The 72,089-nt window shown below is 36.8% G+C and overlaps 4 protein-coding genes, 1 long non-coding RNA gene and 2 pseudogenes across 7 annotated transcripts in view; 5 read left to right on the forward strand and 2 right to left on the reverse strand.

Moving 5' to 3' along the window:
- Nucleotides 1-6,446: 6,446 nt before the first annotated feature.
- LOC147516722 (small nucleolar RNA R71) lies at nt 6,447-6,541 on the reverse strand (annotated as a pseudogene).
- A 17,946-nt stretch (nt 6,542-24,487) lies between these two features.
- On the forward strand, nt 24,488-31,290 carry LOC147516723 (uncharacterized). The gene is made up of 3 exons (XR_015211130.1): nt 24,488-24,668; nt 24,755-24,860; nt 30,921-31,290. It is a non-coding gene; the product is annotated as an uncharacterized LOC147516723 (long non-coding RNA).
- On the forward strand, nt 26,209-29,227 carry LOC147516724 (uncharacterized). Its single transcript, XM_086595006.1, has 4 exons — nt 26,209-26,262; nt 26,347-27,803; nt 27,899-28,197; nt 28,580-29,227. The coding sequence occupies exons 1-4, from the start codon at nt 26,237-26,239 to the stop codon at nt 29,225-29,227; spliced, it is 2,430 nt and encodes an 809-aa protein (XP_086451132.1). The 5' UTR covers nt 26,209-26,236.
- Nucleotides 31,291-35,098: 3,808 nt separating the features above from the next.
- LOC147516725 (O-fucosyltransferase 13-like) lies at nt 35,099-38,212 on the reverse strand (annotated as a pseudogene). Its single transcript, XR_015213040.1, has 4 exons — nt 38,201-38,212; nt 36,801-36,949; nt 36,583-36,708; nt 35,099-35,994 (listed from the first exon to the last, which is right to left on the reverse strand). The product of XR_015213040.1 is annotated as an O-fucosyltransferase 13-like (transcript).
- Nucleotides 38,213-42,691: 4,479 nt separating this feature from the next.
- On the forward strand, nt 42,692-43,474 carry LOC147516726 (uncharacterized). Its single transcript, XM_086593359.1, has 2 exons — nt 42,692-43,006; nt 43,049-43,474. Exons 1-2 carry the CDS (start codon nt 42,692-42,694, stop codon nt 43,472-43,474), a joined length of 741 nt encoding a protein of 246 aa, XP_086449485.1.
- A 4,832-nt stretch (nt 43,475-48,306) lies between these two features.
- On the forward strand, nt 48,307-51,612 carry LOC147516727 (serine/threonine-protein kinase AFC3-like). The gene is made up of 10 exons (XM_086593360.1): nt 48,307-48,349; nt 49,597-49,623; nt 49,777-49,930; nt 50,031-50,079; nt 50,166-50,238; nt 50,407-50,498; nt 50,637-50,778; nt 51,040-51,145; nt 51,268-51,365; nt 51,461-51,612. The coding sequence occupies exons 1-10, from the start codon at nt 48,307-48,309 to the stop codon at nt 51,610-51,612; spliced, it is 936 nt and encodes a 311-aa protein (XP_086449486.1).
- A 15,694-nt stretch (nt 51,613-67,306) lies between these two features.
- Nucleotides 67,307-72,089, forward strand: part of LOC147516728 (transcription coactivator) — a 7,146-nt gene continuing 2,363 nt past the window's right edge. Inside the window, exons 1-8 of one of the 2 annotated variants that reach the window (XM_086589199.1) lie at nt 67,307-67,541; nt 67,621-67,710; nt 67,791-67,895; nt 68,948-69,049; nt 69,256-69,340; nt 70,105-70,174; nt 70,304-70,348; nt 70,622-72,089. The exon at nt 70,622-72,089 is cut by the window's right edge and continues 887 nt beyond it. In XM_086589199.1, the coding sequence (XP_086445325.1) occupies nt 67,449-67,541; nt 67,621-67,710; nt 67,791-67,895; nt 68,948-69,049; nt 69,256-69,340; nt 70,105-70,174; nt 70,304-70,348; nt 70,622-72,089 (2,058 nt within the window). In that variant the 5' untranslated portion in view covers nt 67,307-67,448. The remainder of the gene's footprint in view (nt 67,542-67,620; nt 67,711-67,790; nt 67,896-68,947; nt 69,050-69,255; nt 69,341-70,104; nt 70,175-70,303; nt 70,349-70,621) is intronic. The other variant, XM_086589198.1, reaches the window with a different exon arrangement.

Below are 72,089 nucleotides of genomic sequence, written 5' to 3' on the forward strand. Positions count from 1 at the left end.
GGAAGACCACCCGATGTTAGTAATGCAATCCACGAAATGAAGTCCATAAGTATTGGAATCCATCATGGCCTGAAATGATTGCTTTCGAGGATGAGTTTAGGAGGTGTCTGTTTGATGAAGATGCTACGTTCGATGAAGATGCCATGTTTGATGGAGTGGAATGATGGGGAAAGATATGAGAAGAAATATGTCCAAGAAAAATTTGATTTGGATGGAGGAATGAGTATGCAAGAAGATAAAATCTCACGTAATCAAGTTTAAAAGAACACGTTAAAATTGTTATTATCACAACTTGAAATATGACAATCCTAGTAGGCATTTCTTACAAAAGAAGATACAAAGATAACAAAAATTTTAATTAAAGGAGCACCGCCACTAAACACTTAATAATAATAATAATTTTATTTTATTTATTTTGGGGAAAGTTGAGTTTTGTAAAAACAGAATGCAAACCCCCCCCCCCCCCCCCTTTTTTTTTTTTTTTCATGGTTCAGAATGATGATAAGGATGGTGATAGGAATGCAGATCGTGGACAACACCGCTCAGTTCATCAATTTGTTGGCTAAAATTTGGATTTGAAGGGTCCCACGGTTGCGAGAGATCGTAGTTTGATTCTCTATTAGAAGAGTGTGATTTTCTAATGACCGGAGTGAGTTTCCAATATTGCCTCTTGATCAACATCATGCATCGCTTGACGCGTTCTTGGAAATCCATAAGACTTTTGATGATGATTTCGGCGTGCGTAGTAGTTCCCTCATTCCTTGATGAAGAAATTGAATACCTTCCATGGGATTAAAATGTTCTGCATGGCATTTTCATCAAAGAAATGTGCAGAGTTTGAGTTTTGGCCATCCATTTCATCTGACAGAGCATCTGGCGTCCAAGAACCACGGCACAGTCTTTGTGAAGTATAGTAACAAATGCTCTTTGAAGAGGTATTTCGAGAAACTATTTGGATAACCCCAACGATCATAATTTTTGCGACTAAAGTAGGCGAGGTGCTAACCCTTTTTGTTCTTCCGGTGATTGCGTTCGGAGGTGTTGGATTATACAAAAATCATCTCTTTGATTCTCGCATAATCCAAAGTAGGTGTAGTTGAGGCTTGGTGACTTCAAATTGGTGTGATGTACCCACCATATTGTGTGTCCCGGTGGATGGAGCATTTCGTTGATTTGTTTCAAAAGCGTTGAAGAACAGTGATTTTTATTTCCGACTTCGCCATGAGATACGGTAGCCGTAGTAACTTTTGACGGAATTAAATGGGGACTCTGAAAGATCGAACCCCGAAAGTCATTCATTGGAATTTGAAGTATATCGGAGATAATTTCCTTAGTTAATTCAAAGCGTTGTCCATAGGCATGGAAACAGAATTTTCCATTTTCAGGTCCGCTAAATTGGTAGAACATCAAGACCAAATCTCGGAATAGGTCGCATCGCATGATATAGAAGAGGCATCCATCCTCGGCGCACAATTTACGTGTCATAAAAGGAGAAAATCGGCCATCATCAAAAAAAATTCAGGTAGTTCTTCTCGGGTACTATCTTTCTTGGTTGATCTATTTGGAAGGATAATTGATGGAAGGATAGTGTAGAAACCGTGAAATGAGAATGGCTGAAAGGAAGAGATTTATAGCAAATATAGGATCTGGTACGAATCAGGATGCCAAGTGCATCTAGATCTCGACTTACAAGTGAAACATGTGATGTTGGTATCCCTAATTATGTACAGCAACTATGGGTATCCATAGTATGTCTTTTCATGTCAGGTGTCCAAAAACAATTAATGAGGTCTTAAAATGATAGAAAATACGGAGGAAAGTTTCACAGGGTAGTTAGACCTACACATAATTTCAAAATTTATGATCATATCTCAATAATAGAAGATGGATAGAATAATCGAGCTGCGTGCGTGATAAGTGTTAGGCGTACCGTGTAGCGTGCACGATCTTCTCTGCAAGCTTCCCGCAAGTCCACCAAATAAAAGAAATGTGCACAACAGACCAAATGTTTCACAGTAAGCTTAGTGATTGTTGTAACCTAGTTTCCAGGTCTTAGCATTTGGAACCTGTCAGTACAACCAAAACCGGAATGTTTATCAGTAGCAAAAATGCGGGAAATTTTAAAAAAAAAATGAAGAAAACATAAGAAAAAGAGATATATGGAAGGATGAGCGTGGGGGTTTCCCCTTGGAGCAATTCCAGTTTGCAAGCACAGGTCCTTGGGTCTTTAGAATGGCAGCGGCGCCATTTGATCTTAGCACTTTTCAGTGTTTTTAGAAATTTACTTACTACATGCTAAAACTCAATAATTCCTTACTCACTGTTTTTCTTTTAGAATGCCAATCTAGTTCAAGTAGGGATTTCGTTCCAACTTCTAAGACAAGAATCTAAATGATCACAACTGAAATCTACACCTTGGAGAACTAAGTGAGAAGGATTTGATAGATAGATTTTTTTTTAACACAAGTTATCTAAAATTTGTAAGTTTGTTTTGTAGTTAAATGAAAGAGAGAGAAAGATAGGGAAGGATTAATCCTACTCATGCAAGGCCTAGCTACAAGTCTTTTAGAAATAGGTCACTACCATCTCAAATCCCTAACATAATATACCTATCTCTAGACATATCATGCTAGCATGTGGAATTGAAATGATATTTCATCTCTGAAATATCATTCCAACTCCTAGTTCTACTTTACAACAGTTGATCAGATATTTGTCAATCTCTGTCATTTTGGGACAGGATGAAAAATAGAACCTAAGTATTTTAAGTAGTGATTTTGGAATCCTAAATTTGTAGCATGATCCTCACATGAGCATCATTAACCCTCCCCTTGGGAGAGTTTTAGATATGATCCTAGGATTTGATTAAAACTACAAGTAAGATAAGTAAAAAGAGATAGAAAGAAGAAATGAATACAAAGCCAACTAATTACCTAAGGAAAACAAAAGTTTTTATTCAAGAACTAGAAGGTGTAGTCCTCCATTAACAAGTTACAAGCTTTTTTTCTTAAAACTAAAAACTAAAAACTAAAAGTAAAGACATGGATGTAAATGAAAAGTAAAAGTCAAGGAAGTAAAAACTAGCCAACTCCCAAAATCAGCCCCCCTTTACATAAGAGAGCCTTTTTCTCTTCTCCTACGTGAAACACTCTCCTCTCATTTATTTTTCACTTATCCACAACTAACCCCCATTTGACACCTTTCATTTTTTTAGATAAACATCACCTAAATCCAACCAACTCATTAACTTCATGCAAGGTGTCAAATTTGCACCAATTATTTGCACCTTTGTCTTGACTTGCATGATGACTCATCAAATATTATGGGCCCGCCTAGTGGGTCCACGTGCAGTGTCCAGTGGCAGTCCGGTCTTTTGACATTTTTACAACTTCCTGCCTATGTGTAGAGTTCGTCGCACTGATCGTCGGAGTAGCTCACTCATCGCATTCGGAGTCCTGGTTCAAGAGATATGAGCTTCGGAAGTTTGACGCTTTTGTGCACGTAATCCCATTTCTGACTGGATTCTGTACTATTTGAGTCTTTGGGCTTTAGTCCGGATTTGTTGGGCTTCATATGGGCTTAATCGAAAGGCATGTGTATACTCCCTATTCCGTGCTTAAATGTTGGCTTTATCATAATTTTTACATTAGTTGCTTCAACCTGCAAAAAACACGAAGATGCGATTATTTCATTATTATTAAGCACAAAATTGACCGAAATGTTATGTCTCTACAGGTTTTTATAATATAGTTTTGGGTGCTTATCAACAGTATCCTTAGATGACCTAGAAGAATCAGTGTTACCCCAATGTGTACCTTTTTTTGCTTGTTTTTCTAGAAAAGTATGTGCTTCCGTAGCTCCTTTGTCCATGAAGCAACCTCCGTTCATTATATCAAGAGTTTCTTTTTGATGATCAGAAAGTCCATTAAAGAATGAACGAACCAAGGACAGTGATAAGAGCCCAAAACTGTAGTTTTAACCCTGTAACAGTCATACTTTTAGACCAATTATGTGAGTAATAATTAAGAGTTAACACTGATTACGTGTTTTTATGTATTTCAGGTTTCAAAGTCCATTATGTGCAGAAATGTGCCACTTTAGTGAGATAAAGGAGCAAAGGTCGGTTACTAAGGAGTTCCGTGACTAAAGGCCAAGATTCAAGAAGACAAAGCTCGATCAAAAGCTGAAAAGTCGACGCGGGCAGAAACAGCACACAAGTCAGTAGAACTTCCGAAGGCCATATCTTTGGACTCATACCTCATAATGGGGCCTACCTTATGTCAAAACGACCGGCTCGGAAAGAGCTTTCTAATGGTCCAAGCCTTGACCCAATCAGAGGAGCAGAAGTGGACAAAAAGTCTGTTGAAGCCAACTGTAGCTGAAGAGGCCTTTTTGGACTGAAAGAATTGGGTTTTGGGCCTGATTCTCTGGCCCAAAACATGGCTCCAAGCCCATGCACGATTTTTGGATCTGAATGTATAAAAACCAAAGCTTCACTCTTGGTTAATGGTAGATAGGGTAGATAGTTAAGGTAGCTAGTTAGACCTAAAACAATATAGATAATTCTAAATCTAGTTTTCAGTAGAGTAATTAAGTTTTAGTTCCATTTTCAATTATTGTTTTAGATTAAGTCTTTGAATCATTGTTCTTGATTGATTAGATAAATAAAATAGTTATTTTGTCAATTTCGATTCTTGTCAGTTACATTTGTGTTAGATCTGATTTCATTTATTACTTGTTATTCAATTCTTAGTTATTAATTAGATTTTAATTATTGTTTAAATTAGATTAGTAAATTTCAATTCTTTATATTATGTTTAGTTTTAATTTAATCAGAAATGATTGCGTAATGATTCTCGGCTAAATCTCCATTAGAGGGGGTTGAGAAGCCTTGATGAAAGCTTGATTCGATTATCGTGAGAGTCGTAAGTAAATTCCTTTCCACTCTAGAAACGATTAGTTCACCATGAGAATGGGTTTAATCGTTCACATGCTAGTTATGAATTAGTAGGAATGCCATGTGTAATTAGGGATTAGGAGTAACCATATTGTTCTGGAAGGATTCAATTCGGATTGACGATTCGTCGTTAGTAGGATTAAGTCGAGTTAAGGTGGAATCAATCCCCCTCTAACTCCTTATCATAGAATCAACGTAGCATTCCCATAGTTGTTCTGATAATCGACTAGTTGCATCTTGTGGGTAGTTGTATCGTAGTCTAGTTTCCACTTCGTAAATCTCTCATTAGACTTTAGAGTTAAGAGTACTTATACGAAGAGAACATTAACATGCGGAAGGACTAGGAGTGGAACGAATCACTCTACTCCACTATATCTCATAGGATTGAGAGTAGAAATCTTTGATAAACATAGGCACATAAGATAGTTTTAGTTTACTTACGTTTTGAGTTTCATCGTTCATTTCGTAGGTAAACTATTCATTTTATGATTTATCAAATGGCGCCGCTACCATCTTAGTTTCACATTCGCATTGTTTTCGTAGTGTAAGTACTTTTCTTAAAGTCCCATTTCACCCACCCACCCTTGTTTGATTCATACTGTGGTTTTCCGTTTCATCGTTGAAAAATTCCGCGACAAAATTACACTCGCGAAGATGATCGGCCTATAAGGGCGCTTTTTGCTCTATAGCTGGAACACAGCGACCAGCGCTTGGCGCGAAGCGACTAGCGCGCTAAGATATATTTTTCAGAAATTCTACAGTTTTGATTCGAACTTTGATATTTCAAATTTTTCAGTGTTCTAACTTGTTATATACACTGAACACGCGTAAACAAGACGCTATTCATAAGCGAAGCAAGGACGCAATCAGGTATTCTTTTCTTCCACACCTCGCATCTTCTGTTAGAGGTTTATACTAGTATATCAGATTTGTTTGGAGTGTTGATGTGTTTAGCTAAGTTTGGTTTTAGCCTTGTATGAGATTAAGGTCTGGCCGAACAAAAACACCGAACGTAATTACCCAACAACGTCAACAAACAAGTCTATCTAGTATACCACCCACTACACCTCTAGCTACTATTTCACACACATCACCTGACACAATGCCCGACGAAGAAGAGACTCCTCTCTCTCGACTTCTACAAAGCCTTGGCGATAGCCCCAAATCTTGCATCGTTTCTAGCGGACCCGATTGGGGGATTTTGAATCCCCAAATATTTTAATTTGTTACCCGTTTTTCATGGATTAGACCATGAAAAACCTTATCGGCATTAATCGCGTGGGATTGAACAAGTCCTAACAACATTCCACCATCCTACGGTTGGTGCGGAACAAATTAAACTCGTGGTATTCCCTTTCACCTTAGCCGATAAAGGCGGCGTCTTGGTTAACGCCCAAGCGCCTAATTACGTGGACTCGTGGGCTAAACTTGTTCATTTTGTTTATGGAACATTTTACCCACCCCTAAAAGACGGATGAGATGCTTTCCAAGATTCATTTCTTTTCGACAAAATCCTCATGAAACATTTTCGGAGGCTTGGAATCGTTTCACCGATCTCCTTATAGAGTGTCCACATCATAACTTAGCTTAAAGACACGTTAGTTCGTGCCTTTTTCAAAGGACTTCTACACCACCATAAAGAAGTCCTAGACATAATGAATGGGGATAGTTTCTTAAGCAAAGGAGCACCGGAGGCTTATAAATTTTTAGAGGATCAAACTAAAAGCTTAAATAAGGCGGGGGTAGTGATGATATCCACCGCTCCGCTAGTTCTTCTAATACAGTTAAGGCCGCCGGTATGTTTGAAATTAAACACGATCCCGAGCTTAAAACTCTAATCGAACCACTCACTAAAAAGGTAGAGGCCATTTCGGTTCAACAAAAGCCTATCCCCGTCATGAATGTAAATTCAAATCCATGTAGTTTCTGTTGGAGCCCTGACCATCCCGACTCCCACTATCCTATAGCCTATGAACAGGCTTGTTCCATTAATAGTGAACCTAACGCCCCTTGGAGACAAAATCCCAACTTCGGTTGGAGAAATAACCAACACGTCACACCTCCAGGGTACAATAATCAATATGTTAGGCCAACACAAAGTTTTAACCAAGCTCCACCACGACAAGGGCGAGTGGGGGTAATTTTAATAATTATAACAACCAAGTGCAACCTCGACAAGGTCAAGCACAAAGTCAAGGTAGTTATAATAATTATAATGCTAATAGAGGTATCGTTTAGGTAAATAATAACTATCAAAATCCACCCATAAATAATTCACGTGAAATAGTTCGATCCACACCACCCGTGACTACTACACCCACACAACCGGATCGTCTTGACACCTTCATACAAGTGAGCCAAAACTTTTCCAAACCATGGCTCAATCTAACCAACGGCCTTCTACAATCCGTTAATAATTTAACCCAACAGATTGGCTCAAGATAAAGCCCAACCCAAAGGTGTGTTTCAGTCACGAAATACCTAATCCTAAAATAACAAACACAGCCTTTGAGGTAACCGATAATACTAGTAATGAATATCGAAATGTAGGTGAGCTAAAGGCCATCACCACTCTCCGCTTAAGAGTGGTTGATAACAAAGTAACTATGCCTATAGTTACCCCCACCAAGAGTCTCCCTACACCGCTATTTTACTAGATACCGAAATAGAAACCAAGAGCCTACCAATCGTAGAGGTACCCGCCATAAACAACACAACCAAAGAAACAGAAAGCCACGGTTAAACATCCAGGGTGATACCATTGCTAAATATAGACGAAACCACCCGTTTCCACAAAAATTAGCCGTGTTAACTAGGGATACTAATTATGAGGAGATTAGGGACGCGTTTTCAAGAATCTAACTATAAACCTTCCCTTCCTCGAAGCTATTAAAAAGCTACCACACCATGCTAAGTTTCTTAAGGAATTGTGTACTACTAGGCGTAAGACCAATATACCAAAAGACGCCTTTTTAACGGAACAATTCTCAACTCTATCCGAACATAATGGAATTGTTAAGTATACAAGGACCCGGAATTAGATCAGACAATGCACCTTAGGAGATTCTTATACGACGACCGCGTTATTAGACACGGGGGCTAGTGTTAACTTACTCCCTTTTTTATTTGTATAGACAAATAGGTCTAGACGAGATGCAACCCACTAAAATGACATTGCAATTAGTCGATCGGTCTATTAAGTATCCTAAGGGTGTGGTCGAAAATGTGCCGGTAAAATTTAGGATTTCTACTATCCCGCTGATTTTGTCATCCTCGATCACGTAAGTCGTTAACGACTCGGTCCCGATCATCTTAGGGCGCCCTTTCCTCGGCAACCGCCAATGCGCTCATTAATTGCCGCGATAGTTCAATGTCCATGTCTTTTGGCCATCTTGTCATTGAAGTCAATGTTTTTAAAACAAAGAGACACAGTTACCCGATTCGCCTACATGGATGGAGAGGTTAGCATGATCGGCAGCTTTGCTCGAGATTGTTTCAACAACACATTCCCCGATAATCATATGCCCAAATTTCTTTCCTTTGGAAGTTCAGGACTCAATATTTCCATCCCTACACTAGTCGATACACATATTACGGATGAGGATGAGATAGATGACTTTCTCAAAGATGTAGAGGACTATCATAGTAACGAGGATATGACCAATCTAGATGAGCAATTCGATGAGTTTCTTAGAGCGGTGATGATTCACCCTATCAAGAACTACTTTTGCACAACATCCACCTCGACTTCCCTCCTTCCACCCTTTCAAAGAAATCTCGAAGTTTGCACTCGATCCTTTTATTTCTTACGTGCTTCATAAGTTTTAAATCCACCTAGTAAACAAATACTTCGTAAGACAAAAGCGTTTTGACACCTTCATTTTCAGACTTGAAACAAAGTCCCTACACACACCATGAATGAGTTTTGTGCTAAAACCACATCCTTATTGGTTACATTCTGTCCTTCTACAACTTATCCATATCCACCATATTCTCCACAACCATTCACTTTTCCACACTTATTTACTAGAACACCCACTCGTTCAAAATGAAAAAGAAGGTGCATGCTAGGTTACGTAATAGGGTTATCCGACTTTCGCTTTCAATTCACTAGGTTCGTCATAGGAAATCTTGGTACTTGATTGTGTTTGGATATGTTTTCTGTGATATTTATTTATGGAATGATCCACAACTATTTCGGCTGTTGATATATGATAAACTGCATGTTCATGCATATGTTTAGATAAAGTCTCGAGTATCTGACTATAAACGACTCAACTTTTGTGTTTGGAGCATTTCCTTTCATTTCCATATATTGGTGAGTGCACCATTAAGGTAACCGGGCCCTCCCTTAGGAGTGTGTGGCTGTAAGTACCGGATCCTAAGTCCACGATTAACATAATTCACGTTTTCCACTCTTGCATGTTTTTCTCGGATTTTGAGTCATGTTTCTCTATGGGGTGAATTATGTCTTTCTTGCTCATTGTTTTTCCTTATAAAAGAAAAAAATATATTAAATAATAAACATAGTAATCTAGGAAGTCTCGGGAATCTGACTTTAAAAGACCCACTGTTAAAAAACAAATTTTCGAAACTTTGTTGTAAAAAAATTTGTTTGGGGGTGGGGTGTTCGTGTTTCCGTCCTAAAATGTTTTATGTCCCATTAGAATTGCTTAGGCCGTTTAATTATATTCCGATTCGGGTTGACATAATCTATAAATTTAGAGTTCAGTCGTTCGCATAACGTACGTCATGCACGCACTTCGAGGCATTTTCCACTATCTTATATGTCATCCACGGTCGGAATAGAGTGTTTTATGGATCATTGGATTGGAAATTCTCTCCTGATCATTTCCATATCTCATTCGCAAAAATCGGACCGGTAACGAAGTGGCAATTTTGATTTGAAGTTTCGCGAAAAATCGAAAAATTCACAAATTTCGAATTGGGCTTGGGCCCCACCAGCCACCGGCAGCCTTTCCGTGCCCTTACCTTCACCATCGGGTTCATCATTTTTTTTTCCACAAACCGCTATTAACAAAGCTTCAAACCCGACCAAAAAATAAATTAAAACAAAACCTAATTCCACCCCACAATCCAAGACCAACCCAATCAACTCCAACTCCAACCCGCCCCACAACCTCCACCAATTTACATCAACAAAACCACCGGAAAATCAAAAAAAAAAAAAATTGGTGCTGCCACCACACCACCACCACCACCATCGTTCTTTTTAGTGAGGTGTCCTCATTGCTTCCCCTACCTTCTACAAACCTCAAACCGTATTCAAACTTTCAATGGCTCAACAACGCCCGAATTTTACCGGAACAAGCTTTTTATCGGCAACCACTTCGCGTCGTTTTACGGTGACGAAATGATCAGTAGAGACTGGAATAGCTTGTGGTACTCGACTGAAGCCTATTACCACGAAGACTTAGTCCGACGGTTTTACAATACGGGGGAGTTGGAGGGGACTAGGATTTTGTTATGGTGGCGTAAGAGGAGGAAGGAAGTGACTCTTGGGTTGTTGGTCGAGATTCTAGGCATTCCGCCTAGAATCCATCTCGATGTCACGTTGCAGGAGTCCCAATATAATGGGGTAGAGCCATTGATGAACGTGACAGTTACCAAAGGGAACTACAATGCGAGATCGCGATTGTGTTCGCCAGCATCCTAAGAACCAACCGGTTGGCCGCGGCTCGATGGATTGGTCCGGAACGCCTTGGGAAGGAGAAGGTCGGCGACATCAGCCCTGAACTGCCTCCACATTTTATGGATACTCCGTGAGCAGAAGTACGAAGTTCTCAGTATCTTGGAGTTTTGCTTAGCATGATTAGGGGAGTAGGGAAGTCTCATTGCACCTCTCCCTATGTTGATAACCAAGATCATCTTTGAAGTTGAGAGCATTTCAAAGCGTCGATAGGTCTTACATCACCCTACACGAAATCCTCGCGATCTATAAGGAGTGTATCCAACAAGTTTGGAGGTTGCCCGAGGATAGGGTAGAGGACGAGGAGGATGGTGGAAACGAGAATGCCGAGGAGGATGGGGAAATCAGAATGCCCGGAGGATGAGGAGGACTTGACTTGTTTTGACGCGGATGCCCCGGAGAGGTGTTGGTCGGATGCGTAACGCATGGCCGTAATTCATCGTGGCATCGCGTTCAGCTCAACACTATCTCGCGAAGACCTCCGGACTCGACAGGCAACTATCCATCATAACTTTGAGATCCGTACCCAGAGAGAGGATGAGAGGTGGGAACAGATGAGGGCCGAGCTAGAAGCTCAGCGCCAATTCCGGACCGACATGCTTGCACAATTCCCACCTCACGGGGATTCTCCTTCTGAGGACACACCATCGAGGCACGAGCATCGACGCCGAAGGATGAATGGTGCTGGCCCATCGGGAGCTCAGGAGCCATCTCCGGACCGTGTGCCCTCCGGTACCAGTACAGGAGTGGTTAGAGATAGTATCGTTTGATATTTCTATTTCTATTTGTAGTTTCATTATTGCCATTTATTTTAATGTAAGTTTTATTTCCGTAATTTGAATTTTGTAGTGAAATGTACTTCGAATGAAAATTTTAATATAATACGGTTATTTTCATTATGCGTGGTTATTTACTATTGATCCCACCTTCCCAAATTGTTTGGGGGTGGTTTTATCTATTCAAGCATTATTTTTATATGACCCTCGTCTTAGAATTTATTGCGGAGTCAAGGTGAAAATATGGCCGTTTAGGCATATCTATGAATAAGTATCATTGTAGGATGAAATATCGATTAAATAGGTAGATTCTATCATAAATTCAACCTAAAAGATACTAGGTTTGTTTTAGAATCAAGAAAATGAGTTGTTTCCGTTTTCGGGTTTGGAAATTTTGGTATTTCCGGAAACTGCCGTAAAAACCTTTTGGCAACTTCCCGATCCGTTTTAGCAACTTAAAACCTATATAAACTTCCTACATTCTACACTCACAACTCACACTACACCTAACCTCCATCACTCACCTTTCACTCCCACGATTCTCACGTTTCGTCTCATTTTCTCGAAGTTTCAAGAACTCCGAAAGACTTACGCTTCTAGAGGGGCGACTCGCCTCTGCAATTTTTTTTCAGATTTTTTTGTCGAGCGCGACTCCGCGCTTTAAGCTGAGCCGACCAGCTCAAAACACTGGATTTCCAAATCTTCGAGAGCTTTTCACCGACTTCCGTGGACCAGAAAAATTTCGGTTTTCGCGGATAGTTTCGGATCATTCGCAGCTATTCCAGAGCATAATTTTGAGATGACATCTCCAACATTGATACCGAACAGTCTTTCGAGGATTTGTTCCAAAGCACTACTTATGGTGCTTGGTTTTGAGGCTTATCACATACGTTGGTCTGGGGAGCCGCTTTTATGGTAAGACGATGCACTTTATTCTCCAACACTAGCATCTTATTTTTACGATAACTGCATTTTCTTTGAAAGACCAGATGGTGAACAAGTGTTCTCCATCAACATTGATAATGAACCAATGGAAATTACCAGGTTCTTGCTAGCATTTGTTCTTGGACTTGCTATGCCCGCTGAAATACAAGACCCATGGTGCTATTGGGTAGATAATATGTATGTCTACACTTATGAGTTTTTGCATGAGTCCTATGGGGCAGGAATTTTCCGTATCGAGGACCAAGAGGAATATAACGTCGCCTTTGGTAGCCTGTCCATGAACATAGGAACTGTTATGTTTTGGATCATGCTAAACATTTTAGGGAATGGCGTTTTTCTTCGTGAATGATGTCACTTTGCGGCGTCTTCCTTGCTTTTTTAGCCACGGGACGTATGTGTCATGACCTTCCCGAACCTTGATGTCTAGTTTAGCTCGATCCCATAGCATGAGGCATAAGTTCCTTCTTATGCCCGTTCTAGTTTCCCGTGATTATGCTATGTTTCTTTCCCTGTTTTTTGTACACGCTTTCACGGATTGGATTACGGTCGATTAATCGCGACACCCACCAATAGTATTATTCGATCTTTCCGTGCAATGACTTGGAAAGGGTGGAGGATACAACCTCATCAGTTGCACCCTACACCCCGGCCGGACCAAGTAGCACTTAATAGGTTAGCAATAATATATGATAAATGGCGGGAAGCCCGGCAAATTATCATGGCATGGCGGGGACATTAAAGGAACCTCACTTCTTTATGGAAGAAGAGGATGAGGAAGATGATGAGTAATGCGGGAGATAAGGTAAGTTTTCATTCTAGTTAGTGTCTGCTTATGTCCCAAGCAATTTCATTCTTGTTAACCCCATAATGGGTAGAACTCGTATAGAGTTGTGTTAGTTTTTATTTCCTATTTTAGTACGTTCTAACTTTATTTTGCAGATGTTCCTAAATTTCACACGTTTCAATGGTATTTTTCCTACCCTCTTTATTTACAATACTTTGAGGACAAAGCATGCTTCTTGTTTGGGGGGGGGGGGCATAGAAACGCGTGTAATTAAGGCATCTGTTAGGATATAGATATGTATAATATGTATTTGTTTTCTAGTTAAAATTTCAAAAATTCAAAAATATAAATAAATAAGTTATGCTGTTATGCTATACACTTAGGAATAGTGGTATTGTTTTTTTTCTCTATGCTCTTAACAATCTAGGAGTCTCACGTAGCTTTTGCATCAGAATAATTGTTAGAAACTTAGGTTAATATGTAGGTAATAATCTTTGCATCTATCTATAAATATATTACATGAGTATCTATGATTGTTAGCAGTAAGTTTCTGAAATCTAGGCTAGAGTACTTATTCTACAAATCCTGTGAGAATATAGCCTAAAGCCTTATATGAGCGAAACATTTGATAAATGACACAAGAAAGAAGTAAAATCCGGATAGAGAAATCACACGTCCACTTGCTTGATCACTATGCCATATCCTAAGCGAGAATTTAGGCCCTCTTTGGATCGATATAGCCAGAAATTCAAACCTATGAATTATTTTCCGCTAGGGCCCCTCTGAGCCTTTCTTTAGCCTTCCAGAAACCACAATTCCTTTACCCTGTTACAAAACAAAACAAACTAAAAAAATTCAACCTACCCAATTTAAATAAGTCTGAGAATAGAATGAGGAAGAAAGAAGAAGAAAAAAAAAACCTGTGTAAACAAAAGTTAGTTAATTGCTTCAGAAAATAAAGAAAAGAAGTTTCCATCCAAAGAAAAGAAAAATAAAAATAGAAATAAAATAAAAACCCCAAAAATAGAATAAAAGAGAGTCAAAAGCCAAAGAAAAAAAAAATATGGCTAAGGATGGAAACAAAGTATAGAAGCAAAAGAAAAGAACAAGGTTTTCTCTAAGTTACATAATATGAAACTCTATTATCTCAGACTTGTCCTTTTTGAATATCCATTTCTTTCCTTCTTAAACCATCTCCTAATCCCTGCAACACCTAATAAAGACCTCTAGCTCAATTAGGAATAGGTTAGTGTGATAGTAAGTGGCAGATGTGTTTGATCGACTCCGGTTTCCTTGTTGTCATTGAGATTGTAAGGTAAAGTGTGCCCACTGCACACTGGAGTAGCGGAACTTGAGTGGAAAAATCAGAGTGTTGTATCTTGACTATTATTGTGAGAACCTACTTAAGGACACTATCCCGAGTTTCAGAAACAAACCTGCTAGGCATTTCATAGTATTACTCATTGTATATATGTTTATTGTAGATGATTGATTATTATGCATATATTAGCTTAGGTTTCGACTTGATTACTCTATATGCATTGCTAGTGAGAGGAATAGTTAATTTAGAGCATGAATAAGGAAACAATAGTTTTATTTCTTAGTCGTTGTAGTATAGATGAAGTTTGTGAGTACCTTCACTGGAAAACTCTCACGAGACTATAACTTCGCCCACTAGGGAATTCCTAGTGGTTTAAGCGCCTTGTTATATGGTCAATGCAATCGCGACTTTCAAAGCGAGAGTAGTTAGAACTCCATTTTTGGTCACTTATTCTAATTTCTCATCTTTGCTTGAGGACAAGCAAAATGTTGTTTGGGGGTGGTTTGATAAGAGCCCAAAACTGTAGTTTTAACCCTGTAACAGTCATACTTTTAGACCAATTATGTGAGTAATAATTAAGAGTTAACACTGATTACGTGTTTTTATGCATTTCAGGTTTTAAAGTCCATTATGTGTAGAAATGTGCCACTTTAGCGAGATAAAGGAGCAAAGCTCGGTTACTAAGGAGTTCCGTGACTAAAGGCAAAGATTCAAGAAGACAAAGCCCGATCAAAAGCTGAAAAGTCGACGCGGGCAGAAATAGCACACAAGTCAGTAGAACTTCCAAAGGCCGTATCTTTGGACTCAGACCTCGGAATGGGACCTACCTTATGTCAAAACGACCGACTCGGAAAGAGCTTTCCAATGGTCCAAGCCTTGACCCAATCAAAGGAGCAGAAGTGGAGGAAAAGTCTGTTGAAGCCAACTTCAGCTGAAGAGGCCTTTTGGATTTGAAGATTGGGTTTGGGCCCCGATTCTCGGCCCAAAACATGGCTCCAAGCCCATGCACGATTTTTGGATCTGAATGTATAAAAACCAAAGCTTCACTCTTGGTTAATGGTAGATAGGGTAGATAGTTAAGGTAGCTAGTTAGACCTAAAACAATATAGATAATTCTAGATCTAGTTTTCAGTAGAGTAATTAAGTTTTAGTTCCATTTTCAATTATTGTTTTAGATTAAGTCTTTGAATCATTGTTCTTGATTGATTAGATAAATAAAATAGTTATTTTGTCAATTTCGATTCTTGTTAGTTACATTTGTGTTAGGTCTGATTTCATTTATTACTTGTTATTCAATTCTTAGTTATTAATTAGATTTTAATTATTGTTTAAATTAGATTAGTAAATTTCAATTCTTTATATTATGTTTAGTTTTAATTTAATCGGAAATGATTGCGTAATGATTCTCGGTTAAACCTCCATTAGAGGGGGTTGAGAAGCCTTGATGAAAGCTTGATTCCGATTATCGTAGAGTCGTCGTAAATTCCTTTCCACTCTAGAAACGATTAGTTCACCATGAGAATGGGTTTAATCGTTCACATGCTAGTTATGAATTGGTAGGAATGCCATGTGTAATTAGGGATTAGGAGTAACCATATTGTTCTGCGAAGCAGTTCAATTCGGATTACGACGATTCGTCGTTAGTAGGATTAAGTCGAGTTAAGGTGGAATCAATCCCCCTCTAACTCGATCCTTATCATAGAATCAACGTAGCATTCCCATAGTTGTTCTGATAATCGACTAGTTGCATCTTGTGGGTAGTTGCATCGTAGTCTAGTTGCCACTTCGTAAATCTCTCATTAGACTTTAGAGTTAAGAGTACTTATACGAAGAGAACATTAACATGCGGAAGGACTAGGAGTGGAACGAATCACTCTACTCCACTATATCTCATAGGATTGAGAGTAGAAATCTTTGATAAACATAGGCACATAAGATAGTTTTAGTTTACTTACGTTTTGAGTTCATCATTCATTTTGTAGGTAAACTATTCAATTTTATGATTTATCAGACAGCTTTGTCTAGTTGGTGATGAGGACATTCTAAAAGAAGATCAGTAAAGCGACTCCATGCTTCCGTAAAGGATTCATGAGGATTTTGACTAAAGAATTGAATTTTCTGAAGCATTTCAGTAGTTTTCTTCTGAGTATAAAATTGAAGCATGAAAACTTGAACAAGTTTATTCCATGTATCTATGGATTGTGTTTGTTGTCCTGCTAGCCAAATTGACGCTTTTTCTGCTAAAGTGAATGGAAACAGCCGCAGCAAGAGTTGTTCCTTAGAGACAGCTGGATGGTGAAATGTTGTGGCCACTTGTTGAAGCCTACGAAGATGATTGTATGGTTTTTCATGATCCAAATCATGATACACAGGTTACAAACTAAAAACGTTTGGCAGAATTCAAAAATCACCGACAATGTCCTCAAGTTTGATGCAGGAAGAAGAAGGTCATTCTGTAATCTTTGTATAGAAGTCGAAAAGGGATTTCAAATTTGGTGGATTTTAAATCGACCATAATGAATGATGGGAATGGTGACAAGGAATCTTTTTGATTTGGATTAATAGATGAAGAATTTTGTGGAGGTGAAAACTTACGCAAATGTTTATCGTATTTTCTCCTACGATAAGTAAGTTCAAATTCTTTAGTAGAACCAGACCTTAATCTCATACAAGCATAAAATTAGATCTAATTGACAGAAAGAACTTATTATTTCCTGAATTTTATGATTATCTTCAAGCATTAGAGTTGAACAACGTAGGCCTAAGCTACTGCTAACGTAAGTGAAGCTAGGAATACGTGTGCATAAACCAACAACCAGTCACAAAGAGATATTTAGGGAGGCTTTCCGTGCAAGCACGGTTCTAATTAAGTAATCTCAATCTTTCAAGTTTCCTAGACACCATTGGAATATGATTAAGATTTATGGAATTAAAATTTATGCAAGGTCCTAATTTATTTTAATTTTTTTTTTAATTAAGATTTATGCAAGGGAAAAAGTATAAGCATGCAAATACGACCTACTCATACAATACTAGATGTAGTAGCATGTGAAGATACTCTACTCATACGTATAGCAATACGAATAGGCAAGGTTGTATCATCTATAAATACTTCGATACGTATAGGCAAATACACATCAGTAATACATACATGTAGGCAAATAGGTATATATATATTTCGTATACGTATATCTACACTAACAGACAAATTGTAATCACTCATACGTATCTAGATACATTAGCATGCGAAGATATTATACGTATGTGGATAGATACTACAATGCAAAAATGTAAACTAAACATGCAACGTATTATACCTAAACTAAAATACGACTCTTGTATTGCATAATAATTCGATTTCGTCAATACTCATTGAGATTGCGAGTGTCATATAGAGAGCAGCTTCACCCCGTAGGGTTTAAAAACAACTTACCCAACTCAGATTTTTAACCCTCGTTGGAATGTTCTCCTCTTTCTTGACAAAATCGACTTATTAAACAAGACCGTGTAGTTATACGTAGAGAAATACTAAACATGCAACAATAGACACTTATACGTATAGATAGATATAGCCATGCAAAACAGTACCATTTGTATGTATATATACATTAATATGCAATTTATAACCACTTAATCTCATATATATATTTACAGACGTATTAACATGATTCATGCATATTTCTAGCCTAATACGTAAATAATAATCCATAATCTAGTACCTAATAACTACATACATGGTATTCGTGCCAAAACAGTATAAAATTTGGAACGTGTAGCTTCCCGCAAGTCCGCCGAAGAAATGAAACAGACGTTTCAACCCGTCGACATCCTTAATCCCAAAAGATATTTGAAGTATTTGTTACAGGTCCAGAGAGTTAGGCCTAGTAATGGAACAAGATTTCACAGTGGATGCTGGAGATTAAACAGGAGTACCAACAAAGACTTAACACCCGCGCACGAGAGTTCAACTAGCGGACGCGTGTCTAGTATCGCCCACGTGCAGGATTCTTCCACAGTCAGCCCAAATTTTCACAACAATCTTATTTTAGTGTATAGATTATGTTCCAGGTCCTAACTTTTTGTTCCTGTAAGTGCAACCAAAAGTCCAAACACGGATCAGTAGCGAAACACGGGAAATTTTTTTAAAAAAAAAACGATGAAAACGAAAAAACGATGGATAGGAATGAGAGTGGGGGTTTCCCCTTTGAGCAATTCCAGCTTGTAATGGAAGGTCTTTTGGTCCTTAGGATGGCAGCGGTGCCATTTTGATGTTCACCTTTTGCTAGTGTTAGAGATTTGATTCTCTAATTTGACAAAGTGCGAATACAAAGATATTTCCTTACTCACAATATTCTTGTGTATAGCTTTGAGTAGGGATTTCAAACCATCCTAAGTCTAAGACAACTTACAACTTGTTTTTGCTCTTTTAGGAAACTAGTGAGTAAGTTTAAACTATGGATTAATTGATACTAACTACTTGGTTTTTTTTAATGCAAAAATTGAAAACTTTAAGTTACGTAAACATGCAACTAAAACAAAGATAAAAATTTACTTCTAGATAGGTGTGGAGAGTTAGTTCTCCTCATGTGAAGATAACCTCTATTGTATGATTTTAGGTTCTTGCATCTTAACCTTCCTAGAACTCATAGACAAGTCCTAATAAAGATTAACTTGATCCCTAACACTATGACTCGTCTCTAAGATCATATTGTTAGCATGTAGAACCAAAGCAATGACTTATCTCTAAGATCATCACCTTGATTCCTAACTAGACTCTACACCAACTACCATTTTGGGATAGGATGTAGATCTAGTTGTTCTTCCTAAACAACTTACTAAAATCACATCACTAAGGTTATCCCTCACATGAGCATCATTAACCCCCCACAAAGGGAAGGTTTTAGCTCATGATCCTAGGGATATAAATGAAATAAGCAAATAGACATGTAAAATGAGAAAGAAGAAGAAGAAGAATAATAATAAAATAACTCACTTGCATTAAGAAGTTTAGATTACATTTAGAACAAGAACATAAAAAGTTCTACCATTAAAACTATTACAAGCTTTTTTCATAAAAAACTCAAAACTAAAACTAAAACTAAAAACTAACTTGCTTCTCCTACTAAGGAGCTAAAAAAAAATGCATGATAAAGAAAAAGAAGTCAAGGGTGTAAATGGAGTGCATCCCCCCTTGTTTTGTTTTTTTTCTTCCTTTCTAGAATTCTCCCCCTCATCCCACGTGAAAACACGCACACACATTTAATTCACTTTTATCCACCACATTAAAACAAAGTGACACCTTGCTTTTTTTCACTATTAACACCTAATTTTATTAATTACATGCAAGGTGTCAACTTTGCACCAATAATTTGGCACTTTTGTCTTGACATGCTCCATGATTGATGACTCATCTCTTCTTGTGGGCCCAAAAGGTGGGTCCATGTGCTATGTCTATTGGTGGGTCCGGACGTCGATTTCTGTAATTTCTGGCCTAATGTTAAGCTAGTCATGCTAATCAGCTGGGCAACTTACTTGCCGAAATCGGAGTCCAGGTTGACGAGATATGAGCTCCGAAAGTTTACGCTTTCCTTTACATAGTCCCGTTCTGACTCGATTCTATCATGTTTTAGTCCCCAACTTTGATCCGTCTTTGTTTAACATCACATGGTTGATTTGGAAGAATTTATATATACATCGTTCCCCCGTGCTTTAACGCAGGTTTAACCAATATTTTCATGTTTACTGCGAAGACCTACAAAAGTACGAAAATATACTTATTTCATGATTATTAAACACATAATTAACCAAATTTATATGTCTCAATGGGGTTTAATATTACAGTTTTGGGTGCTTATCAGTAGTCGTCGAACTAGCGAATTGATCATAATGAGAATTCATTGATTCACTTCGCCCAATCGTATGCATACCAGCAAAAAAAAATGTCATTGTGATAAGCCGGAACCCAAGACGTACGGTTTTTATATATTTCTGTCAACCAAGTATTTTCAGTCAAGTCATATTTCAACAGTAGTGCATACCACCTTCTTTCAAAATCAGCAATCCTATATGACTTCCAAATAATATATGTAAGCTCTGAACACAATATATCGAGCTTATGGTAGACAAAGGACAACTTCTCTGAAATTTTTTGCATAATGTGCCAAAGACAAAATCGATGTCGAGTAGCAAGGAAAACTCTTCTAATTGCTGTAGTCATCGCTAAATCTTGGTCAGTAAGCATTGAAGTTGGTGGACGACCACCCATAGCTGCAAGCCATATCTGAAACAACCACACAAATGTCTCTTCTGTCTCATCAAGTAGCAGGATACAACCAAACTGAATAGACTGCATGTGGTGGTTGACTCCAGTAAAAAGGGCAAAAGGCATACTGTAAACATTAGTTCTATATGTTGTATCAAAAGATACGACATCCCCAAAGTACTCATATTGGACACGGGACCTTCTATCAACCCAAAAGAAATTTACTGCAACCCCTTTTGTATCTAATTGAATGGCATAGTAGAACTGAGGATTTTCAACACTCTTTTGCCTAAAATAGTGAAGTACGGCAGTAGCATCATTGTCTTTAGGCATTTTTCTCGTCAAACCATAATGGTGGTTCCAACAATGCTTTCTCCTAAACCCAATCACATCCCCATGGAAAACGCGTCGCCACTTTCCCTACTGGTATACCGTTGTCATGAAAAACCTCTCTCACAAACGCGGCCGCAGCTTCAGGCATATTTTTGTTACCTTTCATATACTGCCTCTTTGATGGAGAGACGAAACTGTGGCTATGGTTGTTTGCAGCGAAGCTCACATCATATATATTTTCAAGTTTTCTTTTTGTAACTCGCATTCTAGCTTGGCAACCTAACAGTCGAAGTATTTCTCGAAGCTACACCTTCACTTTCTTCTTTCTTGTTATGGACCCCCTCACGTGAGCAAACCAATAGACAACTAGAAGGCAATTCCACACCAGTTTGTTTTTTATCTATAGTCCGAACACGAATCTCAAATCCTTCTTGTTTACCAAACTCTCTATAGTAAGTCTTTGCTTCATCAACACTATTAAACTTCATACCTAAGTGCGGAGCAACTAATATCTCGACATCTTTACTTTGGGAATCAGTACAACGAGAAGAAGACCCGTCAACAGCTCCAACATTCCCTTCCATTTCTAGAAAATTCAAAAAGCAAGGAAAATATATCAAACGGAATAAATGCATAACCATAACGAAATAAATATCAAGCGACTCCCATATTAAATTTCCAATTTTAACTCTTAAAAAAAATTAGACAGTAATTAAATGTGGGCGTGCGCCTATTAAACTAACCATGCACAAACACTAGAAAAAATGAAAAACGTGAAAGGTAGGTGGGTGGGTTTCTTCCTAACATTTGATACATTAAAACAAAATAGAAACAACTCACCAAAAAAGTAAAAAGCTTCAAACTTGAATTGTTTTCTTTAGGTGAGGAGAGCGGTCGAAGATTTTATGTAGAGGGAGAGAGAGTTCATCAAGCTCTCAGTTGGGATTTGTTGGGAGAGATTGATTTTGTTGGGTGGAAGGAGAAGAGCTGAGATTTGTTGGGTGGAATGAGAAGAGCTGGGATTTGTTGGGAGAGATCGGTTTTGTTGGGTGGAAGGGGAAGAAGAGTTGGGTGGTTTGTTCGTGAGTTTTTTTTAGAATAGAAAGTCAAATGACTAAGTTACCCTCCCTAATTCCTTTGTTAAATGAGATCAAGATCTGGACGTTGGATGGACTATAATCTAGTGTATGTGGTGGGCTGTCAAGATTAGCTGTCAATTGGAGCTGTCAAGGTAGCCAGCCCCTATATATATATATATATATATATATATATATATATACGCCTTGGCTAGAGTGACATCCTTATAATGACATCCTTATTGTACATCCTATCAAAAAGTACATTTCAACAATGAATTAGTGGCTAATTTTTTGTAGATATATTCTACCCACCATGGATTATATCTCTACAAAAAATTAGCTCAATTCGATATTTCTAGCCTTGTCAAACTTAAAATTATTTCTAGACCGTTAGATAAAATTGCAAACTTAAAACACTATTTTTGACAAGGCGATATATATATATATATATATATAATAAAAAGCAATGGTGTGGAGCCCACAGAGACTCCATCCAATTGTTGTCATTGTCTTTTCTAAGTTGTGACATGGCAGATCCAAGTGTTTGGAGAGTTTGTGTAATTTTGTTAAGTGTAATCAATACTATGGGATCTATTCAAAAATCAACCAAAAGTCAACAATTGCAGCTGGACTTATAAATTGTTGGGCTAACCCATAAACTGTTAGCGCCTCCAATTGACTTGGACTTATAGATAATGGGTAATTGGGATGGCCTTGCGGCTGTATTTATAAATTGAGTTGTTTCGCTGGTCTTGTGCCGAATATTTTCGCTTAAGATGCATTATGCGCTTTGCGACGAAGGCGCGATGAGTTGTCGGGGTAATATCGCAGGCGCGTCGAGGTCTCGCGGGCCGTAGGCACGGGCATACCCTAGTATATATACGGTTAGGCTATAGTGACACTCTTATAGTGACACTCTAATCTCACACCTCTCCTGGCCCATCAAATCTCATCCTGAGATCATCAGATCTAATTCATTTAAAAATCGCGAAATTTCAAAATTTCAGAAACCAAAAGTGGGGGTAAAAATGTCTTTTACGTCTCATCTTCTAAAAAATAAAAATAAAAATAAAAATAAAAATAAAAAAAAAAAAAAAACAGATCTACAATTTACAGATCTACAATCTATCTAATAAGATAGGGATTTTTTAAGCACTAAAAGACAAAACTATAATAAAGGACGGTCAGGATCATTTCTAGCAAAATCCCACGGCGTGGGTTCGAGCCCAAAAAAACATTAATTTCGGTTTTTTTTACCAAAACACATCTTCTCACCATTTCTCTCATTTTGGGGTTTTACTCACCGATCCTCCAATTACAGTGCGCCTTATTATTAACCACTGTTTTTTACTTATGTTTATATTTAGTTATTGTTGTTCTATGATTCACTTTAAATTACCAAATGTCATTTGGTTTTACTTGATAGTTAGGATGGTGACAAGTGAATGATTTGATCTATTCTTGATAGAGTGTGTTTTGCAAGACTCTTTCATAAGGTCCTATATTCTAGCATTGAGGTATGTCTTTAATGGTTAAAAGGAAACATTGTTCGGAAGGTGAAGATGATGTTCTTCCTTTGGTCTTAATTGGTAAGACCTAGGGATGCGAAAGTAGTACATTTTAATCTTATCACGTGACTATGATTGTGTGCATCATATGTTTTAAAAGATATATAGGACTGGTTAGGGCACGACACTCTTTCGGATACATGCAACTTCCTTTGTTACTTTTTGGAGTTCATCACTTTTCAATAAGCATGCAGGAGAAAATCACAAAGCAAAATCCTATTGTGAAGTTTTAGCCAAACAATATGTGCCGAAGTTTTAGCCAAACAATATGTGCTTCACAGAAATTATTTGTTATTGTTAATATTAAGAGGATATTGTCAGATAAATAATTCCCTCTAGCCCTCTAGGATGCATTATTTAGTTGGGTCTATCTAAATAGGATACAAATGATTGATATGAGTTTATGGTTATAGATATCTGAACTTTTCCAACTAAAAGAATTTTTAGGAGCAATTCTATCTTGAACACCTGAATATAGGGTTATAGCATAAATTATAAACTGATGTGTGCAACCTCCTGGCCACCCTTCCTATTAATGTGCTCTGTTGAAAGTGTACTCTTATGATATTTGGTATTCACTATTTTAATTTGTTCACTTTCTTAGGCCATATTCGAGAGATTTGACAAAGACCATGATGGAAAAATCGACACAACGGAACTGCGGGATGCTCTTTTACATCCTAGGATATGCGATTACCACATTCATCCTCCAAGTTCGATATCGGCATGCGATGATGGAAGTGGCGAGGGAGGGTGAACTAAATTTTGCCAGTTTAGGAGTATGAGAAGAAAATTTTCAGTTGGAATCCAGTTTAGGAGTGGACGACCATAGCAAGACTTGGAATAGTCAAGTTGATAGTGGATTGGACGACCATAGCAAGACTTCCTTGCTACTGTTTGGTTTGATACTTTGATAATCTAAAGCCGTTTAAGGTGAATTTTATTGAACCCTCTAGCTTATTTGTTTTTTATTTTCAAATTACGAAATTGGTATCAGAGAAATGTGTACCATTTTTTAGCTTCGTGCTGGCGTCGTTGCTAGAGGTGGAGACAACTTCCGAGAGATCGAAGCTGGCGTCGTTGCTATTCCGCAGTCACAAAGTATTTTGTTGTTCCGATTTTAAGGTGAAATTTATTGAACCCTCTAGCTTATTTGAATTTTTCTTTTCGAATTTTATTAAACCCCCTAGCTTATTTGTTTTTTCTTTTTGAATTAAGAAATGGGTATTTGTTAACTTTGTGCTGGTGTCGTTACTTTGTGCTGGTGTGCTATTTTTTTTTTTTTTTTAACTTTGTACTGCTGTCGTTACTAGAGCGTTTAATGGGGTTATTTTCGAATTCCTTTTTTTACCATCGATAGTGGAGAATGACAGAAGTTAAAATATTTTAGAATTAGAATTTTCTTTGTTAATTCCTAGATATATATCGGTAGTGGAGAATAGATGGTTAAAATGTAGACTTAATTAGAATTAGAATTTTCTTTGTTAATTTCTAGATATATCTCGACAACTCAAACTCTTGCCAATTTGTTATAATTTCAATCTATCTAATAGGAAGTGGAGAATCCTTTTATTTAATAGGAAGTGATTTTATTTAAATTGACCGTTCAGAAGTAAGTGAAGGCAATTTCTTACTTCGTTCCACTGGTGGTCTTATTTTAGTGGGAAAAGTCTACGAGCATTGCTGGTTGGTTTCCTTTTTTTATATTTACTACTTTGAGTCTTTGCTGTGCTATTTGATTAGAGCTCCGTTTTGATTCTTTAACTTTGCGTGTTTCCAAATTTTTGCGAATTGACGCTTCCTAGGCAATCATGGTTAAAGAGTGCATTGAAGAGAGAGGAAGGGAATCGTTAGTTCACCCAGCCAATTCCATAGCAGAACCTCCTAATCTGGTATATGTGCCTCCACATCGAAGAAATGTTGTGTCTCCTAATCTGGTATATGTGCCTCCTAATCGAAGATCAACTGCGACTCCCAATATTTTATTTGTTGTGCCTCCTAATCGAAGATCTAATGCGGCTCCGAATAGGTTATCTGTTGTTGTGCCTCCTAATCGAAGATCTAATGCGGCTCCGAATAGGTTATCTGTTATGCCTTCTAATCGAAAATCTCCCGCAGCTCTTAATAGGTTATCTGTCGTGCCTCCTAATCGAAGCTCTCCTGCGGCTCTTAATAGGTTATCTGTTGTGCCTCCTAATCGACGATCTCCCGCAGCTCCTAATGTGTTATCTGTTGTGCCTCCTAATCGAAGATCTACTGCGCCTCCCAATCTCTTATCTATTGTGCCTCCCACTCAAAGCTCTATTGCACCTCCTAATCGGAGATCTATTGTACAACGTCTTCGAAGAGAAAAAGATATCGATCAAAGGACTATAGCACAACAAAATCGAAGACGGAGGGAAAAAGACGTTATGTCTGATTACATATCAGATTCCTTTAAGAAGACGCGAGGTCAACGCATCTGAAGTGGGTCCTCTTCATCTATCACGGAAGATGTCACAATGCAAAGTTGTGAGGATAACACTATGTAAGTCAAGTGCTTAAATTCTCACTCTTTTGTTAGGTTTCAACATACTGTAAAGCGTGATATATCATAGGTCTATTTTTGCAGTGATCATGATATGACTGGATTTGATGAAAGTGAAGAAGAAATTCTTAATCCTCATAGAGGCCATGTGCTTCCTGTTCCAAATCGCCGCCACTTTCTGGGAAAGATGGATGTTCTCTGTCCATTTTGTTCGGCCCTTCATTGGAAAGATGAACAGTTATCAAAATCAAGGCGCAACCGACCTTTATTTGGAACTTGCTGTTTACAAGGAAAAGTTAAGCTACCGCTTCTTTCTCCACTGCCTTCGGCACTTAAATCTTTATTCGAAGGATCTAATAAACGTGCAAGATTATTCCGTGAGCAGATTCGGCAATACAATGTGTGTAATGCCTTTACCAGTCTTGGTTGCAAATTTAACGATCGTGTGTTACATGGGCGTGGTCCAACCTCATTCACTGTCCATGGGGAGTTGCGGCACCAAATCGGTTCATTGTTGCCTGATCCGGGGATGGAACCTAAGTTTTCGCAACTTTATATTTATGATCCCCTAGCTGCTTTGGATCACCACCACAATCGCAATCTGAATTTGTCAAGAGAAGTGTTGAAAACTGTACAAGAAACTCTTCTGCAGACCCACAAGTTTTGTGATATCTATAAGCAAGCATTTGAGGTTTTAACTGAAAATGCTTCTGAGAATAACAATGTTCCGGTCCATCTACACTATGATCCGCGTTCGGATAGACGAAGGTACAATCTTCCGACAACTGATGAGATTGCAGTGATATTGCCTGGAGATGGGAGTAAGGTTGATGCCATGCGTGATATTGTACTTCGCTTGAGAGGAGGGCATGAGTTGGAACGGATAAGCGAATGTCATCCCGCTTATTTGCCTTTGCATTATGTTCTTCTGTTTCCTTATGGGGATTTGGGTTGGTCACCTGATTTGAAGTTGTGGGACGTCAAGAGAAATGCTCCAAGTAATGCAAGACTCACCCAATTATTGTATTACGCCTACCGTTTGTTTGAACGACCCACAGAGTACTCATCCATCTTGCTAGGGTGTAAATTGTTGCATGAATTTTTGGTTGATGCTTGGGCTGCATATGAACAGAACCGTCTGCGATACATTAGACTAAATCAAGACACCATCCGTTCGGATGTGTACAAGTGCTTGACAGATGTTGCACTTGAGGGATTAAGTCCTGATCAAATTGGCCAACGGTTCATTTTGCCTTCCTCGCATGTTGGAAGTCCAAGGCACATGTACGAGATTTTTCAGGATTCAATGGCTATCACCCGGCACTATAAGCACCCAGATATTTTTCTTACGGTGACTGCAAACCCTAATTGGCAGGAAATTAAAGATGCGCTCAAGGAACACCAGACTTCGACACTTCGGCCTGAAATAGTTGCACGGGTATTCGAGCTGAAACGAAAAGCAATTATGAAAGAAATCTTGAAGAATGATATCTTCGGCCGGGTGGTTGCATATGTCTATACCATTGAATTTCAGAAGCGTGGTCTTCCACACATGCATTGCCTTTATTTCTCACACATGATGACAAGATCCGAAACAGTGAGCAAGTGGATAAATTTGTATGTGCCGAATTCCCAGACCCCGACACCCACCCTGCATTGTTTGAAACAGTGAAGAAGTGCATGGTTCATGGCCCCTGTGGTGATCGAGATCCGAGTGCTTCATGTATGGAAAATGGTCGATGCACCAAAGCCTATCCAAAAGAGTTTGTGGAGGAAACAATTATGGATAAAAAAGGGTACTCCATTTACCGGCGATTAATCGGCAAGAAATATTATGTGAAGAGGAAGAATAAAATGGTTAAAGTTGATAATGGAGATGTTGTTCCCTACAATGCATATCCATGCGAAATGTTTGACCGCCATATCAATGTTGAAGTTTGTGCATCGTGTCAAGTGTTAAATATATTAACAAGTACATCTACAAAGGCTATGACAAAAAGCAAATGGTGGTGGCGGCAGGAACAAATGATGAGATTCAGCAATATATCGATGCAAGGTACATTGGACCAACGTGAAAGCTGCATGGCATCTATTTCAAAATCCAATGTATAAAGAGTTTCCAAGTGTCCAACGATTGGCTTCATTTGGAAGGCATGCATAGGGTTGTTTTCAATAGCAAAGAACCTATGGATGCAATTCTTGCCCGAGAGGAGACCAAACTTCAACACGGCGACTTTCTTTAAGCGTTGGTTGAAGATCCGGATGCACGAGCATATACCTATCAAGAATTTCCAACGACACTATGTTTTCCACAAAGACTCTCAAGAGTGGACTCCTAGGACTCGGGGACCTTCCATTGGTAGGATGTATTTTGCAAGCCCCTAATGCCGGGAGCGGTTTTATCTACGCTTACTACTACTTTGTTGTAAAAGGGCCTACCTCCTTTGCATATCTTTATAAAGTCGGTGATACCGCGGTACATGCGACATACAAAGAAGCATGTATTGCCCGTGGGCTGTTGGAAGCCGATGATGAGTGGATACAATGCCTAGAAGAGGCGTGGATAATAATGAAAACTGGATATCAACTGCGGAGGTTGTTTTGTGTAATTCTTTTAGAGTGTCATCCGTTACGACCAGATCTACTTTGGAGCAAATTTGCATCGAGTATATGTGATGATCTTGGACATTGGCTTCGAACAAAGCACGGCATCCCAGATCCAACTGATGAGCAAATAACAGATTACGGCTTATATCTGGTGGAACAAATCCTTTTAGAATCTAGGAAGACATTGGAAGATTTCCCGCCCATGCCAAAGCAAAAAAAGGATTGGAGCAAAATTGTTGGCAATAGGCTCATTTGGGAGCAACGCCAACTTCAGCATGAAGGCATAGGAGAAGAGGCTGCAATTGATGTGAGTCGTCTTAATGATTTAACAACTTCATGCTTACACTGCTGTGATTGATTCAGTATTTGGTGACAAGGGCAAACTTTTCTTTTTGAATGGAGCAGCTGGTACAGGGAAAACTTTTTTGTATAATACAATTGCAAAGGCCTGCCGCAGCATGGGTCTTATTGTCATCATGGTGGCATCATTAGGAATTGCATCTGTTATTATCGGTGGACGACCGCCATTCTACATTTAAAATTCCAATTGATGTGATGGATACCACTTTTTTGCGGCTTCACTAAACATTCGACCTTTGCCGACCTATTTAAAGAAACAAAACTAATTGTTTGGGACCAGGTGCCCATGCAACATAGATACTGTGTTGAGGCTGTGGATAGAACACTTCAAGATATTTGTGGAAACAAGAAGATATTTGGTGGTATCACTACAGTTCTTGGTGGTGATTTTCGACAAACACTACCTGTTATACCGTTAGGCCAGAGAGAGCAATTTGTTGGTGCATCACTACGGCGCTCTTTCCTTTGGAGTTATTTAGAAGTTTTGCACTTGGTACAGAACATGCGGCTTGAAATGGCAGAGTCCGAGAATGTCGAATTCGCCCGATTTTTTTGTTGGAGGTGTGCTACTAATGCCTTCTAATTAGAATGTTTTTTCTCCATTAGTTCCATATATAAACGAACTATTTTAGAAACTAATGAATTCATTTTTGCTTTGATTCATTTAGATTGGTTTGAATCCCAAAGAATGCGTGCATAAATTGCCGAATGGAATACGCAAGTGTACCAATATCCAAGAACTCATCTTCTCGCGTCTATCCCCAATTGGATGTTATGGACACACCGTCTCCAAATTTCTTAACCGATCGCACTATTATTCTTGCTGCCGTAATGATGATGTGAGTGCAATTAATGAGGTTGCACTGAATTTGTTTCCTGGTGAAGCTTTGAGTATTTGGCTGCAGATAAAATTATCGAAGATGATATTGATAATCCAAGTGGGGCTCACTATCCCACCGAAGTTTGAACTCCCTCGACCCTTCTAGCTTACCACCTTTCAATCTCAAGTTAAAACCTGGATGCCCTATAATGTTGCTCAGGAACATAGCACCTAAAGATGGCCTTTGCAATGGGACACGACTTATGGTGCTTCAATGTGCGAGTAAAGTCCTTCAAGCCAAAATTTTGACTGGAGAGAAAGCTGGAAATCCGGTACTCATCCCAAGAATATCTCTGGCTCCCTCAAATGCAGAGTTGCCTTTCAAACTATCAAGACGACAATTCCCTGTTCGACTAGCTTATGCCATGACAATTAATAAGTCGCAAGGCCAGTCAGTGAAATATGTTGGCATTGATTTGAGGACACCGGTTTTCAGTCATGGGCAACTCTATGTGACCATGTCCAGATGTACTTCTTCAAAAAGAATATCCGTTTTTCTTCCACCTAATGTAAGAAATTGCATTACAAATGTCGTATACCCAGAAGTTCTTCTCTAAGGACATCGATACCAATGAGAAAAGGCAAGTGAGAAATTAAAAAATGTTACTTTTATTGGTTTAGAAAATAAAGAATATATTGTATCCATATATATGTTATGTAAGTTTTTATGATAGTTTTTTTTTGTTGATGATAGCGTGGATACTTAAAAATAAGAATAGAGATTATTTTATTTTGAGAACCATCTCTTTTGTAAACAATATGCTAAATGTATCAAGTCTAAAAAAATCATGTGTATGTGGTTTGTTTGCAGGTACCAAGTTAAATTGCCATAATTTTTCGCAACATGATTGTAGTCTTTGCTCCATGGCGCATTTATCCATATGGTAGCAGAATGGTGTGAAAAGTATGCATAGAGGGGAGAATGAGAGAAATGAAGAACTCGATAAGTGGGCGTGGAGTATTTATTTTATTTTATTTTTCTATTTCATTACTAGAATTAGCCCCAGGTGAAAATTTATGCAAAGTCTTCTTTAATATTTAATGAGTTGTCTTTTAGTTTTAGAAGTAATTTGTGTTATGTATAAATATGAAGTTATATATTTTGGTATGGTTGATCTATGAGAATTGTATTGTTTGATTTTCAGGTTATGACAGGATTTAGGTTTTTGAAATGTTGAAAATACAAAGGAGACTCTGCTGAATTTTTTTATTTTAAAAAAAAAAAATGATGATGCTCTTAATTGAAGACTCTCTCCCTTTATTTTCATCATTCTCATTCTGATATGTACTGAATTAATGAATGTATAAGGGTATGTGTAATGAGTTGGTTTGTGAGAAATGAAATACATAGAATTGCAATAATTAAACTCACTTGAATATGCGTATGAAATGGTTATGAAGTATAAAACTGTTGGAAATGGTTATATCATCGATCCAATGCTACTATAGAGATGGTCTCTCTTGGGGTGTTGTTCAAAAGCAATATGTCTAGAGTGCCGACTGGCACGGGCATTCACTAGTTTACAAAATAAGATGAAGCGCTATATTGCTTATGAATATTGAATGGATGATCATCTTCTTCTGAATAAACAATTTCTGTCTCATCTTTCTCACCACTCAAAAGGGGATTTGATTCCCTAATGCATTCGAATTCACTTAGTTTGCCTGGGAAGTGATCTTCTGACGGAATGATATTCTCTTTTAAACTTTTTTGAGATTCAGATATATCAAGGTTAGGCACGTGGTTGCAAGTTTGTCCGAGCCCCATGATCTTCCTGGTCATTTTACATTTTTTTTTTCTTCTAATAAATGTACAACAATCTGTTTACTATGCAATTTTCTTGACTCTCCTGTAATCTGGTGGTGTTTCTATAACTTGATAACAGTTTTAACTATCAACATGTATTGATGCATCTATTAACTGAGGAGCAAAAGGAAAACGATTATCATTTCTCCGATGCTTCAACAGTCCCAATAAATATAAAATTTACTGCAATCCAATCAATGCCATCCCAGCTTCAAATATATTTGTACATTTTGGTTTTGCTATTGGGTTAATTAGAATAAACCCCCCATTTTATATACATATTTAGACTAAACCCCCTATTTTATGATTCCTTAAACATAAACCCCCATTCTGTTTTCTCCCCATCACACCAACCTCAATATTTTACTTAATATCTTAACTGCCCCTGTTGTGTTTAGTGTAGTAAGCTACGACACAAAAATTGTTTAAAAAAAAAAAAGAAAAAAAAAAGTAGTTTTCCCATCATTATTCCCATCATTAGACTTTATAATCTTCTGTCGTAGAGTCCTCTAAATTTATTATTTGTCTCTGTGTTAGAAAATAGTTTTTAGAAATTATTCTTGTCCAAGGCAATGTAGTTTTCCATGACATATTGACATGATACTGTTTTTATTTTTTTTGTTGTTCGGAAACACTTGGATGTTAGACGATAGAACAGAAGATTAAACTCTGGTCCTTTATCAATTCATACTGGTTTTTTACTAGTATTTGGTACAAACTAGTCGTACTTTTTGTTTCTAGCTTTCTTCCAATTGGCATTATACTTGGAATCACTCTTTCTTAATAACTTAATTTTTCTATCTCAGCCGAGCATTTGCTACGAACTGATTTTGTTACGATTTAAAGGAGAACCCACTGGTAGGGCTTCTTTATTGCACTCTTTGTCAGGAAGGGTGTTGAAAACTGTTGGAAATAAGGTTGGATAGACGCCCACCAAGATAAGGATAAACCACTGAGTATAGGACTCTATCCTATCTGATATTAGATGAGTATAGGACTCTATCCTATCGATATTAGATGAGTATAGGATTCTATCCTATCGATATTAGATGAGTATATGACTCTATCCTATCCGATATTAGATGAGTATAGGACTCTATCCTATCGGATATTAGATGAGTATATAACTCTATCCTATCGATATTAGATGAGTATAGACTCTATCCTATCGATATTAGATGAGTATATAACTCTATCCTATCTCGATATTAGATGAGTATAGGACTCTATCCTATCCATATTGAGGAGGTGGGAACCTCTATAAATAGACCCCCACCTCTCACATATTAATAATCGAACAACAAGAAAAGCTCTCTCCTTTAATGGCACCTCCAACATTTTCTAAAGTAGAAGCCCGGTAATTTGTGGAGATTCCATAGGTGGTATCCTCCCTAGCCATTGTCGGTTCTTGGTTCTTGGTTCGTGAAAAAAAGGTTGCTTCCCGTTCGTGGTTGGAACTTGACTCAAGCAAAGTTAAGAAGAAGAAGATCTTGAGTGTGTCAAGAACATCTTCTCCTGTAGATCAAAGCTTGGAACTTCAAATTGAAAGCTGTGACCAAGGTACGATCTTCTGTTTCCGCTGCGCTATTTTATGCATGTGGTATAACGTAATTGTATATATCATAGGAATCATGCATGAGATATCGATAAAATCCAACAAAAACGGTCTAAATGAGAAGCCACTGATAGGTGCTGATGAGCTTCTAGAGTCTACCAGCTCAAAGAAGTATCTTCATGAAGGCCCAAATAACCAAAGCAAGGAGGAAAAGGTGTTACATTCAAAAAGGAAAATGAAGTTTCTAATGTCGTTTCCGTTTATAAGGATGTCCAGAATGATGTTATATTCTAGAATTCTTTGGATTGCGAAAACTAGATTTGTGAAAATCAGAAGCTAATTTTGACATGATAGGTAGTTTATGACCATTCTGAAGGCATAAACAATTCACTACTTAGGTATATGGTGCGACTCAAGTATGAAGAGTATGCTCCATGTTTTGGAACCGCTGGGTTATGCCTATAGTGATGTAAGATATTAATGACCAGAAAATGCTCAAAATAGCCCCAGATGACAACTGTTAACTCAACCAAATTGTGAGTGCAGTTGCATGAATGTATGATACTGCACCCAACAACACTATCATCCAAAACCAAATTTATACAGTTTAAGCGCCATTGCATTGTAACATGCTCAAATAGAATCAACGATGACCTTGTTTTAATATTTCTCCAATAATACCACGAGTAAGCGTGAGTGCGTGACAGCAGCAGCACAAAACGGCTAGCATCTTGGTTGGGACCAAAGTTGGAAACGTAAAAGGTGGGAAGAAAAGAGAAATGCTGACGATCCCAAGGAATATAAGCCGAAACTCTAGCCATCAATAACGAAACCACTAAGATGGAACTGTTTTGGGTTTGTTATGGTGGGACAAAAACTTGAGACCGAAGCCTCTTCTAATTCGTTTTGTTTTTTCAGTGCATCAGTAGACCCATTGCTTTTCTTGAGGCAGCCTCGAGCAACAACATTACGCACAAAATTAGGACGGCCCAGTACACGCCCACCTAGAGATTATGACAATATTTTTGAAGAACAAATAACATACCTTGGAAGGAGCAAATGCTAAGATGATGCGATGGAGAGGAAGAATTATGGGAACTCAAAGCTTGTGCAGTTGGAGTTTCTCTTTTTCTTTTTTGTTTGGTTTCATTTTGTTTTTTTTTTTTTTTTTTTTTCTAAAAACAACTTTTGTGTCATAACTTACACTAAACACAATAGGGGCAGTTAGGGTATTAAGTAAAATATTGACATTGGTGTGATGGGGAGAAAACATAATAGGGGTTTATGCCTAAGGAATCATAAAATGGGGGGTTTAGTCTAATTAACTCTTTCCTATTTGAACTTACCAATACATCATCTAATCCAATCCTAATCAACAATTGTCCCACGTTTAGTTTGTAATTTGGGCTTAAACCACCTAAACATTCAAATGTTTGGATATGCGTTTTGCTTCTTTTATAGTTCTGGTTGTGTGATATGATTCTTTCAAAGATTATATTGCTGTCCTTGTTTGGTGTTTCCTTTTTGATTTGCAGAACCGATGGGAGGCAAAATTCCTTCTGAAAAGCAATGGAAAGGAAACAAATGGACTTCAAATGACACAAGTTGATTGAAAATGAAATGAAAGTGGGCAAGGCAACTAATAGTTTTCTTTCGAAGAAGTTGTTACAGACCAAACACAACCTACAGTTTTGTGGTTGCACCTAATACTAAATACTAACAAGGGTTAAGTAACTAATGCTAAGGAAACAAATGACATTGTTATTACAGAGTCACAGACATACAAAATTTACAACTTCCACTCACAAAAACAATCAGGTAAAGCAGATCCTCTGTCCAGAATAAAATCGTCTCTATGAATCTTCCATAAGGCTTCTGACAAATTCAGTCCTACATAACCCTGAGATATTAACTCCGCAAAAGCCCTTCTACTCAAGAAAAGAGTTTTAAATAATCCTTTAAAAGTCCTCATTGCAGACACCATCTTGTCCATGTTTCCAAAATACGTAGCTACATACGAGTCGCTATTGACAGACATGTAATAATCCAGTGCAACTTTTGTGTTCCCATGCATGCTCGTGAAATCCTGACCACTGAGGAGAGAAGATTTAGTATAAACATTAGTGTATACAGATGTTAACCCGTCAATTTCCATGAGACCATCACCAGCAGCCAAATAAATACTTGTGTTCGTCGGAATGGCAAGTGCTTTAAGGATGAAAGCTGTCTCATTTGGGGGTCAGGGGGCACTTCCCACGACTCCTCCAAATATGAGCCATCTCTCCAGTCCAGGGTTTTCGATCCCCTTGTGCAGAGCTAATGGCTTTTTTGGAAGCAGCAGAGAGGCTCTGGTACTCACATTGACTGTAAGCTACCATGTCAGGTTCAAAGCATAGGTGAAGGGACAGAAAGGGTTTGGGTATGGCATCCAAAAGCTCAGAGCCTTTTTTCTCTAGAGATTCAGTAAGACGAAGAGCTTTGTAACAACCTTGACAAAGAGCAGCCTTGGCATACAATGGATACCTGCAAGATCATTGCAATATTTCTGCGAACTAAGTTAAGCTTTTCAAGCAGTGATGAGTTTCAACATATGGATGACAAAATGACAGTCAATACATGTGTGTGTTTTTTTTCTTTCAATCGGCCCAAAATAACTACAACAACTAACAAAGGATTTAACAGCCAAGACACGATTCCTAGTGAAAAGACGTGATTTAAGAAACGCCTAACCCTGAAGGACTACCTCAGACAAATCAACAGATGAAAGAAGTTTCCATGGCCATCTAACACAATATTTTCTTTTATCACATGTTTAAGCTTTAGGAGAACCAAAAAACAGAAAGTGGGGAAATGGAGACTTTAAAACCATTAACCTCTTTTCATATTTTGGTAAGAAGTGGTATAGGTCGTAACCGTCATACAGTATTAGAGACTAACCTTACGTAAAAATTCAAGTTTTTATGGTATAATGACAATCCAAGTGTCAATTAAAACTTTCCAATAGGCAAGCACCATAACCAAAAGTGCACTATCAATTCTATCCACAAAGACAGTCAAAAGAAGTTTAAATTTGAATTTATGCAACTGGTAGTTGAATTGCCAAATGGATACCTGTCCCTTCTCTGGTGTAATTGAGATGTAACGATGCTCCAAAAGCAAAGCAAGGTTGGTTGTTTTGTTGGAACTATCCCATTTGCCTTGTACTTTGGTTTGCATGTAAAGATCTGAATTGCCGAACTCGTGATTCAATAGTGTCTTTTCGTTCTGATTAGTTGAACCGAAACTGATCTTTCTCATGCTCGTTAAAATTGGAGTTAGCCCTCCCAAACGTTGCAAAAGAAGGTTCCCTCAGATTCCCATCCCCTGTGTAAGACCTGTTGCCGAACCCTTCAATCCCACGAGATATTTTACGAGATCGATCCCTCTCTTCTTTTAGGAGTGGTCCTCTTTCAAGCAACTTATGCACCCTTTCAGATTTCTTTATTACAGTAAGGGGTTGTTTGTTTTTTTTGAATTAAGCATTCAGAGCCTCTTAAACTTAAGTTTTAAGCATTCAGAGGTTCAAAACTTGTTTGTTTTTTTTAAGTAGTTTAAGCATTAAGTGGTACTTTTAGCATTCAGCATTCAGCACCAAAATTTCTTCTGAATGCTGAATTCTAATACTTGAAACAAAAAAGTCTCTTCTTGCCCTTTCTTAAGAACCCAATCTTAAGAACCCATCTACTTTCCTACCTTAACTTTTATGGTTTCAAAATAGGTTCTTCAAAATTTGATGTTGGCGTCATGGGTTTTTTCATTTTTTTTTGGTGAATAATATCCACTTTGTTAAAAATAGAATTACATATATATATATTCTGAAAATAAACAAAATATGAAAATAAACCGTTAAAATATATTTGTGAAAGCATATTTTAAATAAATTTATTTATCATTTATTTTTTTTGATAATCCATCTCTTCTCCTCAAATATAATATATATTTTGTTTAACAAGAAATCAAGTTAGTGTTTAAAATAGATAGCATGAGTAAAATTGTCCGAATGATTTATATTCAAATTTCTCGTGAGCGAGGTTATTCTAACAGAAAACAAACATGTTTTTTAGAATTCAGCAATCAGCATTTAGCATTCAGAGGATGAGCCATTCAGCATTCATAGGCTCAGAAAAACAAACGACCCCTAAGCCCCCAATTGATTTAAGGAACTGATTATTATTATTATTTGGTTTTGAGAAGATGAGACATAAAAGACGTTTTTACCCCCACTTTTGATTTCTGAAATTTCAAAATTTCACGATTTTTAAATGAATTAGATCTGACGATTTCAGGATGGGATTTGACGGACCATAAAGGGTGTGATATAAGAGTGGCACTATAGCCTAACTGATATATATATATATATCGACCGTCTGTCCAGCTTTTTGGGAATTCTTGGAGCGATGGATTCTGTAATGATTGTGCCTCCTCCTCAAATCAACCAGTGGAATTTAGATGCCTCAGCCTCAAGTCTTATAGTATTTTTGGTTGCCAATCTGATTATGCTTCCCTTGCTTCTGTCACTAGGTTACTTCCTCTTCGAAAAGTGGAGCCGACGATGCGGAGGGACATTACTTGTTTAGCATTGGGGAGATTTTAGATTCTCGCTGTAATTTCCTATTTGCTTCCTTGAATAATTATTTTGTCTTTCTTTAACTTTCTACTTTTAGTTTGCTTAAGTTTGTTAAACGTTTACTTTTTGCGCCATCAACAACAATGAGGGTCTCTTTTTCTGAAATTATGCCATCTTTTGGCCACATAAAATTATACCACCAGTGTTTTTTTTTTTTTTTTTGCTCTTAAAAGGATTGAAGTAAATGTCTTTATTCAAAGCATTTCACACTGTTTAGCGCTTTCAAGTTTATTCTTTTTACTTTCTACATTCCTTGAAAGTAATTCTTGTAGTTGGCAAATATCGTACCTATAAATATATTTATTTCAATATTTTAAAACTCGAGATATTGGCATAAAGCTGCCAATATCTTGGTAGATCTCGTGGGTGCTTAAATTGTGTTGCAGGTAAAAAGCGAAAAATGAGAAAGAAATACAAGGGACAGATGTCAACAACGGATTGGGTCAAAGCTATTTGAGAGGACTATATAAAGACTGGATGGAGAAGAAAAGGATTCATTGGATTCATTCTGGAAAAAAGGTCATAAACAAGAGAGAGAAAGAGAGAACAAGAGCGATTGTAAAGTTTCTTAACATTGATTAATAAAAACATTATTTCCTACTAGATTCTTCCGAGTCTTTCATTCATATCATCACTATAAATCGTGTGATCTAAGAGCATCATATAACATTAGGTGTTCTTGGCAATCACATTGGCGCCGTCTGTATATCTAGAACAAGAAAATTTCCAATTTTCTTCTTCTAAGATCCAGAATCTAGAGTTTTCTATAGATTTGAGTGAAGGAAGTGTGTTAGAAGAATCTGAGTTCGGTTACAATGGCTCCAAGGAAGAAAGCAAATAGTAAGAGAATGGAGAATGATAATCAGTCGGATACAAGAAACACAAGAGCTTCAGTAAGTCGAAGGGAGTTGGAAACAAATGTGAATGTAGAAATATCGTTTCAGGAAGGTGTTGAAAAAATTGAAAGAGTTAGAGAGGCAGAATGCTATTTTATTAAAAGAGAATCGAGAGATGAAGAAAAGGGGTCCAAGTAATGTAGTTAGGGATTTTCAGGAGGAAGAAGAGGAGGAATGTAGTTCCAAATTGGGTAGTCGTGATATGGGAAAGGCATCAATAAGAAATGAGAAAGGGGCAGAAGTATCGCCAGTAATTGAAATGCCGATACCACAGCCCATAACTAAGGAGATGATACAAGAAATGACGATAAAGCAAATGGGAAATCAAGTGTTTGAGAAGACTTTAGCGTCAATAAGAAAATTGGCAGATGATGTTAGTAGAAATCCGATACATCAAAGTATCGAGTTGATGCCAGTTCTGCCGAAGTTTAAACTGCCTAAGTTCACTCAATATGATGGGTCATCAGATCCGATAGACCATCTCATCGCATACCGACATCAATTTTCAATATATAAGGGAACTGCATATCTGGATTCATTACTATACAAATCCTTTTCTTCAAGTCTAAAGGGGAAGGCATTAAAGTGGTTCTGTTCTTTACAAGAGGGATCAATATCAGGTTATAGGGAGATTGAAGAAAAATTTCTGAACAATTATGGGCATCAGCGTGTGGAACCAAAGCAGGTGTCGGCTTTGTTCCAACTGAAGCAAGGAAAGAAAGAGTCTCTGAAAGGTTTCTTATCGCGATTCAAGGCAGAAGCGCAGTTGGTAGAACATTTGGATGAGTCTGAGATGACAGTAGTAATGGCATTTCAAACAGGGCTTATTCCTGCGTCTGATATGCACAAGTATATGCTTCGAAAGGATATTAAGACTTTGAGAGAGCTCTATAATAAAGCCGAGAAAGACGTACAAGTTGAAGAGGGGGTTCTATCAGCTTTAGTTCAACCTGTGTTACAAGTATTTGAGGCAAGCAATTCAGCCAAAGAAGAGACCCATCATAAATCTGATAAGCGAAAGGCGAATGATTCTCATTCGAAATCCGAAGGTCAACCTTCACAAAAGAAGAAATTCGAAAGGTCATTAAGAAAGGAGTTGGATCCATCCAATTATATTGCTATTAATACTACATTGGAAGACATCTTGAGAAGGGTTGGGAAAGAGCCTTATTTCCAACATCCGACTCATAAGCCTCGGGAGATAGAAGATAAACCTTTCTGTAATTTTCACAAGGTAAAGAATCATGAGACAAACAAATGTCTTCAATTGCTCAGGGAAGTAGATCGATTAATGAGAGATGGAAAGCTCAGGGAGTTTAGAGCTGATGCCAGACTAAAGGTAGCGGCGGTGATGAATGACAAGCCGTTAGTGGTGATTAATATGATATATAAGGGGAATAAGGGATAAAATCCGAAAGATATCGACAGTCAAGGAAGTGTTGGAAGTAAATGTGGAGCCGATACCAGTAGACCCTGTTCTCGTATCGGCAAGTATACCTGGAGCTATTATGTTTGTACCTGACGATTTGTCAAAGGTTATGTTGCCTCACGATAATGCTCTATTGATTACATTAAGAATATCAGGATATGATGTGTAGAAGATTTGGTCGATTGTGGTAGTTCCGTCAATATTCTATTTTGGAAAGCATATACAGGCATCGGATTTGATGAGTCCCATTTAAAAGAACTATTGTTTAATTTGTATGGTTTTAATGGAACCTCAACAAGACCAACAGGGGAAATCAAGTTGCCAGTAAGGGCAGGCCCACAGACTATTATGACTAAGTTTATAGTCATAAAGCATTATTCAGATCATAATGCTATTTTGGGAAGAAAATGGATACATGCTATGAGAGCAGTTCCAAGTACTTTTTATCAAGTTATCAGATTTCCGACAGCGTATGGGCCACATGAGATAAGAGGCGACCAGTCAGAATCAGAGAAGTGCAATTTTGTTACCGTAAAGGGTATGATGAAAGAGAAGAAAGTGGACACTGGGGGCGTCTTGAAAGTCGCCAGATAGCAATTAGTGGAAAGTTCATCTCTAAAATTAGATAGCAAAAACCATAAGGAGGATGTTAGATTCACATCGGAGATGAAGATAGAGCCCGAGATAATCCTAAGTAAGACAATGGAAGAAGTGCAAAAGATCAATATCAGACAAGACAATAAAAGTTGTTTCACTTTTATTGGAACAGAGATGAGTTTAGAAATCAAGAATGATTTAATCAAATTTCTAAAGAAGAATAAAGATGTATTTGCTTGGTCGATGGCTGATCTTCCTGGTATTGATCCTCAGATTTGTTCACATAAATTGAATATGCCAGAAGGAGCAACCCCAGTTCATCAGCGACATAGAAAGGTCAGGCCGATATACGCGCAAGCAGTATAAAAGGAAATTCATAAAATGCTAGAATGCGGAATCATCAAAGAGATTGATAATTCAGAATGGGTTGCAAACATTGTGGTGGTCCCAAAAAAGAATGTCAAGGTTCGGATATGTGTTGATTTTACAGATGTTAACAAACAATGCCCGAATGACTACTATCTGATGCCTAGAATTGATGAACTGGTGGATAGAACAGCTGGGTTCGAATTGTTGAGTTTCTGCGATGGTCATTCCGGTTATTTCCAGATTATTATGTCAATATTAGATCAATTGAAGATAGCATTTGTTGTTGAAGGGGATCTTTATTGTTTCATTAGAATGTCGTTCGGTTTAAAAAATGCAGGGGCAACCTATCAGCGACTGGTGGAAAAGATGTTCAAGCATTTGATTAAGCATATTGTGGAGGTGTACATAGATGATATGGTCATCAAATCAAAGAAGACGTGCAATCATGTTCAAGATTTGGATACGGTGTTCTGAATATTCCGACAGTTTAATATGAAGCTTAACCCTGAGAAATGTACTTTCGGGATAAGTTCAGGGAAATTCCTCGGATATATCGTCACAAAGAGAGGAATTGATGTTAATCCATATCAGATTCGAGCTATCCAACATATGTCTTCACCTACTACAAGGAAGCAAATTCAAAAGCTTACAGGTAGAATTGCAGCGTTGAATAGGTTTATACCTCGAACTTCCGATAGATGTAAACCCTTATTCAAGTTGTTGAAGAAGAATACAAAGTTTGTATGGGGTGAGAAATGCGAACTCGCATTCACCGAGTTAAAAAAGTATCTGCAAGAAGTACCAACTCTGATAAAACTAGAAGAAGGCGATACGTTATTCTTATACCTCGTTGTCTCGGATTTCTCCATTAGTTTAGTACTCGTCAAAGTGGAAGATGGAGCGGAGCGACCTGTGTACTTTCAATCTAAAACAATGCTCGAAGAAGAGACTCGATACTCAATGTTAGAAAAATATGCGTTAGCACTCCTATATTCTACTCAACGGCTAAAGCCTTATTTTCAATCCCATTCAGTGGTGGTCATAACAAATCTTCCTCTGAAGCAAACCTTAGCTAAAATAGCTAAATCAAGGAGAATGGCGAAGTGGTCAATTCTTATTGATGAATTTGGGATTGAATATAGGAATAGAGTATCGGAGAAAAGCCAAGTTCTAGCTAACTTCATAGCAGATTTTCCTGCTGAAGATGAAGATTAGAAAGCCGAGGAAGATAATCTTCTATTGGTACAAGAGCCTGATAATGCAATGGATGAGGATGATCCTTGGGTTGGTACAAATGGATGGAGGCTCTTTGTAGATGGATCATCAAGGCAAAAAGGATGTGGTATTGGCGTCGTGCTAATAACTCCAGAAAACCAAAGACTCGAGACAGCAGTTACTTTAAGTTTTCACGCTTCTAACAATGAAGCCGAATATGAGGCTCTAATAACAGGCTTGGAGATAGCTAAATCATTAAATGTCAGAGATTTGTTGGTCTTTAGTGATTCGCAGTTGGTGATAAGCCAGATCAATGGCGGATATGCTGCAAAGTGCGATAACATGATAGATTATCTAAATTTGGTAAGATTAAAGCTCAAGGATTTCAGGAAGATTATTTTTTAGCATCTCGACAGGGGAGAAAACCGACATGCCAATGCATTGGCATATGTAGCTGCAATGCTTGAAAATGAGGAAGGTCGTCTGTTGCATATTGGTGTTCAGCAAATTCAAAGTATTAATATAAAACATATAGAAGTGATGGAAATAGACATGCTGGGGGCGTCATGGTTGAACGATTATGTTCTATTTTTGTTAGAAGGAAAATTGCCATCAGATAAGAATGAGGCTAGAAGGATAAAAGGAGGAGCTGAAAGATATTTATTAATTGACGATCAACTATATCAGAAAAATCCAGGAGGGCCATATTTAAAATGTATATCGACAGAAGATTCTCAGAAAATTATTGTAGAAATACATGAAGGGGAATGTGGGAATCATTCGGCAGGAAGATCGTTGACAAGTAAGATTGCAAGGCAGGGATATTTCTAGCCACAAATGCGGAGAGACTGTCTCCGATATGCAAAAAAGTGTATCCAATGTCAGAAGCATGGACATGCCATTCATGTGCTAGCAGAGGAGTTACATTGTGTCTCGAACCCATGGCCATTTGCATTATGGGGGATGGACATCGTGGGTCCTCTGGTATCGGGGAAAGAGAAGAAAAGGTTCATGTTAGCAGTAACTGACTATTTCACTAAGTGGGTAGAAGCGATAGCCTTGCAACATGTCAAAGAGCAGGACATTATCGGTTTTCTGTTTGAAAAAGTGGTTTGCCGATATGGATTGCCATATGCTATCATATCGGATAATGGTCCTCAATTCATTGGTAGTAAAGTGAGATTTTTTAGAATCATACAGAATTAAGCACTTTACATCGGCACCTTACTACGCTCAAGGAAATGGGCAAGCCGAAGCAACAAATAAAACCATTATGGACAACATCAAAAAGAAGTTGGAGGATAAGAAAACTTTATGGGTTGATGAGTTAAATAGTGTGTTGTGGGCATACAGAACAACTCCAAGAGTAGAAATGGGGGAATCGCCATTTACTCTAGCTTATGGCATGGAAGCAGTGACTCCAGCTGAGATGGTAGTATCGACATCAAGGACAATGCTTGTAGAAAAAGGGTTGAATAACCAAGGGATGCAGGCAGAAGTTGAATTTGGAAGAAAGAAGAGAGCAAGCAAGGATGAAACTTGATTCCTATCACAGGCAACTCAGAAAAGCATTTAATAAGAAAGTGAAAGAAAGAAATTTCCAAGAAGGTGACCTAGTGATGAAAGAGGTTACACAGGCGACAAAAGAAAAGCGAGCTGGAAAGTTATCGACAAATTGGGAAGGCCCATACATTGTCCATAAGGTGGGGATAAATGGAGCATACTATCTAAAGAAGGCTAATAGTGAATTGTTAGCAAAACCTCAGAATGTCAATAATCTGAAGGTATTCTATCAATAATGTATTTTTCAAATTTTATGAGAAATTAAGATGTATAGCATGAATTTTCAATTCAATACAAATGGATTCAAGTTTTCAAGTTTCAATTTTCGTATAAAAATATATGGGGTTATCATATGATAAAAAGTCCTGATATCGATAGAAATATTGATATCAGGCATATCGGTAAAAAGTCATGATATCATAAACAGTGACAGATATCAGGCATAAAAAGTCTTGATATCGATAGAAATATTGATATCAGGCATATCGGCAAAAAGTCCGGATATCAGAAACAGGAGCAGATATCAGGCATAAAAAGTCCTGGTATCGATAGAAATATTGATATCAGGCATATTGTCAAAAAGTCCTGATATCAGAAACAGTGGCAGATATCAGGCATAAAAAGTCCTGGTATCGATAGAAATATTGATATCTGGCATATCATCAAAAAGTCCTGACATCAAAAATAATGACAGATATCAGGCGTAAGAAGTCCTAGTGTCGGCAGAAATGGTGATGTCAGGCGTAAAAAGTCCTGGTATCAACAGACGTATTAGTATCAGGCATATTGTCAAAAGTCCTAGTATTGACAGAAATGTTGATATTAGGCGTAAGAAGTTCTTATATCGATAGACGTATTGATATCGGGTATATTGTCAAAAAGTCCTGATATAAAAAACAGTGGCAAATGTCAGGCATAAAAAGTTCTTAGATTAACAGAAATGTTGATCTCAAGCGTATTGTCAAAAAGTTCTTATATCAAAAACAGTGGCAGATATCAGGCATGAAAAGTTCGTAGAAGTACAGAAATGATAATATCAGGCAAGGTATCAGCGAAAGATGAGGCATTATAGATTATTCGATAATAAAGGTATGTTGCAATGCTTTATGTTTGTTAATAGTAACAAAGGTAAAATTATATTTTCTTTGTGATACAAGTCTAAGTATCGCCGATACTCTCTTTTGGGAGAAAGTATCGAAAATTATATTTTCTTTGTGATACAAGTCTAAGTATCGCCGATACTCTCTTTTGGGAGAGAGTATCGAAAATTATATTTTCTTTGTGATACAAGTCTAAGTATCGCCAATACTCTCTTTTTGGTTGAGGATATCAAAAATTGTATTTTCTTTGTGATACAAGTCTAAGTATCGCCGATACTCTCTTTAGGGGGAGAGTATCGAAAATTATATTTTCTTTGTGATACAAGTCTAAGTATCGCCGATACTCTCTTTTTGGTTGAGGGTATCGAAAATTATATTTTTTTTTGTAATACAAGTCTAAGTATCACCGATACTCTTTATATTTTCTTTGTGATACAAGTCTAAGCATCGCTGATACTCTTTATATTTTCTTAATGGATACAAGTCCAAGTATCAGCGATACTCTCTTTTTGGTTGAGGGTATCGAAAAGGTGTTTTTCTGTTCATATGATAGTTGGAAGTACAAGAAACATATAAATATAAATAAGGGCAAACAGTTATGGCAAAAAACCAATGGAAGTTAGATATTATATCAATCAAAAAGTATTACTTGTTCGGAGAATACAATATTTGAAGTATAAAAGATGGTAGTCTAGAGGGGAGGAGTGTTGAGAAGGACATCAACATCAAACAGAGTATCTTCAACAGCATCAGGAATAGTCTACAAAGGGGTTGTATCGGGGACATCAGGATTAGAAGGTGCTATATTTCCTTCTTCATCATCGGAAATCATCCCATGTTCCATAAGAATGTTATGTGGAACAAATGGCTTACAAATATCTAGCTTGTCGCCTAAGGAGTTTACTGTAGCCATGACAGTGTTAAACTAAGCATCAGCAGCTTCAGAGGCTTCTTCAGATTTCTTTCTTTCGGAATTAAAATCTTCAAGCATCTTCTACACAAGCTCGGCATGTTCAGCTAGGTTATCCGATAAGGTCTTCTCAGCTTTTTCAGATTGCAGCTTCAAGTCAGTTTTTAATTGGTGGATTTCCTTCTTAAAGCCACTATTTTCTCGGGTTAATCTATCGAATTTTGACTGCTAAGAGTTCAGGATTTTTTCTAATGCGCCCAATCTCGCATTCTTGCTTATGAAGCAGATCAAATTGAGCCATGACAAGCACTTTTGCCTATAAAAATGTCAGAGGCAGATAAGCACAAAGTAAAAAGGCGAAAGTGATCAAAGGCAGATAAGCACAAGACATGAATACCTTCTCCATATGATCGCAATACTGAGTAAGGCGTTCGGTGGGATCCACTTTTATAGCGGCTACCTTGTCTTTGGGAAGGATACAGTTGCTGGATAATGCGACACCCAACTCATCCTTATTACTATTTTCGAAGAGCGAAGCTGTTAGAGGGATATCGTTGCCATCAGTGAAGAGAAACATAGGACTAAAGGGTTGGCTGGCATCGGCTGAGGGAATAGAATCAAGATTTTGACCATCTGCAAGTCCACTCTCTCCCCATGTATGGGCGGTTTTTCTTTTCTTAGAATGACCAGTAGTAGTCGAGGGAGGGATGGAGGTATTTGGCTGAGAAGAAGTATGAGTCTTATCCTTAGTAGCAGCAGAAGTAGAAGAAGGGGCAGAGGCAGCGGTTGATGCCGAGACGGGTGCAGAGGGTTTCTTTTTCCCTTTATCGGATAAGTAGCGACCAGCATTAGCATTCATCGGCATTCGATGAGCCATATATGTATATAATAAAAGATGCTCATTAAATATACTTTGCAATATCAGATATTCATAAAAGTCAGGAACCTCTTCTTTAATCTCAGGGAAAAGATTGGGAGTCATGGTACAATTGTCATCTAAATAGTCATAGAAACTTTTGGGAAGTTTAGGAGGCAAGCCATGCAAGGCAAAGGAAGATACAAAAAAAGGAAGATCGTCTGAGGAATGGTTTAAAGGAGATTGAGGGGGAGTTGGCGACTGACCCATTTTTTGAAGAGCTCGGTGTTTGAGTATGTAAAGAGGTACGCGATAGTTGGAGATATCAGGAAGATGAACAGTAATTTTGGGATTCCCTTCTTTATCGGCCCCCATTTTAATATTGACATCGACTTTAGTCCCTTCTAAAAGTCTTAGTACTCTGTCTGAATTTCCGCGGCTTTTAGCAATATGAGGAAGAAGAACTGAAAAGACACAAAGAAGACTAAGTTTAGGTAGGAATTCCGATAGTCTGAAGATAGGAAATAAATCAAAATGAGGATATACCTGAAGAATTGAAGACTTAATGTTTCAATGGAGGGTTTGCTGGGATATCGGCGCTTTTCCAATTCCCAATAACAACAATCGGATACTGGGTCCACTGTTTGTCGATATTACGGTTTTTTCGAAGAATACCCCTAATGCTTCTATGGATATGTTTTTTGGGATAAAAATATCCGATAATCTTTTCACAAAATCTATAGTGCATAAGAATATCGGATAGTCTAACCCGGTCGGCTTCATATCTATCGGGAGAGAGGTGGCTATTGTAGTAATTGCATACAAACATTAACCTCCAGAAGTTACCCGTACCCTAACCTGGGGAAATGTTCAGATGGTTCAGTATTTCACGATCGAGGTTGGATAAAGAAAATCTCAATCCAGTGGCGAGTTGGCCGATAGTAACAATGATTCCATTCTTGGTACCACTCTGACATTGAGTAAAATCCCGAGAACCAGCATAATGTTGTAAATAAAGGGTGGAAGTCGAAGCAAAGTTTTGGCTGTTGGGTCTATCATCAGGAAGTATATCGTCATAAATGATATCATCCGATATGGTGTCCTCAGAAGGGAGACTAGCATCAGAAATAATATCTTCACTGGCCATTGAAACGGCTATACACAAAGAAGAAATGACAAAGGTATTTTAAATATCGTCAATTCATAATTTACAAAGTGTTATTATCAGCATGATATGGAAGTATCGATACAAGAGGTGAATCATCGGAAATACCGATGTATATAATTATATCGGAATAAAATAGTATCGGAAATATTGTGATACATGCCAATAGTAAAGCCAGAATAAGCAAAAAGATGAAAACAATGTTATGAATAAAAAGATTCAAACTTTTACATATTTTGAAGTTTAAGATAGTAATGTAGGTCATTGCATAAGCATTAGCACACACATACATGCAGAATTAAGGGATTCAGATGTCAAAAACTAAAGTTAAAACAAATTGTTGTAGCTATTATTACTAAAGTAAGTATATCAATGCATGTTTTAGAAAGATTAACGAAGTACAGGGTGAAAAAACATACCTTAAGGGTTGCAAGAGTGATAAGTTATGGAAAGTTGAAGAAGAAGAAAACCAGAGTTTTTTTTTGGTGTTTGGAAGCGTACTGAAGAAGCTAAAGAGTTTTTGTGTTTAGAAGTGTACTGAAGAAGCTAAAGAGGTTTAAATTTATATTTTTGAAACATTGGACCGGGTGGTTATTTGGGCCCGATAGTTTTCATATCCGTTATCTGATATAATTATTTCTCGAAAAGTTGGAATTTCAAATGAAAATTTCAAAATTTCGAGAGGGGGCAATGTAGTGGGCAAATATCGTACCTATAAATACGTTTATTTCAATATTTTAAAACTCGAGATATTGGCATAAAGACTGGATAAAAACTCGAGATATTGGCATAAAGATATTGGCATAACTCGGTAGATCTCGTGGGTGTTTAAATTGTGTTGCAGGTAAAAGGCGGGAAATGAGAAAGAAAGACAAGGAACAGATGTCAACAACGGATTGGGTCAAAGCTATTTGAGAGGACTATATAAAGACTGGATGGAGAAGAAAAGGATTCATTGGATTCATTCTGGAAAAAAGGTCATAAACAGGAGAGAGAGAAAACGAGAGCGATTGTAAAGTTTCTTAACATTGACTAATAAAAACATTATTTCCTACCAGATTCTTCCGAGTCTTTCATTCATATCATCACTATAAATCGTGTGATCTAAGAGCATCATATAACATTAGGTGTTCTTGGCAATCACAATTCTTACTTCCAATTTTAAGAGGATATGCTGTTTTTGAAATCTTAGATTGTTTGTTTTAGAATTGGAATCAAATTTCTCTTTTTAGTTACATTCCTTAAGTTATGTTTTATACAAATTTTCTTATTCATTGTTTCCTAAAAGAAGTACGTTTTGTACAAATTTCCTGGTCTTAGTCTTTTGCTTATGATTTTTTCCTCCATCTTTTCTTGCAGATAGGATTGTCAGAAAGCTTGGTGAAGGCAAGTTACATCTCTTCTTTCTTCTTTGTATTTTAATGCATATACTTTCTACTTTTCTCATTTTCTTTTTTCCTCCGACTGCTCTAATCCTGCTATTGGACAATTTTAATTAATAATTTAGGTGAAACACTTTTTTGTTTTTGTTTTTTTCAGGTGCTTCGTCCAAGGTTTTAGAATGCTGGGACATGCTGAAGTTGGAATATGTTGCTATCAAGATTTTTACTAATCTTGAAGACTCAGCTGATTACGGAAGGGACGAAATTCAACTTCTTCAATATTTGGGAAATCTATATAGAACTGGATCGTGGTGAGTTTTATCTTTGTGCACTGCCTTCGTTTCCTTTTATGTGATTACTGGTTTATTCACTATTCAGTATTCACTATACTGGGTTATTGTCCTTTTACAGTTGCGTACAAATGCGAAACTCTTTTGAGCACTCCAACCATCTCTTCATTGTAAGTGAATGTTTTGTGTTTTTTGATAGATTGATTTAGTATCCTTTGAAGACGTATCTTTAAGTGGTTTTTAATGATTCGAACAGGTGTTTGAGAGGCTTGGACCTTCTTTGAACTCTTCTTTCCTATGGGAAACGAAAGCTATAACTGTTTACATGTGTGCAAGGTGAGAGCTTTGCAGACAAGTGTTGGAGTGTGTTTCCTGTGCGTAATAATTCATCACATTTTCTTTTTTTTTTTCATGCCATTATTGTTTCAATAAATTCCCGAATGTAACTTGAGTTTGTTATTGTGGTCTCCTTACATGGTTTGTGTTGATGGTTTCAGTTTGTCATAATAATCTTGTTGTACATGCCGATCTGAAGCCCGGAAACATTCTTTTTGCTTCACCACATATTATAGAAACGCTAATGTGTATGGTATGTTCTGTATGAGGGCATACTACTTTCTCCTTGTCTATTTCTGGTTTTCTTTTCCTCCTTTTTTGTGTATTTTTTCTGATTTGATTCTTTTTTGCTTCTTTCTAAATGTTGACGGATTTCCCTATGTCATGGAAGGTTTTGGTTGAGTTAGAGGATTTGCCCAAATCAAAGGTCATTAAACTGATAGATTTTGGCTGCTCAATTCTTAACTCTTCCAATGTGCTGTATGAATACGATTGTGGTACCGATCCCTTTTGGGCACCTGAGTGTTTGTTTGGTATGTCGTGATATATGTTATCATTTTAAGTGATTTGCACACCAGGTTATTGACTTGTAGTACTGAAGCAATGTGGTTTTGGTAACAGGTCTTGAATGGAGTTTTCCATGCGATATGTGGAGTGTCGGCTGTATACTGTTCGAGATTCTCTCTGTAAAATTTCTCCTCGTGCTCCTGGTTCTTTACCATTTTTAGGAATTTAGAATGTTGGATTGATTTGTTTAAATTATTTTATTTCTTTTTGTCTTCGTCTATTGGTAGGGGGGCAGCTTTTTCCAGGCAGAGATTTCTTTTTCTACCTGGCCGTGATGCAGAGACTTTTAGGCCCTATACCCGAGTACATGCTGGATAATTATGTCCTTGTCACGTATGTATTTTCTTTAGTCACTTTTGCAAGGTTTTCTTTACTAGTTTCTCTCCCATTTTGTGTAGCTATCATTTCGAGATTTGTTTTTGTATTGAAGTCTTTTGTCCGTATGTTTAATTTAGTGGGATGAAAGACTTCAAACAGACTTTAGCACACTGGGCAGAGGAAGCTCCGAGGGACATGGTAGAACGTGTTGAGCGTTTTTCTCCACTCAGTGTATGTAGTTTTTCTTTGTTTTATGGTTCAACTTTGCCATTTTATGCATTTTCAGGCTATAGTCTGATTGCACTTTTATGTTTTATTATCTTCCGCAAGATCTTGTAGTGGAAAGTGCCAATGATCCCGTACGTAATGATTATTTAATGCTTTTGCAAGGCCTCCTCAAATACGAACCATCTGAGAGGCTGACAGCTCAAGAAGCTCTTGCACACCCATTCTTTACAATGGATTGGGACACTGAAGTTTAATTTTGGAAGGGAAATCAAATGATGAATCATGTAGGGCGTTATACTTGTTTGGTGCTTTTACTTTGACTGTATTAAACTTCCTTTATCCCCTTTTAATGTTTTTCCTTTTCCAACAAGTTGGACATGGCACCATGCACCATGCATGACACAACGTTGTTGTTCTTTTGCCTGGGTCTGGACTTTTGTGAATGGTTCCGTAGTACTATGTAACTATTGCAGTATTAATAATCCCAATTGCATAAAACTCTAAATAGCATAGGAAAACTGCAGTACTAAAATGTACAACAGTAATCTATCAAGTAATTCTGAAATGCGAGGAAGGAGAGAGCGGGGGCTCAAATGCGCCATCCAATGGGCATAAATCCTAGGCTTCAAGAGAATAATACTAGAAATTGATTGCAAGACAGTAGTTGATTTTTGGGATATACTAGCTGCTAACATCGGGAGGACAGCCCGTACTATTATCGTAGATGTACAAAAATTTACATCCTCTTTTGATTCCTCACTTGTAACCCATGTTGATAGATCTTGTAATAAGGTTGCACACATGTTAGCAACCAGGGCTATTCATCTCCAGGACTGTGTGTTTGGGAGTTGGAATCACCCATTTGGTTACAAAGGCTTTTGCAGGAATGCAGGATGATCTAAGGTAATGTAATTATTAGGTGGTGGCTGTAGCACCATAGATGCATATCTATATATATATATATATATATATCTAGTGTGTTTACCAAAAAAATAAAAAAGTAATTCTGAATGGCATATATAACGCCAGGTGAACTCCTACTCACATATTTTAACATAGAGAGCGAATTTGTGGACAGAACAGCAATTTCTCATTAGTCCAAACACTTTGTGGGCCAAATAAACAGATTTTTTGAGCAGCTAAACAGTTTTTTAGGGCATCCTCTCCACCAATCAGCACATGAGGTCCTGTGGACAGCTAATAGTTGTATGTCCACAAAATTATTCTGTTTTAACATAACCCCACTCAAAAAGGAGGAAAAACAAAATCCACACATAATCCTACTCAAACAAACTATTTATTAGTGGTCTCCATCTCTCTATATATACTAGCTAGTATGATGTGGGTGTGTGTTGTATATATTACACGTTTGTATATAATAATAATAATAATTCTTAGATATATATTATAGATATACCCTCTCGGTTCTATTTTTCGTGGCTTCACAGAGTCTCCAATATTTTCACAACACTCAAAATCTAATTACGGAAATTTATGAGAAATCTTACTAGCCTAGACAAAAGTTAGTAGTCTCAAACTAAAGCAGTAAAAGCTAAACCCAACATCTTCATTCTACGAGTAAAACTCTTATACTCCATTCTCTAAATAAATTAAACTATTTATGGTCGATTCCTATTACCAAGTTCTCTTAAACCTCACCAGGAGGAGTCAATATACTTCCATCATTATGATTCTTATTACCAAATTCACTTAAACCTCAATATACTTCAATCATTATTCAATACTGATCCAAAATATATATAGGGGAGGGATCCGTTTACCATGGTTTTTTATACTTTCCAAAAAACAGAAAAAATAAATGTAAACAAGATTTAGCAAGTTTGGTTAAGATATATACAAAACTTATTCCTGTCTTTGTGTCTTCGTAAGTCGTAACCATCTAAGATTAGTCAAGCTATTCACATGAACTTTCGATAAGAGAAACACATCTACCAAAGGTTTGAAATAAATCTCTGTTTAGTTTTAATTCAGAAACCGTGATTCTTCATATACTTTCCTTATGTTGTGTGTAGTGCTTAAATTATGAGTAAGTACTCCGTGTCTAATCACGCTTCTTTGTCAAATAGCTCAAATTGATCATTGAGATTAAGGTGCTTTCATAGTCTATAGCAGAAAGCATTTCCTTGTAGCATTAGATCTATCACAAATGTCTCAAAGTGCGATTATCAAATTGTTGGAAAGATAGTACAACGAAGTCCCATGAAAAGTGGGTACAATTTTGCTTTTCTTTTTTGTCCTTTTTCAATATTTTCATTTTACCTTTTCTTAAAGATTTTTTTTTTTTGGTAAACTATTTTCTTAAAGAATTGAAAACTTCATTAACTAAGTGAGGAATGATACAACAGAAAGTCTAAGGCATATACATGGTAAATTACAGATCCTAATTGGAGTTAATGTTCTATGGTTCTATCATTTCCACTTAATAGATAAGGGCGCATGTATCGAATACCTCCTCAAGAGAAAGAATATGACTTTCTAGCTAGCAACAAATGTTTTTTCCACTTTTTTCATCTTTTCTATAATCTAGAATTAACATTCTTGATTAAATATTATAAAGGATGTTTGTTTACCGTGCTATCGCTATGAGTATGACATAAGCACAAATTAGAAGGTTTACCTTTAGGCTTATTTAGTAGTTTCTTATATATAATCACATAAGAAAAACCCAATCACGTATCCGTAAGAACTTGCTACAAGTTTCATTCATCATACTCGACAATTGTTCTTGAAACTTAAGCACATCAAATAACTTCAAGCAACCATAATTGTGTATTTCAAAGCTAACACCAACATAACATATATATGGATTTATTAATGTGAGTTCTTATATGATTCCCTGCATCCTATTACAATTTTTTTCCCTTTGTTCATTGGTTATCTTTAGTTGATTTTTGCTTAAATTAAAGTTGACAAATTGGTATCGTATGGAGCAAACGTTGTTGGACTCTGCTTTAATGTTCAGAAGGTATTAACTTATACTTGCTAATTCAAGTTTATTCTATCTATGTCGAGGGGGTGCTAGAAAGCAAAAAGTTTGATACGGAGAATTGATAGTGAAGGGAGCAACGAGTAAAATAACGATGGGAACTCATATTAAGTATATTTGTACCTAATACCTTAATGAAGAGGAGATCGGCCAACGAAGAAATCGACAATGTGGGTATGATTTGATCCACTGGTTGTAATATTTGCAACTTTTTTGTATATGCGGTTCTAGAACCTCCTTTGTAAAATTGTAGGTACTGCGTGAATTTTTTTGGTGATTAGTGATTTTCCATATGGTGTGGAACTATGGATCGACTTTATTCATGTTATAGAGTTTTTAAAGTTGCTTTGGACATAATATATTTGTATCCTTAAATAAAAAGTTAGTGCCTAAGGCATACATGTCTCTTGCGTGTAATCTAACAGAGGTGTTGTTAGAAATTAAAATAGGTGGTGTTAAAAATTATTTTTCAAAGGCTCAAATATACTACAAATTCAATTGCTTAATTTGGACTTAAAAATATGTCGCTCAGAGAATTAAACACTAATAGATTGAACAATGTTTTTTCATATTTCTCAACAATGGTTGATTATCTAATCTTTTGACACATTGTTCAAGGTAATGTTTTCTACTCATTATAAAATCTATATATAATGAGGTTCCTTTTGGGAACAAGGATTTAGAAAAGGAACTAAGGTTAGTATACACTGGGGGCTGGCGCTGAGCTTAAAGGTGTTCCATTTCTAGGGTAACCAATATGTTAACTCTGTGGTGGTTCACTATATACAATGAGTTTTAATTTGTGATGTAAATGCATTGAACTAACATCAAAGAATAATTAACGGAAAATCAGAAATTGGACGCAATGACATAAAACTAACCTGAAAGAATAATTAACGATAAATCAAAAATTATATGCAAATTAACTAACCTCAAAGAATAATTAACGATAAATACAAAAGCGGATGAAATTGGCGTTGAACTAACCTCATATAATAATTAATAGAAAATCAAAAACTAGATACAAATGCATTGAACTAACCTCAAAGAATAATTAATGGGACATAAGAAATTAGAAGCAACTGAGTTGAACTAACTTCAAATAATAATTAACGGAAAATTAGAAACTAGATAAAACTGCATCAAACGAATATTTAAGAAAAATTAACGGGAAATCGGAAAAAAAAATATGAAAATGCACCGAACATCAAAGTAACCTCAAAGAATAATTAATAAGAAATCGAAAATTGGATGCAAATGAAATGAACTACCCTCAAAGAATAATTAACGAGAAATCAGAAACATGATGCAATTATATCGAACTAACATCAATGAATAATTCATGCGAAATCAAAAACTGGATTGAAATACATCAAACTAACCTCATAGAATAAATAACGGAAAATCAGAAACTGGATACAAATGCATTGACCTAACCTTAAAGAATATTCAACAGGAAATCAGAAACTAGGTGCAACTGCATTGAACTAACCCGAAGAATAACGGAAAATCTAAAACTGGATAACCGTTAATCGGAAACTGGATGCATTTTACGAAAAATCGAAAAATGGATGCAAATGCATTAAACTATTCTCAAAGAGTAATTAACAAAAAATCATAAACTGGGAGCAACTGCATTGAACTAATCTCGAAGAATAATTAACAGAAAATCGAAAAGTGGATGAAACTTCATTGAACCAAACTCATTGAATAATTAATGGGAAATCAAAAACTTGATGCAAATGCATTAAACTAATCTCAAATAATAATTAATCATAAATCAGAAACAGGAAGCAACTGCATTGAATTGAGCTCACTTAAAAGAATAATTAATAGGAAATCAGAAACTAGATGCAAATGCATCGAACTTAACTTATAGAATAATTATTGTGAAATCAGAAATTGGATGCAAATACATTGAACTAGCCTCAAATAATAATATTTAACTGGAAACCGAAAACTGGTTTCAAATGCATTGAGCTAACCTCAAAAAATAATTAACATGAAATCAGAAACTGGATGCAACTGTATTAAACAAACCACAAAAAATAATTAAAGACAAATCGGAAACAGGATGCAACTGCATTGAACTCACTACAAAGAATAATTAGCAGGGAAATAAGAAATTTGATGCAATTGTATTAAACAAACCTAAAAAAATAATTAACGGCAAATCGAAAACAGGATGGAACTGAATTGAACTCACTACAAAGAATAATTAACGAGAAATTAGAAAGTGGATGGATGCAAATGCATTGAACTAAACTTATAGAATAATTATTTAACGAAAATCGGAAACTGGATGCAACTGTATTAAACAAACTTCAAAAAATAATTAACGGAAAATCGAAAACATGATGAAAATGCATTGAACTAACCTTAAATTATAATAAACGGGAAATCAGAAACTTGATGCAACTGCATCAAACTAACGAAAAATCATAAACTAGATGCAATTGCGTCGAATTAACCTCAAAGAATATTTAACGGTAAATCGAAAATTAGAAGCAAGTGCATCAAATACATTGAACTAACCTAAAAAAAACAGAATAATTTAACGGGAAATAAAAAATTGGGTGCAAATGCATTGAACTGACCTCGAAGAACAAGTAACAAAATATCAAAAACTAGATGTAATTGCATTGAACTACCCTAAAATAATAATAAACAATGGGAAATCGGAAACTGGACGCAACTACATAGAACTAACCTCAAAAAATAGTTAATGGGAAATCAGAAATTGTATGCAAATGCATTAAACTAACTTCAAAGAATATTTAACGGGAAATCAGAAACTGAAAGCAAATGTATCCAACTAACTAACCCCAAAAAATAACTAACGGTAAATCAAAAACTGCATGCAAATACATTGAACTAATCTCAAATAGAATAATTTAATGGGAAATCAAAAATTGGGTGCAAATGCATTGTACTGACCTCGAAGAACAAGTAACAAAATATCGAAAACTGGATGCAAATACATTGAACTACCCTCAAATAATAATAAACAATGGAAAATCGAAAACTAGACGCAACTATATAGAACTAACCTCAAATAATATTTAACAGGAAATCGAAAATTGGAAGCAAATGTATCCAACTAACTAACCTAAAAAAATAGCTAACGGGAAATCAAAAACTGCATGCAAATGCATTGAACTAACCTTAGAGAATAATTAATGGAAAATTGAAAACTGGATGCAACTGTATTGAACTCATCTCAAATAATAATCAATGAGAAATCAGAAAGTGGATATAACTCCATTGAACTAACCTCAAAGAATAATTAACGGAAAATAGGAAACTGGATGTAAATGCATTGAACTAACATCAAATAATAATTAACGGGAAATCAGAAACTAGATGCAAATACATTGAACTAACATCAAAACGTAGTTGCATTATATGTAGTGGAAATGTCTCGACAAGTGTAGTTTTGCAAATGATGTTTATCGTATCTCTTTTTGTATGATTGGGAATGTTATTCAAGTAACGTAGCTTCAATATGATCTTTGCCTCATTGGGCATTATCGCAAATTAAAACTTCAATCAAACTTCCATTATTAAGCAACAAAAAGAAGTTGAAATGTATTATCAAGAGTGTATTATTTCTTTTTATAGAGAGTGAGATTTTCACGTTGCAAGAAATTTGGATGACTAATCAATATAATATCCACATCTCAGAGTTCTGCATAGTTGCTAATAATTTTATAAATCATTTAATGTAGCATCACTCACCCGTTCGTAGGACAGGTTCAGAAGCTAGTAGTAATAATAACTAGCCAATTAGCCCGCCTGCAGCCGGGCCTGTTACATTGATAGTTCAGTTTTTACTTTTATCAAACTATTAACAACTACAATACAGGCAGTACCCAACATTACCTGCCATTAGTTGCATTATCTACCATTGGCAGAGTATTGACTGACCTTCCTCCATTGAAATATAATTAATGCATGAGTTGTATAAAAAAGATCCCTCTTATTGGTAAGTCACCTTCAAAGTTATTGAATGATAGATTTAAACTTTCGGAGCACCAAGGTTTTCAAGAAGTTTAGAATTTTTCGACAAAGTTATTTCGTGAAAGATCGATATCTTCAATACCTTTCAAACCGCCAAAAAAAAGAGGGGGCGACTCCTTGAATGAAAATATGAAATTACCTTGTAAATAAATATTAGAAAACAAAAATGAAATTCGGTAACTCAACTATGCCTTTGGTGTTCATTATCACCAAGATAACCACGAAAGCATCGCGAATGGGCATTTTACAATACAGATTAGGCAACATTACCCCTATGGTCTTTCCAATGAAACAACTTAAGATGACAACTTGAACAACCCACACATTCCCATCAAGGGTAAAAAATCTGTCGTCAATCCACATAGAGTGTAAAAGATTGGCATGAACAAACACCGAAATAAAGCGGTCGAACTTCTCTTCTAATGCGGATCCTAAAGGTGGTCCATATGGTATAGCCAAACCGAATATAAATGGTGCCATTACATAACCTTGCCCAAGTGATCCGACCGACAAATGTAAACGCTTAGCAACAACATAATAAAACTACATAGGTAAATTTCCGATTTGGTTTTCCTTCCGAGTCTTTTTGATGACCCATAATGTTGGCCGCCGGACAAAAACACGATAATGGCTAGCAAGAAACCGGTGATGTTATGGATCCTAAGGTATTTGCAAATGCTTTTTCGCCTTTGAGCATGAAACTAATCTTAAAAATTACAATAGAAACCCGAACGGATATCGGATATTAAAGATGAAGGGAGGCTAGGCGACCAAGCTTGAATTGAGAATCTTGAGGTCACCGAGGAAGCAAGTAATAACAGGGGAAGGTAGACATAGACTCGTACCAACTACAATGCTAAGCACTCTTGATAACGTTAGTGTCAACATTCACACAGATTCTTAGGACAATAGCTGCTAAAACACCAAATGTAAAAGGAATTATGTATCCTAAGATACCTATTGCTATGGCTCTCCTTCCAGATTGCAAAATAATGTTATGATCCATTTTACTCCAATAAGAAATTGGAAAATTGTGAAGCCAAACAATCCAAAAGTTTCAAGTACAACTTTTCCTCCTGTCTTGGAATACTATTCTCGTGAACTCCTTTACTCGACCGAGGAATGAAGGACCGAAGCATCGACCACCCCGAAAACATCAACGAAATAATAATGTCAAGTGCACGCACATCGTAGACTTAAGTATACTTTCCTTTTGTTTTCATAGTGACGCAAGAGTATAAATGTGCGTGTTTTACTATTTGGCCTCTATATGCCTTTTGACTCGATTGGATTTGCTTATTTACGTTTACGACTCTCACGGTGAGATTGTTAAAGATCTCTACCATTGGAGCTAACATTGATATTTACTATCATCCATGTTTTAGTTTCCCAAAATGATCATATGTATTCTCTCCTTTTTGTAATTCAAAACTATCCTTTTAACTATTTTATCAGGACAGGATAGAACTGCAATACTCAAATATGTTAATCAAGTCATTTTAAGGGCCTCCACATCGTGCGCCTAGATTACTCTGAATTATAACATTAGCAGCTTTGATGAACCTAAGGTTAAGGTATCAAAAGAATTTGTTCCTTATCTTGCAAGCAATATGAGTCGGCCATGTCTATGTCCAGGCCAGGCAGTTGAAAATAATATAGTTTAAAATGGACAAACATAAATAGTTGAACTGGTTTCCTTACAGTCCATGATTCTACTTTTAGAATGTTTACCCAGTTATGGCAATCAGCGTTCTGGAGAATCCATAAATTATAATACAAATCCAATGTTTACTGATCAGGAACAAATCCTTATACCTGCAGTTACGGTGACTGGATCCACATTTTCAATGAGACTACGACCAATTCAACAACGAAGAGGCTTAAAGATATGTAGGAAAATAAGAACTAATTAAGAAGACTCGCAAGAAACTGTTTCGCATTTTGTGCTACCTCTGCTTCTAGTACTGCTTCCAACATGATATCTGATCCTTTTGCATCATCTATCATTACATAAAGCCATGAAATCTTGTAACATATTGAAACTAAGAAATGTAAAGAAGCAAAAGCATCAAATGAACAAACATGTAATATCCAAGTTTAAAATTTAAAAAAGTAAGTATAAAGGAACCGACGGTCGGAGGGTCATGGATGCAAGAAAGTCGACTCAATGCACACGTGAAGAAGATGACGGATATGTCATATATTTTATGGATATGCATACTTAACTTAATAATAGTTAGTAATAGCCTAATAAGTAAAACATTTCATTCACACAATAAAAAAAAAAAAAAACTTACGGTGTCCCCAATAGCTTAAGAAGAGTCATTTGAAAAGGATCAAAAGCAAGAATTGATGCAGTGGATGGGATACCATAGTGAATTTCAACACGTGGATTTAAATCCTTTAATGTCACATTTTGCTGTAGAGAAAAGGTTGTTTTTATTTTGAATGTCGAATTAAGAACTTAACCCACAATTTGATATCAAGTAGGCAGTAACATGACAAAAGCAATTTATATTTCCAAATATCAAAACATCTATGAGCTCATTGTCAAGGGACACGTTAGACCAAATTTCAAATTAAATCCTTAAAAGGTGAATAGAACAGCTTATGTTCACTGCACTTGAGAAAAAAATATCATAGTTAACAATTAAGAATTTAAGATAATATTGTGAACCGCTTAGAACTTAGGGGTTACCTTGACTTCCTTCAGCCACAGGCTCTTTAAGTCCGGACTACTAAGGATGGTTGACACAATAAGAGCACCATGGACAGCGGGTTGTTGTACATAGGCACGGCAAGCTGTTGCAATTGACTCTTCACAAAGAACCGCTTGTTTTTCATCTTCACAAAGGACAACGCAAAATAAAAGGAGCTCATTATTAGAAAGCATGACAAAAATCTCCTCCCCTGGTAATAATCAAAATGGGATGAAGCAGCCTATCATTATCCGGACTTGGACATCAACATATCATTTTAGTTTTGGAAGCCAACAAAAGAGTGACTAAAAAGTACGTACTCAGCGTAGGTCTATGCTATTCCAGTTGGTTCGTACATCACTTATATATAATTGGACCATTAGTATAGCTGACTATAAAAGCCTATATTCTCTGTAGTAAGATTTTTTTACTTGATTAAGAAATTTTTAAGGAAAAAAGAAATCTAGAGAGAGAAAGAGAGAAGATGAAGGGAGGAAATCAGAATCAATGCTTGACCATGCATCAGCCATGGGCGTCACTACTTGTTCATGGCATTAAACGCATTAAACGGAAAAAGTGAGGATATTGGCAAAGCTGAAAAGGCCAATTAACAGAGGAAAGCGTTAGGCTAGCTGCAAGTGCATTGGTCTCACAGGTGGAAATAAATTATAAGAAAGAGATACAACTTAAATGCATAAAATGAATGAAATACAACGCCGATCGAATGTTGGCACGGACGCGTGATTAAGAAATTCAATTGACTTTTAAGTTGAACATGCTATACCGAATGTTTTACAAATTGTCCAGCAAATTAGACTTCTGAATAAAAAGCTCTAAATCCCAAGCTCACAAAAATACTGATTCGATAATCATCTTGGCTTTGCACAATATAATAAAGAGTTGCAATGTCTAATATACAGAGCCAAACCTATACAATGTATAATTTCATGTTATAACTCAATTCTCAAGCAAGTTTAAACATCTATAAAGCATAAAAGAATTAATGGGGCAAAAATTTAAACCATAAAAGAATCGTAAACAAAAGAAACTCATAGATTATTTACAGTAAACAAAGATAGGTAATGAAAGATTTTCACCAAGGGGGTTTGGAGTTGATAGTTATACCTTGTTCAGAAGGTCAAAGCGTAAAATCAAAAGTGTTGTGATTTGCTAACAGGTGCTGCAGCAGAAAGGCCATCGTAATCCAGCAAATCAGTCTTGAAGAGTCGCAAGTTTTCCGAGGAGTTTTCCAACGTTAGCAGGTGAGCATTTTTTTCATCATCTGCACGCAATTTTTTTCATCAATTTAAGTACGCACTTGACACCATCAGTGTTGCAAAACCAAGTTCATAGTGAAGCTAAAAATCTAATTTTTACACGACAATCTAATAGTAACTTGTTATACAGTCCAAAATAGTTGTCTAAAATTCTAAATGGCCCAAGAGAAAACCAATAATTTGTCAGCAGGTAATAATACCTCTGCTGCTAACACAAAGGTGCCGGCACTCTTGAAGTCTAAATCAGTATATTATACCGTGGACGTTGGAGAGTAGGTCTCGATCACTCTATCTTCATCCAATATAATAAAAACATAACTGATTCTGTGGTTAGTGTAATATAAAAATTTAAAATCAGGAAGTTGTCTATATAAGCTCAAAGATAGCTTGAGTCTAAGTGTGCATAGAAGCTCATCCAAAACAAATTCCATTAGAGACTTGGCTTAAGCAGCTAAAATGGCTCTAATATGGAAATCAATCCACTTTTCCAATATACTCCTAATCATTTTAAGCCTCGGGCGGGCTTGTCGATTTTACCTCTCGAACTCTGAATGAGGCTTCAATGTTGGAAAGATATGAACAATGGATGGTTCAGTATGGTCGTGTATATAACGACGCAACAGAGAAGGAGACACGTTTTGAAATATTCAAAGAAAATGTCAAACGTATTGAATCCTTGAATAGGGCTGGGAACATAACCTACATGTTAAGTGTTAACGGGTTTGCAGACCAAACCAATGAAGAGTTCAAGGCAGCTCGAAATGGATACAAAGGACTTTGCTCACCAGCAAAACCTTTACATGCCACTCCTTTCAGATACGAAAATGCCACTGCAGTTCCCTCTAGTATGGACTGGAGGAAGAAAGGTGTAGTAACCCCGTCAAGGACCAAGGCCAATGTGGTAAACATTTTACAAAGCGATCTAGACTAACTTTTCATAATGAAAAAAACCAAACCAAAACCTCAATTTGTAACTACAAATAATTTTCTTTCTATGCCTGTTGTTGCTACTTGTGACCTTGCAAGGAAGATAACAACAATCACTAACTTCATATAATCATGTGAAATTTCAGGATCTTGTTGGGCATTCTCAGCAGTGGCGGCTATGGAAGGAGCTACTCAGCTAAAAACAAGGAAGTTGATCTCCTTATCTGAACATGAATTGGTGGACTGCGACACTAAAGGCGTGGACCAAGGGTGTGAGGGTGGTGAAATGGATGATGCATTTCTATTTGTCCAACGCAACAAAGGCATTGCCTCGAAACTACCTATCCTTACACTGCGCGGACAATACTTGCAATACTAAGGAGGAAGCCTCTCATGCGGCTGAAATCGGCGGTCATGAAGATGTCCCAAGAAAATGAGGTGGCCTTCTGCGGGGCCAGTGGCCAACCAACCAATAGCTGTAGCGATTGATGCAGGAGGCTTTGATTTCCAATTTTATTCAAGTGGAGTATTCACTTTTTGTCATACTTAACCCTCGTAGGGCCAATTTCATGTTGAGAAACTTCCCAACTGGACCTAAGACCATGTTTATATGCCATGTGAAGCGATTGAAGCATCTGTGTCTGTAGGTGAGTGCCTAGTATCATCCTTTATGGAGTAAAATCAATTACACCCACCCACTTTTTGGTTTCTCTGAAAAACATTTACAAATTTTGAATGTTAAATTCTAGAGATTCCAAAGGCTAATTCGAGCCTTCCTTTAATTGTTGATTTCACTATTTGCTTTAGGGGGGTTTAGATTTGGAATTTGAACCTTAATTATTAGCTTGTAGGGGAAGTGATCTACTGCTACTGATATCTTATAGTTTTCAACTGATAGCGTATAGCTCCTGACAATTAACGACAACAGCAACAACAACAACAACAACAACAACAACAACAACAATAGTAATAATCATAACAATATTGATAACAATTATAGTAAATCTAATTGTGGAAGTAGTAATAATAATAATAACAGTAGTAGTAGCAGTAGTAGTAGTAGTAAAAAATTGAATATAATAAGATAAATATAATCATAATGACGATGAGGATGAGGATGAGGATAATGATAAGTAACAGTATATATACAACCAGGCAGCGTAGCAAACATTCAAACCTTTTGTATCTCTTTTTAGAACCACATGGGCAAAGTGCATTCCTACTTATTTGCCCACTCTTTGCCAAATTAGACCTAGCAAGATCCATTGGTGTCGATCCTATCAGCTTTTGTATCTGCATGATACCATAATACTAATCATATTTTGCACCTTGACATGTTCTCAGTAAATAAGATTAAGTGGATCAAGTGTTTGAACTCAGATTTTACTCCTAATAACTCAAAAAGGTAACTCCAAACCATGAACTTGCCTACATTGGAAATTTTAAGCTTCTTTTGTCAGACTTTGTCTATCACACTCCTTACATAGTCTCCAGTACACACAAAAGTAAATAAGAAGCAGTTGTATTATTGGTAGAAACTCTAATGGAAAAAGTAGGTTCTAGATTCAGTTTAACCAAATGCACCTTAAGGTCAAGTAAAACCAAGCCTGGAAATTCTTAACATTCCAACATTCTCATCCTAACATATTTTCTAGCTAACAATAACACTACCATCCAATCTGCGCTCCTTATAAATGTACACGAATAACAATATTATAGATAACCAAATCATTCACCTTGACCTAGAAGGCCAACCAAGTAATACTCCTTTTTACCCCCTCTTACCTACTCGTATTACCAAAAGTAAATATTTTCAAAGTTAGCGGACTATTTACCTCGGTTTTTCTCGAATCGGCGAAGTACTTAAGACACCGTATGTGCAAGACACTTGATTGGTGCATAGATGTATAAATATGGTATAGCATGGAATGAGAAGATATCATAATATCTAATGTCTGTTTCTCACAAATAATGTATTTTCTTCCCCTTCCTCATTCCGATTTCAATTACAATTCAATTTGGAAATTTGTGGTGAACCATCTTTGCCCTCTGCGTAGTTATGAAACAATAGGATGAAATTAGTGTAGCGACCATTCTTATATGAAAGAGTTAATTGCATGAGTAGTAGAATTTACTTACTTTGGAAGTACTTATCCAGAATCCAATGTCTTCAAAGCTTTTCCCGACAAATGTGTTTCATGGGCCAATGCGACTTCTTGACTAAATTTTGTCAACATGCCCCCATCTGACTAACAGGAGGCGGTATTTTGCGTTTAGGACCTTCATTCGGGGAAATATGATGTTCTCGATGATCGAACTCTAAAATAGCTAATGGAGTTGGTGTGTAATCGCAGAGTTAAGTGAACCCGATCGTTGGTATCGGTTTCCTTCGACCTGCAACTTCTATCTTCTTACGTGCCTCTTTTCGCCCACATAAACTTTGACAATGCATTCTCAACATCCGTCAAAATTAAGCGAGAATCACCACACGAATTCTTGATTTCGCACCCATCATCCGAAACCCAAGTTCCAAAATCTCTTTCCTAATACGGCTTGAAGAGGAAGACCCACGGAACCCGAACCGGTTTTTATTTTTTTTTTTTTTTTATCTCATCATAAATTTCAAGAAAGATCGTGGGTATTAAAAATTTGGGAAATTTGGCTCTCGCCTTTACTCTTTTTCGGTGCTAAGAATCAATTCTATGCTTGTAAACACGCATATTAAATGTGAGATAAAGAGATTAAATCGAAAAGTTTAAAAAAGTATTACGTAGATCAAAGCAACTGGCAATGGATTAGGTCTGGATTATTTTTCGAGGAAGCACTCCAAAAACCTGTTAGAGCAGTATCTTTTGGTAGCTCTGGACTATCAGATGTCGTGTTTAAGGTTTTGTTTTGTTTAAGAATGGAGATAAGATTTAAGAATGGGGTTTTTATCTACTATCAGATGTCGTGTTTAAGGTTTTTTTTTGTTTAAGAATGGAGATAAGATTTAAAAATGGGGTTTTTATCTATTTTGGGTTACGAACAATTGAAATCTGAAAAAAATGGCGTAGATTTATTTTTTTTAAGAAAAATCTGATGTGTCAGTCTCAGAGAAAAAAGGGGGGCTGACGTGGGTCACTGGGATCATTCTCAACTACTCAGTATTAATGGTCTTTGATAACACAACCATATGTGGGACCTGCATGTGGGCCCACAATATAATTATTGGTTTAAAAATTTTGTTTGGAATTTCGATTAGAAAATGTTGAAATTGATTTGAAATTTTGTCTAGTATTTTTAAATTTAAAACTGTCGAAATTTAGGTTAAAGACAAAATAATAATATGTAAATTTCTATAGGGGCAAATCTAGAAAGAAAAAAGTGACCAAGAGTTACACAGAAAAAATTATTTGTTTAAGTACTATTGTAGTAATGGTGGAGGTGGGATTTTTAAAATAGTAAAGATATAAATTCAGAAAAATATTGAATTGGTTTTCCGTAACGAGCCCGTTATATGAACTATATCACCAGAAGTGGATTTATAAAATGAATTGAGGGTTGATTTTTGGTGAAGATAGTATTCTCGGTGAATCTCCTTACAAAAAATTTGCCCAAACAAAAATATTTAATTTTGTCAAAAGTTGTTTTGAAATTTGAAAAATCTGGACTGTTAGATAATTTTATAACATTGTAATCAAATTTTGATACGTAGACATCTTCAAATACGCTGATTTTTTCTAAGAATGATTTATATTGTAGAAAGAACATCTCCACAAAAAATCAGTTTATAATTTATTATTTTTCATGGTGGAGTTATTTTGGAGTTGGTATAACTCGAGTTTAGAACAACGGGGCAGATTTCGAAAAATTTTATGTAACAAAGTTTGAGTCTTCTTTGAGAAGCTTGATCCAGTAAAACTCTTCCCATCTCTCAAAAGTAAAAACTCCCACTAATCACTCACACGTTCACGTCTAATTTAAAATCAACGACTCACCTACTTCCAACACATTATAACAACACACAACACACTACTACCACGTGTACCGAAGCATCCAATTTGATCTCCCGCCACTGCACCCAAAAACAAAATCCCTCTCATTTTTATTTCCTCTCTTCAATTTCTAGGGTTTCAAATATCATTTTTTCCCCCAAATCAAACTCTAATAATAATAAAATGGTACTTCAAGATGGTACTACTTCTTCTATAAAATGTTTTGCAGGTGTTGGATTTGTTTTACTTGGTTTTGACCCACTTGAAAAAGTAAAGGTAACTTTTTTAACATTTCATTTCAGTTAAAGTTTCGATTTTTATATGTTTATGATATTTCAAAGTGTTTAAATTTAAGGTACGAAGTAAGCTTGTTAGTGGGGGAGGAGTAGATGTTGGTGAATATGGTCAAAGATGTAGTCACTTGATTGTTGACAAGAATGTTTATGTAAGGGGCTTTTTTATTTTTGTTTTTTTTTTATATGTTTTTATTTCTGTTGTTGAATTTTGAGTATTGGAAATGTTTAGGATGATTCGGAGTGTGTTGTTGCGCGAGCGGATGGGAAAGTAGTGGTTACAGCATTGTGGGTTGAGCATTGCATTGATGTGGGAATGCTTGTTGATTCCAGCTCGGTATGTTTCGTAAATTTGGCCCTGATTTCTTGTTGATGGAATTAGTTTAACTTTATTTGTTAGTTGAGTTTGAGTGAGATTTCCAAATAAGGGGAGAAGAAAGAGCGAATACTTTAGCGGGAAGTCTGAGAGTGAGCAAATGCCTTTACATATATATCTCGAATTTAAGTTCACGAAATCTAAGGGTTAGCATGTGAGAAGGAGGAGAGTTGAAGAATTTTCTAACACATATGCACTTTATTTTTGCTTACTTCAGTTCACGAGAATTTGTTTTGCTCATAAAGATGTGTTAGGATGAAATATAGAATGAGATCAGATAGCTGTTACTAGGGATGTATTAAATTGAATAGTGTTCTCCATTCAAATATTCCACTCTACTACACTGAATCCTTTACATCATTTTAGACCTGCACACAGGCACACCAAACCTTTGGCTACTTAGCCTGGCATGTTTTGGGACCTTAAGGTGCGCATAGGTATGAAATGTGTTACTTGATGGGTACTTCACATTTTGTACTAAGAATTGAAGTTTCCTTTAAGATTAAACTTTAATTCACTACATTCTAATAGGATATACTTCATACTTCACATTTTGTACTAAGAATTGAAGTTTCCTTTAAGGTTAAACTTTAATTCACTACATTCTAATAGGATATACTTCATCTATGGTTATTAGTTTTGCTTTCTAGCCACAAAGTATGACACGTGGAAGCTCCAGCTCAAATCTAGAGAAGGCCACACTTCAGGACCATAGTGGCCTGTTTATATGTTGTAATGGTGATGCATGTATAGTTTCTATACTTTCATTTTTAGCTGGAGAGCAAATTTTGACACATGCTGAATGTTATGAACCTGTGGAATGCAAGTTATAGTTAAGTGTGCTTGTGCATTTGACACAGTATGAGAAATTTGATGCTAGAAATCCCTAGAGACGGAGCTTCAGTATTACTATGCTCTTGAGTAATTGCTATTTTCTGTTTTGTTTTTTTGTATGTTTTGCTCGTTGTAGGTTTGAGATAGTAGCCTATTTTCTAATATTTCTCCCCTTACAGATTTTGTATAGACCAGTAAAAGATCTGAACGGGATTCCTGGAGCCAAATCACTGTCTATTTGCTTGACAGGATACCAAAGGCAAGATCGCGACGATATTATGGTAGGGTGTTTTTTTCTTTTCTTTTATTTGTTTTTTCCCACCTCTTAAATTGTTGGACTTAGTAGTTATTATGTTATATACTTATATGTTACATGGGCAACATGGCATCATTGTACTTCTGTTGGTTTAAGAGTACGATAATCTCCAGCATTATGGAACATTGTTGAGAGTATGTCTTTTTACTGTTTCTCTTTTTCTTTCCACAGAGAATGGTAGCCCTGATGGGTGCAAACTTCTCCAAGCCCTTGGTAGCAAACAAAGTGACTCATCTGATATGCTATAAATTCGAGGGTACGATTTGTTTACTCAGACAGAAAGTATGTCAGAATGATTGTGCTTGGTGAACTGTAAAAAGAATGCCAGGCTTTAAAGTGATAGAGTTGTTATGGTTAAGGCTGAATAAATAGTAATTTTTTACTGTTGGTTATACTTTATAGAGAAGAAGTTTGGAGAGCACAAAGAGAAAAAAAGGATACGGCCTTATTAGTTTCGGCCTTGTATCACTTCATTATATATATGAAAATAAGAGTTTACCATAATAGAAACTTCCTATATCCCCTCGGGAGATGTCCCTTAGAACTCTAACAAGAATCACACACATTACAGAAAAAGAGAGGGGAGAAGTATGACCAACCAAACAGTTTTTATTCCGATCAGCTATTTTATTAACCAAAAAGTTTTGATTCATGCTCTGATTTGTGAGGGATCCCTTCTCAAATACCAACTAAACGCTGGAAGTTAGATTTTGCAGTATGCAATCTTTGACTTTATGCCGAGGAGGCAAGGAGGCCAATAAGTACTTTGGATTTACTACATTTCTTAGTCTATAGCAGTGCTTATTTTCTGAGTTGCTAGTACCTTAGTGTCTCTGTAGTTATTTTGAAGGAGGCTTATAATTTCACTAGGACTAAGATAATTAATATAATTGGTAGTTCTTTAGCTTTCCCATTTTTGGTTCATAGCTAATCGTAAATCAAGGTGCACTAGGAGTGAATATTAAATGATTTTCGCTCATATGGTTTAAGGAAACTTCTAGTTGATATTATTTTATACAGGTGAAAAATATGAGCTTGCAAAGAAATTGAAGAAGATAAGGCTTGTCAATCATAGCTGGTTAGAAGACTGGTCGGTTCTTTTCTTTACTATAATGTTGTTGAATCTTAAACATCATCATTGCATTTAAGCAATCTCCATTCATGCGTCTTTTTTTCTTTTTAATGTGGGGGTTGTGTGCTAAAATGTTCCTATTTGCAGTTTAAGAACCTGGGAGATCCTTCCTGAATGTGATTATAACAAAAGGTGAGCAACTAATCCTTTCTAAATTCTTACAACATCTCCATGTGCCTCTTTTAAATTTCTGTTGTTTTCACTGCATCTTCTTTGATGAGACCTTTAATCTCTTGGAAGCAGGGCCATTTCCCTGACCTCCAATCTTTGTTATGATTAAGAAAATAAGTTTGTAATTGATTGTTTCTTAAAAATTTAAACAAAAACAACAAAATTATTGATCTATCTCAGAATTCCTAGAATTTCTCAATTCTGATTTCTTGTAATTTGTTATTCTTCTTACAGTGGATATGAGTTAGAGATAATGGAGGCTGAAGCTAAGGATTCTGAAGAAGAAGCAGAGGAGGATAGAAACAATAAACAACGGGAGAATTGCGCTCCTATAACCATGCATAGTGGGAGCGGATCTTATATTACAAAGGGATATGAAATGCCTATGCTAATTAACCAAAATGAAGCTGCAGAGAAAATTTTGTCAGGAAGAGCTGAAGATATTATTAATGAGATGAGGTCAGTAAGTAGCCCCAAGAAAGAGGCCCGGTCTGATAAAGTTCCAGAGTTGCATGAAGTAATCAGACAGGGAGGGGACTTCACTTCTCAGGGGTCCGGAAGTGGAGTCAGGATTTCAAAGGGATCTGAAATGTCAATGCTAATTAACAGCAATGAAGCCGCAGAGAAAATTTCATCAGGAAGAAATGAGGATATTGCTATTGAAAAGAGATTACTAACTAGCCCCAGAAAGAAAGCCAGATCTGATGATATTACAGAGTTGCATGAAGCAAATAGAAGGGGAGCAGATTTTACTTGTCAGGAGTCTGGAGCTTATGACAGAGCTAACCTTTGCAAAGAAAGCAGTGAGCTGTTCTCTAAACCGATAACGTTGCAAAGAAGTTCTCCGTCCGACGCAGCAAACCAGGGTACTGTAAGTTACTCAAGGAAAATTCAAGGGCGAGCTTCAATTTCCAAGTTCTCGGGATTGCTCTCAAATCAAGGAAGTGGCTCTCCTCATGGTGATTTAGAACAGTACAAAGTAATGGAAGGTATTGACATATCTCCTCCAAAGCTAAATCAACTCAAAATTAACCAAGATAGTTCAAAAAAAAGTAGCGATTCAGAGTTGCATCTCGAGGGAGGAAAATGTAACATACTGCCTCAGAAGAGAAAGGCGTCCCTTTCTAATTTTAGCTATAAATCGCCAATGAAAGTCACTGCCGATTCAAAAGCTTGTACCACCGGAAGTCCATTGGGAAGTGCTAGAACTGAAGGATTGCTGATTGATACACCTCATTTAAAATCCAATGCTTTTTATAGCAATGGTGAGAAATGTTCTGGTATCAATAAACAGAAAGGATCACTTCGCTTGGGTAGAGAAACCATTGCAGCTGAAGCTATATTCTCTACCATGGGAGGCAAAGAAGCAGAGCATAGATCGACAGTTGGTGCTAGATGTGAGGTGGCTCGGTCCCCTTCACTCACGGAGAGTGTCACTCGACAAGAGACTACAGCAAATTTGAGTAATGAGAACGAAGTTGAGAACACTGCTACAGGTGAAGGTGATGAGACTGAGGCTCCAGAGGAAGAAATTGGAGCAGAGCTTGAGAATACAACTAGAGAAGAAATTTTTAACCCTCGAGAAAATGTAGCCAACAAAAAAAAGGTAGAATTGGTGCAGATTTCAACAGTTGAAATGAATAGAGACACTGCACACATTGAAAATGTGAAAGGGACTTTAGAGAAAGATGAAGAAGATGTA

This window comes from Coptis chinensis, chromosome 2 (genome assembly GCF_015680905.1).
Source record: "Coptis chinensis isolate HL-2020 chromosome 2, ASM1568090v1, whole genome shotgun sequence".
In the NCBI taxonomy this organism is placed as follows: Eukaryota; Viridiplantae; Streptophyta; class Magnoliopsida; order Ranunculales; family Ranunculaceae; genus Coptis; species Coptis chinensis.

Excerpts from the sequence above, each read along its gene's own strand:
- LOC147516727 (XM_086593360.1), top strand. The coding sequence starts at position 48,307 with ATGGAAGTATCGATACAAGAGGTGAATCATCGGAAATACCGAT. Across the intron at positions 49,624-49,776 it reads TGTCAGAAAGCTTGGTGAAG|GTGCTTCGTCCAAGGTTTTA; the intron begins GCAAGTTACATC and ends TGTTTTTTTCAG. Across the intron at positions 51,366-51,460 it reads TTTTTCTCCACTCAGTGTAT|ATCTTGTAGTGGAAAGTGCC; the intron begins GTAGTTTTTCTT and ends ATCTTCCGCAAG.
- LOC147516726 (XM_086593359.1), top strand. The coding sequence starts at position 42,692 with ATGGATGAGGATGATCCTTGGGTTGGTACAAATGGATGGAGGCTCTTT. Across the intron at positions 43,007-43,048 it reads TGATAGATTATCTAAATTTG|CATCTCGACAGGGGAGAAAA; the intron begins GTAAGATTAAAG and ends ATTATTTTTTAG.
- LOC147516724 (XM_086595006.1), top strand. The coding sequence starts at position 26,237 with ATGCAAAGTTGTGAGGATAACACTAT. Across the intron at positions 26,263-26,346 it reads AGTTGTGAGGATAACACTAT|TGATCATGATATGACTGGAT; the intron begins GTAAGTCAAGTG and ends CTATTTTTGCAG. Across the intron at positions 28,198-28,579 it reads ACCGCCATATCAATGTTGAA|ACTCTCAAGAGTGGACTCCT; the intron begins GTTTGTGCATCG and ends TTTTCCACAAAG.